Raw genomic sequence first — 72,089 nt, 5'->3', positions numbered from 1 at the left:
GTAAATTCCATGGTGGGGTGTACATTTTTCCATTGTATAGTTATAAGTTTTCGCCACTGCGGCTCTATTAACTTGAAGAATAACTGACTTGAGGTTCGTTTAATGCATTTTTATGTAAACTCCATGGTGGGGTGTACATTTTTCCATTGTATAGTTATAAGTTTTCGCCACTGCGGCTATATTAACTTGAAGAATAATTGACTTGAAGAATAACTATACTTCTCTTTTTCAAAGTAAGAAAATACATCTGGCTTTGAAATTTTCAACGAATTTTCAGCAGAAAAAGAATTCATTTTTGTAGAGAACTCATATCATTAGGTATTACGTGTTCACAGGAACTATTGAAATTATTTTATTTAAAAAAATTTTATAAATACATTCGGAGTAAAAAAGACTAGAAAAAAGTCACGAAGCTAAACACAAAATTTCGAGGCTAAAGGCAAAAAAAAAGGCTAAATCTAGCCTCGAAATGGCTAACCTGGCAACACTGATCCTGGATCGTTCCCTCGCACTCTGTTGTTCGGCCAATGAAGAACTACTTCGCAGAGCTTAATCTTGACGGATTGACTTTACATCATCAGTATCGTCTTGACGTTTCACAACAGTAGTGCGCGCTGGCTTGAAACCACCCTTGCATTCTTTCGGAAAAATTCTTTCAGTCGTTTTAGTGCGTCCATTAGGGTTTGTCAATGCCAATGTTTTTCTCGCAGGTACTTTTGATTTCGCTTTATTTGGCCCATTCGATCCATCAACCTTTGCTCGATCTACTTTCCTTGACTTTCGTGGTGTCTGTCGAATCTCCTCCACCAGCACTCGCTTACTGCTGAACCCTTTTTCCAAACTGAAGTTAAGTGGCACATCTTGGTTCTCATAACGCATCACCTTTCTCTGCATATCGATCTTGATGTCATGGTCAACCAAGAAATCTACTCCCAATATAACTTCATTAACAATCTCCGCCACAACGAATTTGTGTATAACCATAACCTTCCCAATTAAGACTTCACAGATCACTTCTCCCCGGACTTGGTTATACTCGCCAGTGAACCTACGCAACCTCGCTCCAGGTAATGACTTTACTCTGCTGTAGACCAAATCAGATCGAATCAAGGAATGAGATGCGCCCGTATCTACAGTCAGTACATGTTCATTACAATCCACATTCCCTCTGACGGTAAGGCTGCTCGATTTTCTACCAATTTGCAACATAGGTATCGCAGGGCATTCAATAGCTGGATCTAGCTCTCGATTTCTACTCGCTCTTGCACATCTCCTCCAGCTTTGCGTTTACGGCCACCCACATTGTTGGAACTATTAGGACCAAAATCGCAATGACGTGCAATGTGACCGGACTTCCCGCATTTGAAGCATTTGATAACTTTTTCACTCCGCTTTTGCGATCCTTTCAGCGCCTCCAATATTGCGTCTACCCACTCTGCGTGTTCCACACGGCGTGCTTTGAAAACTGGCTTACACAGAAGCGACGCTGTTTCCTGAATCAGAGCTTGTGGCACCGTTTCTGCGAATGTTGGCTTTAGGTTTGCGTATGTAGCTCGCTTTGTTTCGACGTCCCGTATGCCATTTATAAAGCTTTGAATCTTTACCCTTTCAGTGTATTCCACGGGTGCGTCCGCATTCGCTAAATGTGCTAGCCTTTCAATATCCGACGCAAACTCTTGCAATGTTTCACCAGGCCTCTGGAAGCGGTTCAGCAACTCTATTTGGTATATCTGTCTCCTATGCTCAGTTCCGTATCGTCTCTCTAGAGCGCCCATCAATGCTTCTTAACAGTTCCGTTCGCCCTCTGGAATGGTTTGTAAAATCTCAGCTGCAGGCCCTTTCAACGCCACGAACAGTGCAGCAACTTTATCTTCAGCATTCCAGTTGTTCACTGCTGCGGTCTTCTCAAACTGTAGCTTAAAGACCTGGAAAGGAACAGAACAGTCAAAAGATGGTGTTTTTACCTTTGGATTACTCGTTGAAACTGCTGGGCGATTTAGTTGCAACTGCTTGATACGTCCTCTCAAAGCATCCAGCTCGGCCTCGATTTTTTCTTCAAACTGTAACATTTTTGTATCTTGCGCCTCCAACTTCGAGGAAATACGTCCTTCTTGCTCTTCCAGTTGAGCAGAGATCTGCGATGATATCTGTGCTGAAATTTGCGCCGATATTTCGGATATACGTGCCTCTTGTGCTTCTATCTTGGCTGTTATTTCAGATGACATTTCTGCAATACGTGTCTCCTGTGATTCCATCTTGGATGCCATATATGTCTTCTGTTCTTCCAGTTGAGTTTCCATCTTGGCCTGCAGGCCTGTCAAAACGCTGCAATGAGAACTGCCACCGGATGGCTCCTTATGACCCCCGAACACCACCTACAGTGAGGCCAGAGAGCTCAACATTAAGGAGCATAACGAAATGCTTAACAGGCAGTTTTTGCTGAATTGTCACTTTGACCTTTTTTTAGTAGCCCCTAATAATTGCTTTGCGGTTTGCTTTAGATAGGAGTTTTTTTCACCCTTACTTAAGCTAACAATTTACAAATTTTTGTTTCCTTAATATAATGTCGCATGACCAATCATTCGGGCGAATGCCCACCAGAAACACCCCTTCCGGGAGTGATGGCAACTTTTTTTCCCAATTTACAAATTGATTTTTTTTTAAACCTACCAATTGCACTTTTTCTGTCTGGGCGTTTTGGCGGTCGGGGACATCTCGCCCAGTATTCTCCCCGAGCAATGACCTCATGGGATGTTCACACGAGTACTCACCGAGAACCGTGAACGGCCTGGCAGTCCACGCTTGGATTGGACTACCTTACGGAGTTTGGACGAGTTCTCCCTTATCAAAATGTCTACACCCATAATTTCTTTTTTTTTGCCTTTCTGTGGGGGCGATAACCACTAGAACCATACGGAGTTTTGACGAGTTCTCCATAACAAATGTCTAATTGCCGCAAAGCCCTTTAAACTACACTTCAAAAAACGCGAGTACTCTATAAATAATGTAAGGAATACTCCTTTGGGAGTATAGGACTGCTCCAAATCTAATCTGTATTCATACAAAAAATGTGCTCCAATTAACATTGCGATGTCCTAGGAGAGGAGTAGGTGATCCCACTCTCGTTTTGTTTGTGAGTATTCCATAGAGTACATACGTGAAGGTACTTTCCAAAGTACTTTCACTGTAGTACTCCATGGAGCACCCACAGCGGATCATATGCCAAAGTACTAAAGAGGAATTGTGTCGGAAAGAATTATCGAAGTGAATTTAGTTTAAAATGAAAGTAAATGAAGAGGGGCAATACAAATTTTATATTTTATACTACGAATATTCTTATGTTATTTAGCATTTGCGTGAATAAAGAAACTAATATAATACGCATACGCATACGTGAATAAAGAAACTAATATAATATGTATACATAAAACCAGTGCACTGTTGCATTTTATCAGAGTTGCCAAAGTAAAATTTTATTATTAGTTATTTTCATGCAATATTTTACTTTTGACAACTCTGTTCGATCGTCATCGTGTCGTGATCACTGTCGTTAAAAAACGAGCAATGATCGGCTGATGGTGGTCCGCAAACGCATTGCAAAGGAGTATTGTTAGAGTACTCCAACATGAAGAAAATGTAACACGTAATCCAACAATTTTTGCAGGGTAAGAAACAAAGTTAATTCACTATTTTACTTAACTTTTTTTTGATGGACCCTTGTTGCCCGGCCAGCTTCGCGGTAGAACTTTGAGAATCTTATCTTACGTTCACCATCTCCTCCTGACAATCTCTATGCCAGTACAATGAAATGAATAAAATCAGCTGATGAGATGAGCCACCCATGGCGGAACGATACAAGGTGGCAGCATGGGACAGCTGATTATAAACTTTTTTTTATTTGATTTGATACGTCAGCTTCCGGCGCAGTACGATTTTAACATTTGTCCTTCGAATTTACAAAAACAAAGTACATTGAATTTTTATTTATGTTTGTAGGTTTGTAACGATGCTGCCACCTTGTATCGTTCCGCCATGGAGCCACCTACACCATTGAGCCAGGTGTTATTGAAAATTCGTCAATGTCATGGGAATTTTTGATGATGCCACCCGCACGAACTAACAACATTTTGTTTTAACCACCCCAGGGAGACATGAGTTAGGGTGAATCCTCACTTTTTCCTATCATTAGCCAACTGGTACGTTCCAAGGTTGAATCTCCCAAGTGGACCATAACAACTTCTATTCCTTTTTGCCAACTATATTTATTCAGTGTTGCGCCATCTGGTGCAAATCACTGATAATGCTGGATTTTTGGTTTATTGTCAATTACTTTGTTTGACATTCCCAAGTGCTCATGTTTTATTAACAATTATTTTTGTTTTTATCGGCCTATTGATAAATGATTCAAGGTTCGATTCGAGCTCAAGGCCAGAACAATAATTTTTCTAATGATAATTATTGTTATTTTTATAATTTTTCAAAGTAATTGACAATAAACCAAAAATCCAGCATTATCAGTGATTTGCACCAGATGGCGCAACACTGAATAAATAAAGTTGGTAAAAAGGAATAGAAGTAGCAAATTTGACAGTCAAACAAACCACCGGTGTATAGCTAAATGGTTAGCGCAGCATGCCTAAAGCGTACTGATGATGAAGGCTTAGCACCCTTCGAAATGGATCTATCTGCGCAGCTATGGCAGATTGTCTGAAAAATTTTCTACTTACTATTCCAAAAACCAAATACAATTTTTCAAATTTAGAAAAATTAAAAAAATAACAATAATTATCATTAGAAAAAAATTATTGTTCTGACCTTGAGCTCGAATCGAACCTTGAATCATTTATCAATAGGCCGATAAAAACAAAAACAATTGTTAATAAACCATGAGCACTTGGGAATGTCAAACAAACTAATTGACAATAAACAAAAATCCAGCATTATCAGTGATTTGCACCAGATGGCGCAAGACTGAATAAATATAGTTGGTAAAAAAGAATAGAAGTAGCAAATTTGCCAGTCAAACAAACCACCACTGTATAGCTAAATGGTTAGCGCAGCATGCCTAAAGCGTACTGATGATGAAGGCTTAGCACCCTTCGAAATGGATCTATCTGCGCAGCTATGGCAGGTTGTCTGAAAAATTTTCTACTTACTATTCCAAAAACAAAATACAATTTTTCACATTTAGAAAAATTAAAAAAATAATAATTATCATTAGAAAAAAAATTATTGTTCTGGCCTTGAGCTCGAATCGAACCTTGAATCGTTTTACGACATCTACATAAGTCATCAATAAACAGGTTAAAAAGTAATGGGCCCAAATAGCTAACCTGAGGTACGCCAGAAGTTGCAACAATCGACTTTGAAAGATTGTTTTTGAAGAAAACTTGAGTCCTATTTTCAAAATAAATTGAAGTCCAATTTAATTAAGGCTTAGGAAAACTCAGTAGATCAACTTTGTGAACTAAAAGCTCGTGGTTAACGGAGTGAAAGCTTTACTCAAGTGAGTGTAAATGACATCCGCTTGTTTGCAATCTAAAAAACCATTCATAACAAATGGCGTAAATTCAATCAAGTTTGTAGTTGTTGATCTCCGACGCACAAGACCATGTTGGCAAGGTGATATTAAAGAACTACGCAGATATTGAAGCTGGCTTGTAATTATCTGTTCAAAAGTTTTAGGAATATCTGAGCGCTTAGATATGTCCCTGTAGCTCTCAATATTAGACATACTACCTTTTTTATGCAAAGGTATAATAAACGATTGTTTCCTAATAGATGGGGCTGGTGCGGGTTCCAGAGACCCTTTGTATAATTTTAAGATAGACTCAAACAGCCTTACAGCATTTATATTAGCCGTCATCCAGTGAGTTTTACAGCTCCGGCTCGCGCTCAATTCTCACGGGAATGCACTGGGTAATTGAGAGACTTGAGAAGCAGAAGTCGCGAAAATTTTGCACACGTGAAATGTGATAGGCAGATGTCGCCGCTGTTTTTCATTTAACTCATACGGCGATAGGCCAAGCAGCGACATCTATTTTTGAAAAAGTAGGTTTATTAAAGGCAGCGTTGCCAAACTAAAAAGAAGTAATTCACAAATTATCTGGCTCACAAATTGAACCAGACTTCTATCTGGATTTATCTGGCTCAAATCGTTGTTGTTGCATTTACATGCAAAATTATTTATCTGGCTCAGGATCTTTGCTACCGGATGATGGCTATTGTTAGAACTTTCCAAGCTATATGGATAAATAGCGGACTGGACACACTGGGAAAAATATGTTGACTTACAGAATTCAGCAAATAAATCTGGGATTTCATGATCAGAATTAGGCCCGGGTTTTCAGTAGTTGGTTAAGCTAAGCTTAATTGTGGCCTAGTCTGCTTAAACTCTAGTCAAATTTAAACTCCAGTTAAACTACTGAGTAGGTTTTCAACCACAGTTTAAGACCGGCTTTTTTGTACGGCAACATTGGTATTTTATTATCTAGATAATTTGTAGATACGGCAAAAACTGGATTTTGCTTACCCAACAAATATTTAAATGATATTTCTCCGGCGAAATATATCTCTAGTGTTGGAGATGATATCCAACATCATTATCTATTCTTAAAACAGATAGTTCTCAAGAGAGAAATTTTGTAAAATTTATAGCTCTCGAGTTGATCCCCAATGTCATTCCTCGTGTTCCAATGAAACGTGAACCAGATACGGATAGATATTTAACATGCAAATGCAACAACTATGTATGTGAACCATATGGATCACGAGGATTAGCATTTTCAAATTATTATCCAACCTTTGAAGGATTTTGAGAAATGTACAGTTCTCAAATGAATATTCAACACATTTCTCTAGTTAATATCCTACATTGGATATCGAGATGAGGTTAAGTTGAAAAAAATTTCCGAGGTGGTACCACCAAAGCCAACAGCTATTTATTATGAGAAATAAACACCAGATTGATGTAATGAAGCATAATTTATCAAAAATTAATTATATATATTTTATTTTCGCAAAATTACTTTAGTATTGGAATATTACACTTAAGTCCAATCAAACAAGCACAAGTTAGGAACGATAAATTTTTCAACTTCAGTAATAGCATTTTTCGCTTTATAAAAAATTCCCTCCTTTGCTAAGTACACTATGATTCTCAAGTTTTGCCACTGTTTCGTAACAACTCTTGAGGTATGCTAGTTATCAACATGAGCTCTAATGGTGCTCAAGCCCAAATGCTTGTTGGGTATATTCGACGCCATTTCGAACGAACGCAAATCGCCGATAGGTTAACTAGAGTTTAACCCTGCCAGATTGGCCGCTTAAGCTCAGCTTAAACTTCAGTTAAAGTAGACTGAAAAACTGCAAGATGTACATATTGTGCCGAATATTAGTAACACTAAGGGATACTATCATCTCTAAGCCGATACTAGCAGTCACTGGTATGGACATAAACAAATAAATCATTATGTCTACACATATGCACATACAAGCAGCGGAGAGATACGCACAAACACATGCATATATCTGAGATACTCACAAAAGTATGCAATCAGTTGTGGAAGTATTACTCACATAAACACGCGCATATTGCTATGGCGAGAAGCTATAAACGTGCATCTGTAGTTTATAGCTGGTAACTAAGTAGTAAATTCTAGAAGAAGAAACGCCTAGAAGTATACGAACGAGGAAACCGAAGAGTATAAAATCAGCACAAGCTGAGTCATGAGCAATTCAGTTTGTTTTAAACACGCTATCAGTTGCGAAGTGAAATTTAATTGTGAAGTACTTTCAAAGCAGTCTAATAAATACCATTTTGTAATACAGAATATTGGAGTGTTTTATCGAACAGTTTTAAGATACGAACGTTAGCAGAAGGTTGCAAATAAATGGAATTGCAGTAAATTCGTTACAATATTAAAGCTTGCAACACTTACGTACATAGAAGGCGACGAAGAATATCTCAAATACACATACTTATGTAGTCATCATGGAAAGGAACGTTTACTGACTGTAGATACGCGTGCATCTCATTCCATCATTCGATCGGATTTATTCAACAAGAAGATAAGACCATTGCATGAAGCAAGATTGCGTACAGACACTGAAAAAGACACCTAGGTTCTAGATGAAGTAGCATGTGAAGTCGCAATTGATTGTGGGCAAGGTTGTGGGGGAACAAATTGTGGGTGGTAGAGGCAGCAAATAAATCAACACCAAATATACTTGTAGGAAGAACCCTGGCTATGACAAAACAAGATGGACGTATTCCGGTAAGAGTACTCAATTATTTCAAATCATCACTCAAACTTACCAAAAGAGCGATATTGGCTGAAGTAGCTATTAACTGTGAACAGCTCCAGGAACACGTTTCAACTAGCCAGACTGATCTTTCAAATGACATCACGGCATGGGCGAAGGGGCTAGAGGAAGACTGTCAGAGTAAGGCAAAACAACTGCACCTAAAATACGCAAACATATTTGACCACGATGGTTCAAACCAGGCCGCACCAACGTTGTGAAACATCAAATTGACATTGGAGATGCGAGGCCGATCCGTTAAGTTCCTGGTGGTGTTCCACTGGCGAAGAGGGAAGTTGTGAGTCAAATCATACAAGAAATGAGCGAAAGCGGCGTCACGAACCATCTGCTAGTCCATGGAGCTCACCGGTGGTACTTGTGAAGAAGGATGGAAAAATGAGGTTTTGCGCGGACTACCGCAAGTTGAACGACGTCGCGAAAAAGGATAGCTACCCATTGACGACACTCTGTACTCGCTATCTGGTACGAAATGGTTTTCCACACTGGACTTGAAAAGTGGCTACTGGCAAGTGATGCCTTTTGGACTTTGTAATGCACCAGCTACTTTTGAGAGTATCATGGATCAGGTATTGAAAGGACTACATTGGAAAACATGCTTGTTGTACCTGGACAACATCATCGTATTGGGAAAGAACTTTGATGAATATCTTAAGAACTTGGGAGAAGTTTTCCAGAGAATAGCTGGCGCTGGTCGGAAACTAAGTCTAAAAAAGTGTTCACTGTTTGAAGCGGAAATCCAGCGAAGAATCAATCTTGCCAATAAATGCTACTTTGGACTAGGTAGGCAATTGAAAAGTAAAGTCCTCTCTCTTACTTACTTAATTGGCGCTTAACCGTCTAAACGATTATGGCCGTCCAACAAGGCGCGCCAGTCGCTCCTTCGCTCCGCCAACCGGCGCCAGTTGGTCACACCAAGGGAGTTTAAATCGTTTTCCACCTGGTCCTTCCAACGGAGTGAGGGCCGCCCTCTACCTCTGCTTCCATAGGCGGGTTCCGATAGAAACACTTTCTTGGCCAGATCATCATCTTTCATTCGCATAACATGGCCTAGCCAGCGCAGCCGCTGCGTTTTAATTCGCTGGACTATGTTGATGTCTGCGTATACCTCGTACAGCTCATCATTAAATCTTCTTCGGTACTCGCCATCGCCAACGCCTAGAGGTCCATAAATCTTTCGAAGAACTTTTCTCTCGAACACTCCCAAAGCCGCTTCATCTGCTGTTGCCATGGTCCATGTTTCTGCCCCATATAGCAGGACGGGTACGATAGGTGACTTGTAGAGTATGATTTTCGTTCGCCGAGAGAGGACTTTACTTTTCAATTGCCTACCTAGTCCAAAGTAGCATTTATTGGCAAGATTGATTCTTCGCTGGATTTCAGTGCTGATATTGTTGCTAGTGTTGATGCTGGTTCCCAAATAAACGAAGTCTTTTACTATTTCGAAATTATGGCTGCCAACAGTAGCAAGGTTGCCAAGGCGCATATGCGCTGACTCTTTGCTCGATGACAGCAGGTACTTCGTTTTGTCCTCACTCACCATGAAACCCATCTTTACCGCTTCTTTTTCCAGTTTGGAGTAAGCAGAACTAACAGCGCGGGTGTTTAGGCCGATGATATCAATGGCATCAGCATATGCCAGTAATTGCACGCTTTTATAGTATATTGTTCCAGTGCGGTTAAGCGCTGCAGCTAGTATAATTTTCTCCAGCATCAAATTAAAGAAATCGCACGATAGGGGGTCACCCTGTCTGAAACTTCGTTTAGTTTCGAACGGCTCGGAGCGGTCCTTCCCAATTCTGACTGAGCTGATGGTGTTGCTCAACGTCATTTTGCACAGCCGTATAAGTTTTGTGGGGAAACCAAATTCAGACATAGCGGCATATAGGCAGCTCCTTTTCGTGTTGTCGAAGGCGGCTTTAAAGTCGACGAAGAGGTGATGTGTGTCGATTCTCTTTTCCGGGTTTTTTCCAAGATTTGGCGCATTGTGAAAAATCTGGTCGATGGTAGATTTACCAGGTCTGAAGCCGCACTGATAAGGTCCAATCAGCCGGTCCACGGTGGGCTTCAATCTTTCGCACAATACACTTGAAAGGACCTTATATGGGATATTAAGAAGGCTGATTCCACGATAGTTGGTGCAGTATTTGCAGTATCACCCTTCTTGTGGACTGGGCAAAGAACACTTATATTCCAACCGTCGGGCATGCTTTCGTCCGCCCATATTTTGCTAAGCTGCTGCAGCGCCTTACCAACTCCTCGCCGCCGAACTTGAATAGCTCCGCAGGCAATCCATCAGCGCCCACGGCCTTGTTGTTTTTCAATCTTGTTATTGCTATTCTAACTTCGTCATAATCGGGCGGGGGACATATATTCCATCATCATCGATTGCGGGATCGGGTTCTTCATCTCTGCGCGGTGAATTGCTGCCTCCATTTAGGAGAGCAGAGAAGTATTCCCTCCATAATCTAAGAACTCTCTGGACATCAGTTATAAGGTCGCCGTTTTCATTCCTACAGGAGTTTGCCCCGGTCTTAAAACCTTCGTCTGTCGCCGTATTTTTTGGTAGAATTTTCGGGCGTTATTCCTGGTGCCTAACAGCTCAAGCTCCTCGCACTCACGCCTTTCTGCTTCTGCTTTTTTCTTCCTGAAAAGGCGTCTCGCTTCCCTTTTCAACTCGCGATAGCGTTCACAAACTCCTCCGCTCGCTTTTAACGTAGCCCTGTAGGCAGCGTCTTTTCTTTCGGTTGCAACACAGCATTCTTCATCGTACCAGTTGTTTTTTCGTGGCCGCCGGTAACCAATTTTTTCCTCGGCGGCAGTACGAAGTGCTTTGGAGATATGCTCCCACTGCTCCTGTATTCCTTCAGCATGAGTTGTGCTCTCAGAGAGCAGGTGTGAGAGTCGAGTTTCGAAATTATTGGCAGTCTGTTGTGATTGAAGCTTTTCGACGTCCAGCTTTCCTTGTGTTTTTTGTTCCTTGGTTTTAGCTGCGCTGAGGCGGGTGCGTATTTTGGCTGCAACGAGATAATGGTCCGAGTCGATGTTAGGTCCTCGGATCGTGCGCACATCTAAAACACTGGAGGCATGCCGTCCGTCTATCACAACGTGATCGATCTGATTGCGAGTATTTCGATCAGGAGACAGCCATGTAGCTGATGTATCTTTTTATACATGAACCTCGTGCTGGATATGACCATGTTTCGAGCACCGGCAAAGTCAATCAGCCTCAGTCCGTTAGGAGAGGTTTCATTGTGTAGGCTGAACTTTCCGACTGTAGGGCCAAAAACACCTTCTTTGCGCCCACCCTGGCGTTAAAGTCGCCAAGCACGACTTTTATATCATGACGGGGGCAGCGCTCGTATGTGCGTTCTAATTGTTCATAAAAAGTGTCTTTCACCTCATCGTCTCTCTCCTCTGTCGGCGCATGGGCGCAGATGAATGATATATTAAAAAATGTTGCTTTTATTCGGATAGCGGCGAGACGCTCGTCCACAGGCGTGAACGCCAGCACTTGGCGACAAAGTCTCTCTCCCACCACGAATCCGACGCCGAAACTGCGCTTATTCGTTTGGCCACTCCAATATATGTCACAATTTTTGATCTTCTTTCTTCCTTGCTTCGTCCAACGCATTTCTTGGATGGCGGTGATGTCAGATTTTGCTTTGACGAGGACATCAACCAGCCGGGCATCTGCACCAATCCCATTCAAGGAGCGGACGTTCCAGGTGCATGCCCTCAATTCATTGTCCTTCAAACTTTTGCCATGGTCGTCATCAATAGAGAATGTATTTATCCGAGGCTTGTTGTTATATTTCATTGGAGATGGTTTTACGTGGCGGGTCCCAAGCCCAGCGCACAACCCGCTCAGCGGGGGTGAAAATATTACTTGCACGTTTATATAGCGAGGCGCTTGCAGCCGCACCTAGAGGTGTACAGACGCTGCCGATGAGATCTCCCCCGGCTAGCCCTTAAACCGATTATGTCAGGGTGGCCTAGCCAGGTTGTCGCCTTCTCACATTAGCTCACCGCTAAACGGATGTTTAGCGGCTACCCAGAGGATACTTGGCCGCAAGCGACCGGCAGTAGTAAGCTGCTTGAACCGCATGCAAAAGAATCGCTCTGGCCATTCCCAGGTGAATGGCGGTCAGAAGCTTTCCCCACTTTCGTGGACTTCTACACACGGCCCCACCCTCCTAAAGTCCTCTCTCGGTGAACGAAAATCATACTCTACAAGTCACTTATCGTACCCGTCCTGCTATATGGTGCAGAAGCATGGACCATGACAACAGCAGATGAAGCGGCTTTGGGAGTGTTCGAGAGAAAAGTTCTTCGAAAGATTTATGGACCTCTACGCGTTGGCGATGGCGAGTACCGAAGAAGATTTAATGATGAGCTGTACGAGCTATACGCAGACATCAACATAGTCCAGCGAATTAAAACGCAGCGGCTGCGCTGGCTAGGCCATGTTATGCGAATGAATGATGATGATCCGGCCAAGAAAGTGTTTCTATCGGAACACGCCTATGGAAGCAGAGGTAGAGGGCGGCCCCCACTCCGTTGGAAGGACCATGTGGAAAACGATTTAAACTCCCTTGGTGTGACCAATTGGCACCGGCTGGCGGAACGAAGGAGCGACTGGCGTCCTTGTTGGACGGCCATAACCGTTTAGACGGTTAAGCGCCAATTATGTAAGTAAGTTTGAAACGGAAGTAACTTATTTGGGTCACAAGAGCACAGAGAGCATCTGCGCTGCGAATGAAAAGATAGAGCTGTAAAGGTTTGGCCAATACCACAGAACCTGCATGAATTAAGAAGTTTCCTTGGGCTGTGCACATATTACCGCCCATTTGTACCAAACTTTGCCAGCGAAGCCCATAGCTTCCACGAGCCTACAAAAAAAGTAAAGCTTTTGAATGGAAGAAGGAGCAAGAAGTGGCTTTCCAAATATTGAAGGAGCGTTTGTGCACTGCTCCAATGTTGGTATAGCAGGCGTTTTATCACAACTGGTCGATGGACAGGAGATGGTAGTTGCATATTACGGCCGACCAATTGGAAAACCAAAGAGGAACTATTGCGTTACACGGAGAGAGCTGTTGGCATTGGTAGAGTGCATTAAACATTTTCACAAGTACCTCCACGGGCAGCGATTCCGCGTCAGGACAGATCACGCAGCGTTAAAATGGCTCCTGCAGTTTCGTAATCCAGAAAGTCTATTGGCACGGTGGATCGAGCGACTCCAAAGCTATGGTCACGAAGACCATGTAATTTGGAATGCAAACATTGTTCGAAAGCTGAGGCTAAGAAAAACGTCATAGTTCTCCGGCTTATGACTATAACGTGTTCGGATGAATGGGACATGGAACAACTAAGGAAGTGTCAGCTAGAAGATACAGGTCTGTCACATGTTATGCAAGGGCTCGAACGAAACGAAAGACCAAGTTAAGAGGAGATGTCAGCAGAGAGTCCTATTGCGAGATCATATTGGGCACAGTGGGACAGTTTAAAATTGATATCCGGTTGCCTGCATCGAATATGGGAGAGTGAGGATCGTCAGCGCAAGAAGAAACTGATAGTTGTTCTCAGGAAAAGGATTCCTGACGTTCCCAGCGAGCTACATAATGGTGCATGGATCTTGGAATCACGAAGACGCTCGAGAAAATTAAGCAGAGATTCTATTGGGTTGGTTGCCGTCAGCCGGTCCCTGAGTGGATTGCCAACTGCGAGGTTTGCAGCAGAGCGAAAGGGCCCAAAACCCGAAGTCATGGCCAGGTCAAGCAATACAACTCAGGTGCGCCATTTGAAAGGATCGCTATGGATGTCGCAGGTCCATTACCAACTAGCAACCGCGGAAATAAATATGTACTGGTTGTTATGGATTATTGCAGCAAATGGCCAGAGGCATACCCAATTCGGAAGGTTTTCGAGAAGGAGATTTGGTGCTGTTATACAACCCACAACGAAAGAAGGGTTTGTCCCCGCAGTTTCAGTGTAACTTTGAAGGCCATACAAAGTAGTAAAACGGATCAACGATGTAGTTTACCGCATACAAACCATTGGGGAAACCACGAAACAAAATGAAGGTGGTTCGTTTGGAAAGGCTGGCAGCGTTTAGATCGGAAAATGTGTCTGATCGGGACGATCAGACTTAGGTGGAGGGCAGTGTGGCGAATATTAACATCACTATACTGTTAGTAAATAATCACAAAAATAAAAACAACAAGCAGCCACTCTTATGTACATGTACACATTAAAGCTAGCAACACTTACGTAGATAGAAGGCGATGAGGAATATCTCACATACACATATGTGGTCATCAGCTAAGAGAAGAAGTTATACTCACACATACACCTGCATATATCCAGTAGAAATTCATAAACTACAAATATACATGTACATATATAGCTAGGTAACCAAGCATGAGATACAACTGTTCTCGAAGAAATGTTCGCGAAACAACTAGACCTTGGGGGAAATGAGCGAACGAGAAAATCGAGAGTATAAAAGCAGCGCAAGCTGAGGAATCAGTAATCAGTTTGATTTAAACACGCTATTAGTTGTGAAGTGAAGTATAATTGTGAAGTACTCCCAAAGTAATCTAAATAAAGTCCAGCTTGCAATACTGAATAGTGGAGTTATTTAGGTGCATAATAACCAGGAATTTTCCAAAATTCGTTACAGCATATATCACCATATGTGCTTCGCTTTAAGCATGCAACCACCCCCACTAAAAACATTTTTCGACCACGAAAGGTAGGTCATAGCACAACAAATCCGGCTGTTATCATTAAATATCAATCGCCGTTTGATAGAAATAAATTGCTGCGAACAATTTCTACGTTCAGGCGCCAAAACAAAAATGATAAAAATTTCAAAGGGCTACGACTTGTTCACGTGGTCATAAATTCCGATGCACCGATCTTTGTAAATGACCTTTGTAAAGTACTGAGTACATAGTTGTACTAGTACCAAATAAGTACAAGTACTCAAGTACTTCAAATCTAAGTACAAAGTATAAGTACTACAGTACATGTACTTCGAATCCGAAAATTCAAGTAGATATACTTATGAAATACTTGCAAAGTACACGAAAGTACTTTTTCTGATAAAATATGTCAGTTTGATTCATAAATGGAAAATCAAAATGTACAACATCTGTTATAAAATTTTTATTGAATATGAGTAAAATTCGTATTAGAAAGCAACAAGAAGTAATACAACATATTAAATAAGTATAAATTGTACAACAGCTAACAATATTAAAGTAGTTTTGTGTTTGCCGTCAAGAGTACTAGGTTTTCAAACGAAAAGTCCGTCATTGATTGCCTTCTAGGACTATAAACAATGCCTGCTAAAGAAATTAAATGCTCTACTGGGGCGGAGGAAGCTAAGGGCGTATTCATTTTGAGTGATAGGTCCTACATAAGAGGATAACACTAAAGCATATTGAAATCTGTTGATGTATCATTAAGATACCTGTAAAACTCTTCTTCAACCATTTTGTCAACGTTAGGTGATCGTAATGGTGCTGGTTGATCATGGCCTATTTCTTCGAATAGCTCATCTATTTTAAAAAATTGATGGTTAATAAAGATATCAATTTCATAAATGCATACAAAGGTAAATAATAAGGTACTAATACCTGAATTTTTTTTTATTGGGGACAAGCTCATGGGAAAATTCGTATTTTGTGATGCACGCCTAAAAGAAAAAAAAAACACCCGTTAAAGCATGCGGGGCTTAATCACTCAAGCCGTACAACAATTTCATTAGGTGAGAAGAGGTTTGATGACAGAGTGATGAGCTTCACCACTCTGAACTATGGAAAGGGAATCATTCCAACAAATGTTGAAAGGAACTTTTCTAAAGGTGATGAGACGTTCAAAATTATGACTAAATTCGCGAACGATTTACAAAAATTGTTAGTATCATAAAAGATCTCATATTTGTGGAAAATACCGTTTCGATCAGTAGTTGAGCTGATCGTTAAAAAATATAAGTTGATCCGCTTCAAACCCGTTCAATACTTGTCAAAGTACTTACAAGTATTTTACTTGTACTTCAACAATTTTGAATTTAATTTTTCGAAGTACTGAGGTACTGATACCTGTACTTGTACTGGTACTTTCTTTTACAGGTCTGATCGCTGTCAAAGCAAAATTATGAAATCTTTAAGGCTGCTATCCGTCTTAAAAAAAGAAAAAAGTTCCTTCGGTTAGCTTGTGGAAGCCAGTTTGAAACTGAGTATGGAATCTTAGGTACTCTTTCCCACCAACTGGACTCTACTAACGCATTTCGCAAGCTCTTGCTCCTCGTTCTTAGATTTATTCTTCGTGAATGATCTTCAGAGAGTGCTTCATTATACCCAACTATCCGCCTATAACTTCTCTAATCATGACTTAATATTTTTAATATATGACTTTCAAACGTCAAGCAAACCTTGTTCGTTTACCTATCGGTATTTTAGAAACATTGATTATTGTTCCCTTGTCGAATCAGTTCGGTCGGTCGAGTGGAACACGATTCGTACCTTAGCATCGGTTGATGATCAAACAGAGTTCCTCCAAGACAACATATATAGGGTATTTGAAGATTATGTTCCAGTAAAACTAAAAGTATGCAAACATAAAAGTAGACCCTGGTTTAATGCCACCCTAAAACATCTAATAAAGCAACGGAACCATGCCTTCTCTCGCTGGAAAAGATACAGAACTTCTTCAAAACAACTCGCCTTACTGTCAACAAAGCTATAACGTCGGCCAAGGCAAATTATTATAAGTTCAGTGTTGCCTTGAGTACTAGAGAAGCATTGAGCAATATCAAGAAAATTGGGATCGTAAAGTCCAAAGGAGATCTGTCTGATCTTGCTGATGTTAAAATTAACTAACTAAATACTAACTTCGTAAGACTACCAACTTCAGCTGCTAATATCTGTACAGACAGCTACCCTGAGTGTGTTAATATAGATTCCAGTCCTTTTGCGTTTATGTGTGTCGATGACTGTGATGTATTCCAAGCCATACTTTCTGTGAGTCGAATGCCATTGGGGTTTGATGGTATAAATGCCAAATTCTTAAACATCATTCTTCGCATAATCCTTCCCGATTTAACTTTTTTGGTCATCTCATTCTGACCACTGGTATTTTCCTAAATGCTGGAAAGCTGCTAAGGTTATCCCAATTCGTAAGCCAAAAAATGGGGTTTGTTTAGACAGTATAAAGTCTGACTTCCTACATGTTTTCAGAGGTGTCCCACATTATTCTGGGCCCTATGTTATTTGTTCTGTACATCAATGTCCTTAAGTTTTTTAATGTCCATATTTATACTGATGATGTGCAATTGTACACATGTTGTCCCCGTGATGGTACCACTTTGGGTGTAAACAATTTGAATTATGATTTCAATCAAATAAGTGTGTGGGGTTCTAAGAACGGCCTATGTCTTAACCCCAAAAAATTGAAATGCATCGTTATTAATAGAAAGTCGTTATCTACTCATGATTTGGACAACATAGTTATTTACAATTCTGTCATCGAATATGTTGACGTTGCAAAAAACCTAGGAGTAGTTTTTAATAATTCCTTGGTATGGAAAGACCCCATTTTTATCACGTAAGAAAAGTGTATGGAATGCTTCGTACACTGTGGCTAAAGCCATCATTACTGATACTTAGCATAGACTTGACTTGACTTGGCGTAAACTTGGCAACTTAGCCACGATTATACTCCACTTGGCGCATAAAATCTGGCATCATAATCAGCGTTGAAATATATTTTTAAATAAATGTCAATTTGTATGACAAAATGTCAAAATGAAATGGAAACAAACAAATGGCATCTCAAAATGTAAACGTCACTTAAAGCCAAATTAAACTTCCTTAGCCCGAGCGGCATAGTCGTAACCATACCCATATCCATAACCATCTCCATTGTGATCGATTAATGGTGCCTTAACCTAAAAATCGTGAAAATTTCATAAAAATGAAGAAAACGCAAAAAATTACAAACATATTCCACAAAAAATAAGTCTCTTAGTCAAAACGTATACAAAACAATGAATAAAATCTACACAAACTTATTAAATTTACCAACTCATATATTTTTAGGTTATGGATATGGCGTAAAACCAAAAACCAATTGGTTGCCTATGTATGGTTATGGCGTTAGCGTTATGGTATGGCACCATTAATCGGTTACATTGATTTCCATAAGGTAGGTTCGATCAGCTGTTTTATCTGGTTATGGTTTTACGGTTATAAGTCACCATTAATTACACCTTTAGAACTTACATAGAAAATCAAAATTCAACAGACTTCTAAGTCAAGTTAAGTTTTGAGTAATCAGTAACATGCAATGTTCATTTAATAGAACTGTAAGTGACAGTTCGCAAGCCAAGTCAAGTCTATGTTAAGCCGGAGTCATTGGTGCCGTATGTCGTATCGCTGTATCCGTATCCCTAACGTAATCAGCTGTTTATCGTTACGACGGTAAACCAAAACACAATTGGTTGGCTACGATACGGTTACGGCCTTAGAGGCACCAATAATCGATTGCATTGATTCTCATAAGATTGGTCGAATCAGCTGTTATAAGGTTACCGATACGGTTACCGATAAAGCACCAATGTCTGCAGCTTTAAGTATCAGTAATGGAGCCTTAACTCAATATTTCACTCCCCTATATATTAGACTACTAGCTGTTTAATTTAATTTATTTATTATTACGGCTGTTTAGGCCTACAACTTAAATTACTAAAGACAATTCAATATTAAAATTACTTAGTTATATTGAAAATGCTGTCGGAAGCCATGTGATTCCGATCAGTATATTTATTAGCAAGACAAACAGGCGTGTCTGGTAGTCACTCTTTTAAGGGAGGTTGGAAAGGACGCTTTTCCAATCCTCCAGTGCTCCCAGCATAAGGCAGCATAATTTTGAACATATATTTTCATTTATGACGCTGTGGGAATGCAAGAAGATCCCGATCTGCACAGCTGAACATGTAATGGGAGGTTAAAAAGGACGTGTTTCCAATCCCCCCTGTTCCAAATTTTCTTTCGCCTTATTTTATTTTATTATGATTGGTATCTCAAAGTTATGAGTAATGTTTATTGGAAGGTTTGAAAGAACGTGTTTCTAATCCTGTCCGGAATTACGCTTAAAGCACGTTGTGCCCCATCAATCTCTCTCTCGGGCTATCCATTTACGGTTAATCATTCGGCAGCTTAAGGCTTAGCTGGTTGTGCATTCTCCATCATGTGTCCGTATATGAAAAATCAAAAATAAGAACAATTAAAACTTGTTAGAATAACATTGCTAGATATGTATTTGGGTTGAAAAGATTTGATCATGTTTCATATCACGCTGAAAAGTTGCTACATATTTTTTTTTCACAATCTTTTAAAAGTTAAAAGACTGACTATCCTTCACAAAATTATATATACAAAGGAATCTGATTATTTATATCGGAGGCTTACGTTTCTTCATTCATCGAGATCAGTGCTTCTTCTCACGCACATAACATACCGTTTGCTAACGTCTGAAGAGCAGTTCTTCGTTACTTCTATACTCCTTTGGAACGCTCCTCCCGCAAGACTTAGACAAATAGGAAATGCTCGTCACTTCAAAGGCCGAAACTATTTTTGTATTCTTGCAAATGAACATGTATCATGAACGTGTATCATCTTGTTTTCCTTTTCTCCTATTGTCTTAATGCTGATTTCTACTTGCTTAATCTCATAATCGTATTTGTCTACGTATTATTTTTTTATTTTTACTAATATTATTATTGTATTGTTTTATTTACTTGTTGTTAATTCCATTGTCATATTAACTCATTTTAAATTTAACTATTTACAATTCCTGACTAGCACTGCAAAATAATTTACCAAATTGTTGTGCTAGGAAAATAAATAAATAAATATATCTTGGCGAAACTAGAGCTCCTCTGCGCACGTTTGCTAAAACATCTTTCGAAAAAGCGTATACATTTTCTTGAGAGGTGAACACTACTTGACAAACGAAACTTTCTTGAGCGTTTCTGTAAATTGTTTTTATTTCTTGCGATGCGGATACCATGCTAAAAGGGCATTTATGATACATTTTTGACAGAGTCCATCAATTTCGGTTCTTGTCCTTTTCTTGGTTAGTTCGGTACTGAGTTTTGTGCTCTAATAAAAATTACGTCTGGCAGCCTTGCTTAAAACGCAACCTTTGGTTGATTGCTGTTTAACACTTAACAACACTATAAAATGAGCCTCCCCCTTTGGGTTTTTCTTTCTTATGAAATTTTCTTTTCATTTTAATTTTCTGTGAAGTGTGGCTGGGCAAAGCAACAATAGGTGAGTGTACCGTTTTGAAAGTCTAATATTAAATTAAATGTGGATAGGTGTCAAAAAAAGAATACACTATGATAAATAATGATAAAGAACCTGAGTAAAAGCCTAAAATATATAGAAAAAACGGAATTTGGGCTCAGAGAAGCCTTTTTGTGGTTCATTATTGGCAAAGAAGCGGGGAAAGAAAACAAGTAGGCATTTCGGTGGCTTGCATTTGATTTAAGTGAAGTTAATGGTCCGATTTCAGCGGCGTGTACCGTTCCCTCCTTTGCTATACGCTTTTAACAAATTTCGGTAGTGGATCCTCCTTTTCCTCCATCAATGAGCAGGACAGCCGTATTTCTTCCGTGTTCAGCAGAATTGTTGGAAGAACATGTAATGGAGGAAAGGTAAAGAAAAGTTGAAAAATACATAACAAAATGGACAAGATGATAAAGAAGTGTGAAATAAAAGACTATTAAAGTTTTTTTTTATTCGTTTTCCTGCCTGCTGGCAAAAATGTCGGAATTGTGAATGAAAAGCGAATTTCGGTGTACGCTTATACGGTGCTATTGCAAGAGAAAATTAAGAAAAAGCCGCAATATAATCGTGGATTAACGTCCAAGCGATACAGTTTTATTTTGTGTTATTTACGTTTTTTAATTTTGCAAAAATACTACCCCTAATGTACGTAAAAATCTCGATAAATTTAAAGAGTACTTAGTATCATGTGTCGAAAATATTAACATCATTTGGTCGTGTTCGTATTATTTTTAAAATTTTCAGAAATATGAGCAGTTCCGAAGAAGTCTCTTGGGTAACATGGTTTTGTGGACTGCGAGGCAATGAATTCTTTTGTGAGGTAAGTATAAAAGATTTTAATAAATAATTACAAAATTAAATTTTGTGGCTATTTTTTCATTCCTCTTTGTTATCTAATCATCAAACAAGTGCTCATTGCAATGTGGGAACGATAGAAACCAGCACGCAAACAATTTCGATGATCTACGAAAATTCCTTAGAACATTGCCTTTAATTTGTTTTAAGATTTCTACACCCATCTAAAAACAAACATAAAAATAAAATAAATAAACATTGCATTGTGTATCGGTTGTTTACCCCTTGAAGGTTTCATGTGGTCATACTAAATCATTCTCGAGATGGTCGGTCTGTTGCCTTATGGTGCTTGTTACCGGAACGTGCCGGATCCGCATCGGGCGAAGGACCATCAACATCGAAAACACGCCTTCGCAGGGTGTCCTTATCGCTACAACAACAACAACCTCTAAGTCCGAATTTTAAATAGAACCTATATTGTGATTGTCAAATACTCGGAAATCGCAGTAGAAGAAAGCACCATCCCAGGGTAGATGCGCGTCACTCTACCTCAATTTCGATCTGGATACTGTAACATGTTAAACCATTACCTATCCAGAATCAACCCCGACATACATAATATGTCCTGCTTGCAACGTGTCCCCACAGGACACCAACGATTTTTCAATTGCAATGTGGAACCACCTCTAACTGGTCCTTCCCTTTCTTCCTGGTCCACCCCTGTTGAAACTGCAAGTTTCTTTGGATTCCCGGTAGAGGATATTGATGTCCATTTCTGAGTAGTCGCACCTATTGGATGGAGCGAAGCTCTGCCACAACAACAATAACATTGCGTTTGTCTGGAGTATAAGAAAACATTGATTTAGCGGGCACTAGAAAACGTTTTATCAAGCTTTACCTAAAATATACTTATCTAAACACTTTCCCTTATTTAGGTCGATGAGGATTATATACAAGACAAATTCAATTTAACTGGGCTAAACGAGCAAGTTCCCAACTATAGAAATGCACTTGATATGATTCTAGACCTCGAGCCAGGCATGTAAACGGGTTTTAATATATTATTCTCAAGCTAAGAAGCAAATTAATTTTACAGAAGATGATCTGGAAGAAAATCCATTGCAATCGGATATGACGGAGCAAGCTGCTGAAATGTTGTATGGCTTGATACATGCTCGTTATATTTTAACAAATCGCGGTATAGCGCAAATGATCGAAAAATACCAAACGGGTGATTTTGGACATTGTCCACGTGTATATTGTGAAAGCCAGCCCATGTTACCTTTAGGTGTGTCATACGGCTTGGGAATAAATTACTATTAGATATATCTATAATTGCTATATTTCTCTATGTATTACAGGTCTCTCAGATATACCTGGCGAGGCTATGGTAAAAACCTATTGCCCCAAATGTATCGATGTATATACGCCAAAATCGTCGCGCCATCACCACACGGATGGTGCTTATTTTGGCACAGGATTTCCACACATGCTCTTCATGGTTCATCCTGAATATCGTCCCAAACGGCCGACTAATCAATTTGTTCCAAGGTAAGATTTTCTACTTTATTTTAAATTCGAATACTTACACCCCTACACGATAAACGCTTGCAATTTGTTATACCGTATTATAAAATAAATTCCAGCGTGTGAAACCCGATTGTTACCGTTTATCGTGGTATTGCCATACGCTAACTATCGTATCAGCTGCTCAATTTTCTACGCTAACTATCGTTGATAAATTTTTGCACGATAAGGGAGCCTTGTGAGCTATTTAAATAAAAGTAAATATAAAGATATTACGAAATCCAAAAGAATCAAACTAAACCCTCATTCTCAACACTCTCTATTGCATCACCCTGGGCAAGAAACCTTAAAGTGACACAAACCTTCAAAATATTTAGGATGGCGACCAAATTTTACGGCCGCGCAAACTGCCTGTGTTAAGACATACTCTGCAATTTATTTTTGTTATCAATTTTTTTTTTTTTACTTTTTGTATGTCAAGTACTTACAGTGTAGAGTTCATTTCAAGAAGATTGGAAGCATCTCTCAATTTTCTCTTTCTATGGCCTCTATTCGAGTTACGTCAATTTGTTCATTTCAGTTTACATAAAGGCCACATAGGTTGCAGAAAACATTTTATTGTTACAGCTTTTAAAAACTTTTGCCACTTTTACGTACAAGATAATTGAATTGTTGGCATTTACGTTTTGTTTTGCTATCTGTTTCGTATAGATTCACAAAAATTTGTAAACAAAACTCTGCTGTTATTCACAATAGTACATCTATCGGGCGTGTGGAAATCGCAATATGAAAGTGGATTTTTTACGATACGTTAACAAGCGTTTATCGTCTATCGTTTGAAAATTCATAATAGGGGTGTTAGCTATATGGAATACTCAAAGCTATGCAGCGTTTACAAAATCTTAGATTTAGGTAGCTTTGATATGATTAAGTTAAACAAAAGTGGGGATAGGACACTACCCTGTGGTACATTTGGTTTAATTCTTCTGGGTTTAGATGTTATGTTCCTGAAATGCACCGGTGCTTGCCGACCAGACAGATAGTTTTCGGTCCACCTTTTGAGACTTCGAGGAAAGCAGCACGCTTCCAAGCTTTTGCAGCAACTTGCCGTGGTTGACTGTATCAAAAGCTTTTGATAGGTCTAGCGCAACGAGTACTGTTCTGGGAAAAAGGAAAGCAGAATGGCTTCAAGTGTCTTTACTACTGACGATAGGAGAGATATCGTACGAGAAACATCTCCTATGTTAACTGGTATCGCAGGCTTTAATAGCGGAACCACCCTGGCCATTTACCATGAGCTTGTTCGTATTAAAGTATGGTAGCACAAAATTTTAGAAACAATTTAAACTTGGCAGACATACTGGAGGTCAAATATTGAGCTAGAAAGAAAGTAACTGATGTTATGAAACGCCACAAAATCCGATTTGTTGCGATCCTGCAGATAAAGCCAACCGCTAGATCGATGCAAATACAGAAGGTGTGTAAAAAATTCGGGGTATGTATATTTTGTATACTCGGGTACCCCTTCAAATTGAGCGCTGTCTAATTACCATACCGTTCACTTGTGGGGATGCCAACCTCCTTCCCACTCTTAAGTAATTTTTTTTAAATAAAATTTTCTTTTTATAAGAATTAGATGAAGTGCTATCAATGTTGATGGTCCTCGGATAGATATAGATTCGGTACGTTCTAGTAACATGCACCATTGTAATACAAGCCCGACCATTTCGGGAACGATTTAATATTGCCACATGAAGCCTTCTACGCCATTCCGCCCCCATCCCCTAGTTCCATGAGGGACTTGGGTCGCCAGAGGCTCGGCTATTAAGAAACACTATAAATTGCGCTGGCAACCCTTTGAAAGTGGTGCGCTATACAACTCCTTTATTCATATTGGGCCTCTTACGACAGACATATCTGTCGCGGGTATATTCCAAGCTCCGGTCTCGTTGCCATTATCGTGCAGTCGTTGGCGAAGGAAATGATAGTAACTCCTGGTTGGGAAGGGAGTTTTGGTAAGCGAAGAAGCGAGAATGTTGTTGTTTTAACGACAAATTTATCTTCATCGTTAATACAACAACAACAGAAGCGGGGATAGGACACTACCCTCTGACACCCCCTAGTCAATTCTCCTTTGCTTTGAGGTTTGGGGTTTTCCTGACCAAGTCCGTCATATATCTGAGCGTTTATGGCGTTTAACGCGGTGGTAAGTCTATGAATTTTGCGGAATCCATGTTGATGAATGGTCGGCCAGCATCGGTTCAATTTATGAACGAAATCTCAAAGATAGGACACCACCTTAAACAGAAGCGGGGATAGGCCACCACACCTCGGTACCCCTTGTTTACTTTTCCTAGGCTTTGAGATTTCGTTTTTAAATTGAACTGACGCTTACCGACCATTCAGATAATTTGCGGTCCATCTTTTTAGACAAGGGGGAAGGTGTAAGCCTTCTGGACTTGGAGTAGCGTGCCGTGGTTGACTGTGTGTCAGAAGCTTTTGACAGGTAAGTGGCACAAGCACCGTCCTGTGATGGGGTTTTTCCTGATTTAGTCCGTAGTTTATCTGAGTATTATGCCGTTTAGCGCGGTGGTGGTGCTATGCATTTTGCTGAAGGGATTTTGGTGGGTGGCTAGGTGATGATTCGCGGTGAAATGAGGGAACAAGACGGTTTCCAATGTCTTCGCTACTGGCGAAAAAGTGATATCGGTCGACATGACTCTCCGTTAGCTGGTTTACCAGGCTTTAGTAGTTCGGTAATGGAAAGGTGCGTTAGGTAGTTTATTCCCTCAGGGCCAAGGTTTTTTAGCAATGGCATGGCTATTGCGTCTCGGCCTATGTTTTTGTTGTTGTTGTTGTAACAGTGCGTCACCCCTTCCAAAAAGGTGTGACCGATCACAAATTGTCATCAATATCCTCTAACGGGAGTCCAAAGAAACTTGCTGTTTCAACAGGGGTGGACCATAACGAAAGGGGTGTTGGTTCCACAATACAGTTAAAGAGATGGTTGGTGTCATGTGGGGGCACATTGCAAGCGGGGCATATATTTTGTATGTCGGGGTTGATTCTGGATAGGTAAGAGTTTAACCTGTTACATGTTTCAGATCGAAGTTGAGCTAGAGTGACTCGCGTTTCCCTACGGAGTGTGCGCTCCTCTTCTGCGAGTTTAGGGTACTGTGCTTTGAGTACAGGATTCATCGGAAAATTGCTGGTATAGAGGTCCGACAGTATTTTGGCAGTCCTGGAGCTTCTTCCAGTGAGTAGTCTTTAGGCTTGGCGACCATATCGGGGACGCGTAGCTTGCGTAGTCGGTAGCGTACGGCACTACGCTACCGACAGTCCTACACCCCAAAATCTTGGGTGTGACGTTTGATCAGGATCTACATTTTGGTGAGCACGCAGCCGCAATTGTTCCGAGAATTCGGAGCCGTAACAAAATCCTCAAATCCCTCGCTGGCAGTACCTGCGGAAAAGATAAAGAAACGCTCATGACTACATACAAAGCAATTAGCCAGCCGATTACGTGCTACGCGTCACCCATATGGTCGCCAAGCCTAAAAATTACCCACTGGAAGAAACTACAGGCCTGCCAACCCCCAGCGGGTTAGGGGGGTCAGAATATACCCGCGGTAGGTATGCCTGTCGTAAGAGGCGACTAAAATACCAGATTCAAGGGGCTGTGTAGCGCAACCCTGCAGGTTGCCAGCGCAACATATAGCTTCTCCAAACCCAATTGTCAACCTCACCTATCCGCGGCGAATCCTGTTTCACTAACAGACAAGGCTCTGGCGACCCTAAGCTCCTTATGGAACTTGGGGTTGGGGAGGGAGGGGATGGCCTGAAGGTTTAATGTGGCCACATAAATCGTTCCCGAGATGGTCGGGCCAGCACCTTAATGGTGCTGTGGTACGGAGCGTACCGGATCTGTATCCGGCAAAGGACCATCACATCGATAACACTCCCCAAAGCTTTCGGGGAGCAACCTTATCGCTACAACAACAACAACAACAACAGCCCTGCCAAAATACTGCTCTCAGAATCGCCACGGGCTGTCTTCTTATGTCCCTAGAACACCATCTGCATAATGAGGCGAGAACACTCCCCATCAGGGAGAGAAATGAGATGCTGACCAAACAGTTCCTGTTGAATACCCAGAAACCTGAGCATCCCAACAGACATCTGATTGATGAACCAGCCGCCTAGGGGCTTAAGGAGTCATCTCCGTAAGCATTTCGAGGAAATACGGCACCTGAGAACCCAGCCGTATGAAGCGAAAAAACACAAGCAGGTCCTTGGTGAACTCCATAAACAGGCGTCGGACCTTTATGCCGGGAATTGCCCGGTGAATCCAGTACTTAAAGAAAAGTATCCAAAACTCGCGGAAGAGGAACGCATACTCCCCAGGGAAACGCGTGTCACTCTTGCTCAACTTCGTTCTGGATACTGTAACAGGTTAAACTCCGACCTATCCAGAATCAACCCCGACATACAAAATGTATGCCCCGTTTGCAATGTGTCCCCACATGACACCAACCATCTCTTTAATTGTAATGTGGAACCAACGCCTCTAACACCCCTTTCCTTATGGTTCACCCCTGTTGAAACGGCAAGTTTCCTTGGACTCCCGTTAGAGGATATTGATGACAATTTGTAATCGGTCGCGGCTGTTAGGTGGGGCGAAGCATTGCTACAACAACAACGCGTTGCTTGCAATCGGCAGCCCTATCGCTTTGTAAGTTGTTGTTGTTGTAGCGACAAGGTTGCTCCCCGAAGGCTTTGGGGAGTGTTATCGATGTAATGGTCCTTTGCCGGATACAGATCCGGTACGCTCCGGTACCACAGCACCATTAAGGTGCTAGCCCGACCATCTCGGGAACGATTTATGTGGCCACATTAAACCTTCAGGCCATCCCCTCCCCATCCATGAGGAGCTTGGGGTCGCCACAGCCTCGTCTGTTAGTGAAAGAGGATTCGCCGCGGATAGGTGAGGTTGACAATTGGGTTTGGAGAGCTATATATTGCGCTGGCAACCTGAATGGTTGTGCTACACATCCCTTGAATCTGGTATTTTAGTCGCCCTTACCTGCTGGAGAGGCGATGGTTCCACATTACAATTAAAGAGATGGTTGGTGTCATGTGGGGACACATTGCAAGCGGGGCATACATTTTGTATGTCGGGGTTGATTCTGGATATGTAAGAGTTTAACCTGTTACAGTATCCAGAACGAAGTTGAGCCAGAGTGACTGGCGTTTCCCTGGGGAGTATGCGTTCTTCTTCCGCAAGTTTTGGGTACTATGCAGTCATCGGCGTAGGAAACGATAGTAACTCCTTTTGGTGGCGAAGGTAGCTTTGATATGTAGAAGTTAAAGAAAAGTGGGGATAGGACACCACCTTGTGGCACCCCTTGTTTAATTCTTCTTGGTTTCGATGTTGCGTTTCTAAATTGCACCGATGCCTGCCGGCCACCCAGATAATTTGCGGTCCACCTTTTAAGAATTGGGGGAAGGGTAGGCCCTTCCAGGTCTTGCAGTAACGTGCCCTGGTTGACCGTATCGAAAGCTTTTGACAACTCCTTGAATCAATTTGGTATTTTAGTCGCCTCTTACGACAGGCATACCTACCGCAGGTATATTCTAAGCCCCCTAATCCGATGGGGGATGGTTTTGCAGATGGTGATCGTTTAAGGCTCTTTCCAGCAATTCGGTTCGTCTTTCCATGGTCAAAAGTTCTTTTCACGACGAGAAGTGGTCACCGCCAAGGAGCATGTTGCTGTTCCAACCGCCGTGGAAGCAGGAACCATTTGAATGGACTCAGTCGCAGATGAAGTGGCATTGCTTTGGCGGCTGCAGCGTTACTACTGGAATCCCTGCCTGGGATATCCATCATTACACCAGCAGTAGCCGGAGTTTTATTAGCAAGTATGTTAACGCTTGCGGTTGTTGTATTAACGATAAAGGTACTCCCCGAAGGTTTTGCTGGTTACTGGTAACACTCGAATAACTCGACGTGGAAGATCGCGTGTCATTTTCAGGCAAATGGGCAATTCAAATAGGCACTTTTTAGCAAATATGAAGTAATGCAAAATAACAAATATTTATTAAAAAATATGGAGTCTGCAATGTTCAAATCAATTTTGCTGCCATTTTCGCAGCGCCCAAAGAAGAATGTGAAATAAATTTGTTCTTGAGTATAGAAAACTGTTGACAGCAAAATAGTAAACTTTCTACATTTTATGTTATTTTTAGACATAGAGAATGCCCCTATTGCGAGATTATTATGACGCTGTTTACACACAAATACTTCTTCTCTTGTGAAATTCTGGTTTTTCGTACCTTTTTTTTACTAAGGAACAAATACAAACTCTTCTGTATGAGATTTATTTTTTGTCAATGATCTTCATAAAATGATTCACTACACGCAAGTATCCGCCTCCTGCTTCTCAAAACACGACCTGATATTCCTAACCTACAATTTCCAAACATCATGTAGGCCAAGTTCGTTCGCATATCGCGATTACAGAAGTATAGATTATTATTCTCTTCCTGAGTCCGTTGAGTCGGTTGAATGGAGCTTGATTCGTACGTTGACATCGGTTGATGGCCAGACAAATTTTCTGCAAGATAACATAAATAAGTTATTCGATGATAACGTTCCACTAAAAATAAAAACACCTAAATACAAGAATAGCCCTTGGTTCAATGCTACATTAAAACACCTTATCCACCTTCGTAACCAAGTCTGCTCATGGTGGAAAAGGTACAAAACAGTCGAAGCGCATAGCTGCTTTAAAACAGCTGGGCTTACTGCAAACAAAGCCATAAGGCTGGCCAAGGTAAATTATTTTAAGTATAAGTTTAGTTCTGCTTTAAATACAAAAGAAAAGTGGAACAAAATCAAACAAATAGGAATTGGGAAGCGCAAAAGTGACCTGTCTCATCCCCCTGATGTCGACATCAACGAAATAAATAATACTTTTGTAAGACTACCAAACTCAGCCGACAATGTGTGTATTGATAACTACTCCGTGCGTGTTAATGTTGACACTAGCCCTTTCTAGTTTGTTTGTGTCGATAATTGTGATGTTGTCCAAGCCATACTTTCTGTGAAGTCTAACGCAATGGGGCTTGATGGTATATGTTCAAAGTTTTTAAAAGTCATTCTTCCCAAAATCCTTCCCCACATTACGTACTTGGTCAACTCAATTTTGACGACCGGTGTCTTCCCAATATACTGGAAAGCTGCAAAAGTTATTCCAATCCGTAAACAAAATAATGAGTATCGACCAATAGCCATACTCCCTTTCCTCTCTTCTACATGGGCAAATCGTATAATATGTACATGAATACAAGCTCCTGTCAGACAGTCAGTCCGGTTTCAGGCCAAAGCGGAGCTGTACAACGGCACTATTATCTGTGACAGAAGAAATTCGTGAGCGAGTGGATGAAAGGTACATTGCATTCTTAACACTTCTTGACCACTCTAAAGCTTTTGATTCTGTAGACCACACTCTGCTCTGTAGGAATCTGGAAAACTTATTTCACTTCTCTGGTCATGCAGTTGCCCTTATAAGATCATATCTTGGCGATAGGACTCAAGCAGTATGTATAGATCGTGAAAAGTCTGACTTCCTACATGTCTTAAGAGGCATCCCTCAAGGCTCTATCCTGGGTCCTCTGTTATTTGTTCTGTATATCAATGACTTACCCGATATCCTTAAGTATTGTAATGTTCATATCTACGCTGATGATGTGCAGTTGTTTACGTGTTGTCCTCGTGATCAAACTAGCTTGTGCATAAGTAACTTAATCCACGATTTGAATCAAATATTTTCATGGGCTACTATGAATGGCTTATGTATAAACCCGAATAAGTCAAAATGTATTGTTATTCATAGAAAGTCTTTTCCCACTAATGATTTAGAGAATGTAGTGTTCGAAAATTTCGTTATAGAATACGTAGATACGGCGAAAAACTTAGGTGTAATTTTTAACAAAACATTGACATGGAAAGACCATATTTTTAGAACGGTTGGAAAAATGTATGGAATGCTTCGAACACTATGGTTAACACAGTATTTCACGCCTTTGCACATAAGACTACTTCTGGCTAAAGCGTACTTAATACCTACGCTACTCCATGGTCGTGTGATTTACTCAAACTGTGACTAGAACTGTGCAAGAACAAACTAATGTTGTTTACAACAACATTGCTAGATATGTTTATGGGTTGAAAAGACTTGACCACGTATCACAACATGCTGAAAGGTTGCTAAACATTTCTTTCGAAAATCTTTTAAAAGTCAAAACACTGTCCTTCCTCCATAAATTGATACACACGAAGGCACCTGACTATCTATATCGTAAGCTTATTTTTCTGCAATCATCAAGATCGGTGCTTCTTCTTAAGCACATTAGATACCGCACGCTAACCTCGGAGCGCCAATTCTTTGTTACTGCAATACGTCTTTGGAACTCCCTACCTACAAGTCTTCGACTCTTAAGTAATGCTGTGCACTTCAAAAAAGAGCTAACATCATTTTTTAACGACTCTTAAACTGTTCATTTCTAAGTCCTTTTCCTTTCTCTGTGTCTTTTTTCTTTATTTGTTAAATACTATTCGATCTATAACCAGCCAAAGGTTATCATCACTACTGCTGTCTTTTAATATTTATTAATTACTTTTATTTAGTTTTAAGATTTACATTTACATACATAAATATTTCACTATTATCCGTTATATTTAATTTAGTTTGATTAATCTAATTTATTATTATTATAAATGTTCAATTTTTATAGCTCATGCTATTCATGACTAGCACTGTTAAATAATTTGTCAAAATTGTTGTGCTAGGAACAAATTTTCAAATAAATACATACATACATACAACTTTTTGTTGATTTTGAAAACACATTTTTATATATTTTTTTTTTTTGAGATTTCCAATATTTCATAATAATTTTTAAAGTTTTCAATAAATAAAAAATATTGATACGCAACTCCAAAGAAGAGAAGTTGTCGATAATCAGCAACAACTCTTTGTGTAATGCTATAGACAAACGAATATTTTTAAGTTGCTTTAACAGGATAAAATGCCAATTAAAATTTCATCCTGTCAAACCGCACTAATTTGCTTTTAGGCAGCTGATCTTGAAGTATCTCAAAATTAACTTCAAATTTAAAATTTTCAATAAGGAAATGTTTTGAATGATGCGACATAATCAATTATCCATGGTGGAATATGGAGCCCTTAAACAGACCCGGTGTGGCAATAGTGAGGGACCAGAAGTTAGGTTCTCTTTAATTGTATTTGCTTGGGTGAAGAAAGATCGGTCGAAACGAGCGAAAAGAGATTTTTATTGCTTGGCATTGGTCCACGTCATTCAAGCAATGTACTGAAACTCTAATAACCAAATTACATGCGCAGTAGTTTTGCCTGCAGCGCTGCTGTTTTTGTTGCTGCTTGATTCTTTTGTAAACACACGTACCTGGCAGCTTCATGCAGCGACTTATGTCAAATTCCGAATTATGTTTTTCAAACATACTTAATATTCATTTTCTGAGTGCAAAACCATTTTTAAAATACAAAAAAAAAAAAAATAGTTTTGAATATGTATAAATGTTTGATTATTTTGTTTTGTTGATTTTACGACAGGGTGGATAAATGATGTATATTGGAATGATTTTCCGTCATCCTTTGTCAAATTTGGTTTCGAGACAAACCGGTTTCGGCGTTGTGCCATCATCAGTGTCGATTTTCGTTCTGATCTGTTCTTGTCCTTTGTCTTGTATTTATAGTTCGTAGATACATGAGCAGGTATCATCAAAATTGATGCTTGTGTATATTCATGTGTATGTGCTGTGTTTTTTCAGAACCGAGGATGATTTTTTCTGATTGTTTTGTGTGGCTGACTGAGGCAGGTAAAAGTCTGTAATTCTAGTCGTTTGTTCTTCTTTGTGGGTTTGTTGCTCTGGTGCATTTATTGTTTTGTGTTTATTTGTTGTTGTGTGTTCGTCTGTTGTACCTGTGTCATTAATTTGTTTCTTGTAAACAAGTTTTAAAGGCTCGAATATTGTGTCAACAACAACAACAACAACCATGTGATTCGCGAAGTCAGACTCTGGTCTAATGTGTTGTCTGAAGCTCGTTCTTATTTGCCGTCCTGTTTGTTCTATGTAACTGTGTTGGCATCCGCAGGTAAGCTTGTATACGCCGTGGCGGCTAAACCGATCTTCTGAGTTAATGTTAGTTCTTATTTTTCGCCCTAGATTGTTCGATGTTTTAAAAGCTTTGTTAATGTTGTATTTTTTAAAGAAGTTTGCCAAATTATATGTTGCTTTTCCAGTCATGTCATAGGCGTCTAGGTGTTATTATTTTCCTTTTCATTATTATTTTTTTGTTCTACCAGCGTCCTTCTGAGCTTATCTACTAGTGCTTTTTTATATCCGTTGTTTGCAGCAAAGTTATATATTACTTCAAGCTCTCTCTTATATGCTTCTTGTGTAAGAGGTGTTGTTTCAAGTCTATGTACCAAATGCCTTAATGCTGCATTTGTATGCTGTTGGGGGTGATTTGACGTAATATGTATTATTGTGTCGGTGGCCGTTGGCTTTCTATATATGTATGTACATATATCATAGTTAAATCTTTTGGCAACTTTATATTTATCGTGAGGTCTAGATAGTTGATTCCTCCGTCTTTTTCGGTTTCCATTGTGAATTTTATATTCCCGTGCTGCTTGTTGAGGGACTCAAGTACAAGCTCTTCGTTATTAGTATTTAAAACGCATATTATGTCATCTACGTATATATCTAGCATAAAATGACACGCCTTATTTGGACTTCAGATCCTTTGTCTCGAAACCAAATAGCCAAAAAAATTTAAATTTAAAATTCTTAATTCTGAAATATGAAAAACCTTCGTCTTGATCGAAGGAACCTATAGCCAAAATTTGGTGATGATTGAAGTGTGGGAAATACGTTTCCATAGCGAACACACACACACACACACAGAATTTGATTTTTACAGATTACTAAACGGCCAAAAGGAATAACAGCTAAACTCAACAATGCAGTCAAACCTTAGGTGTTAAAATAACCTAAGTTTGTACGGCAGTCATAGTTCTGAAAAATCACATTTTACTGGAGGTGTTAGGACTTAACGTCATATGGCTCCTTACCAATTTCCATTATCCTACCATTACTACGTCCAGAGATATGCAGTATTATATATTCCATTTGTATGGGAGGTGCCACGCCCCCTTTTTCCCAAATACACAATTTCTTGGTGGTGTTAGGGATTGACCTCATATAACTCCTTACTGAATTTCAATGTTCTGGCATGTATACCTTCAGAGTTATGCAGTACCAAAGATTCCATTTGTATGGGAGGTGCCACGCCCCTTTTATATATCGAAATTATTTTTAACCTAAAACCTTTGTGTTGATCGAAGGAACCTATAGCCAAAATTTGGTGATGATTGAAGTGTGGGAAATCGTTTCCATAGCGAGCACACACACACACATACACACAGAATTTGTTTTTTATGTACATATATAGATTACTAGGTGCATTCATATAACAGCGTGTGTAAATGTATTTAATTTTACACCTTATAAATTTATATGCTTTAATAAGTTCACCTATTGTAATTCAAAATAAAGTATTATTGTGCGATATTTCCGTATTTATAAAGCAACGATGCTTAAATTTTATATGAACAACTTCGTAAGGTGACTTGAAAACCGTATTTAAATATTTTGCAGTGGACTTTATCTTAGTAAAAAAGTTACGGAAATTTATTAAAAGTACTAAATTATATAAGGTAATATGGGCTGGCGTGACGTTACAAAAAACGGAAGTCCTCTTTGGCTTGAATTGTGAAAAGGCATAATTCTTCGAATTGGGTAAAACTATTCGCGTGAAACTTCTTGTCATGATGTTTAAATATTTAAGGTTAATATTCCAATTTCTTATATTAAAAAATCGTTTCGGTTTTTTTTTACCAGACAAAGTATCTGACGTGACGTTACCTGGCGTTATGTTACTGAAAATAAATCCATTCAAATTTTTGTTGATACACCAATTTTAAAATTTTTTGTAGAAATTCCAAATTGAATGGATGTATGGAGATATTCAATTGGGGTTAGTGCTGTGATTTTGTTGTTTTGAAAAAATAAACCAAATAAATAAGCACATAACATTTGAAATTTAAAAATAAAACATGAATTTTATTTAAAAATATGTATTTCTTTTTTTTATTTAAAAATATTTTATATAAGTAATAATAACGTTTTAAAAGTTTATTTTATTATTATACAACACTTTTATGTGAAAACGCAGTCTCGGCTGCTTTTATTTGCCTGTCTTCGCTGCTTGATAAATGATGAATTTTATGTATTCCAGAAATTTTCGGCAACTCATTCCACTTTTCTATTAGCAAAACAGAAAACTCTTATATTTGCTGTGTGGGAATGTAATTTAAGTTAACTCCAAGGATATGATTTCGAGCACTTTGGTAAAAAGAAACTGCAGTATCCAAAATTATATTTTTCGTTTTTGTCACCTGCCAAACTTTTCGTTTTATCGTTGCTCCTACCCCACCGACCGCACCTTTTCCATTAGAAGTTTCAAAATAGTTCCACTCTACAAATTTGCAACCAAATTCAAAAACAAAATCTGGCAGGCTTCGCGCAATAAACTTATTTTTAAACTGAGAGCTACTGCCATCCGAAAAAATATAAATATTTTGAAATTGCCCATGTTCTTTTTTGATTATGTCTACAAGTTTTGTTAAAAAACAGCACACATCGAATTTATTGTGAGTGAGTTTGTCACTGATTATAGCATACGATTTTACTTCGCCAACCAGCCAAGCAACGCAAGTGAAAATGGTAACTTGACGGTAGCTAAAATGTGCGCTTTACACCTCATTTTGAAAAGTTAACCTATAATTCTCTGCAAAGTCAATTTGTAGAATTAGATCTTCTGGGCTAATATTATTTTTTTGCTTTCGAAATAGTTTTGTTGGGAATGTTCAATAAAAAAGTGGTGTTTAAACAAAGGTAACTGTGCATCTAGTTCGTACAAAAGATCAGATAAAGAACCTTCGGTATATGTCAAAGCAATGCGGTCTTCAACTTTGCGCCAATGTTTCCATTTAACAGCTTCATCCATCAATGGCCAATATTTTAGGGGCACTAATTCATTTCGTACATCCTGAACGCAATTTTTGCATTTACTCATACATTTTTCGTTTTCAATGTTGCAACAAGCAGATTTGAGAAAATTTTCAGTTGGAAGAAAAAGATTTTATAACATCCGCACTGCTTTCCAAAATAAATGCAAAGTTGGTATGACACACATATTATGTGGTATCTTACATGATAGTTGCACGTGTTTTGGTCGCAATTCGTAAAAGGCAGACTTGCTAGCCAAGTTAATATTTTCTCCAATTTGTAGAGTTCATACGACTCAGCAACAGAAAGCAACATAAAACGCTTGGCCACTATTTCCCCATGGAATCAATGTCTCCTTTCTACCAGCGGCCTGGGCACTAATATCATCTCTTGAGCAAAAGTGGATTCAAGGGGTTGTGTATATAGCTTCTCCAACCCAATTGTCAACCTCACCTTCGAGCGGCGAATCCCGTTTCACTAACAGACGAGGCTCTGGCGACCCCAAGCTCCTCATGGAACTTGGGGGTGGGGAAGGAGGGATGGCCTGAAGGTTCAATGTGGCCATATAAATCGTTCCCGAGATGGTCGGGCCAGCACCTTAATGGTGCTGTGTTACCGGAGCGTATCGGATCTGTATCCGACAAAGGACCATCACATCGATAACACTCCCTAAATCCTTCGGGGAGTAACCTAATCGCTACAACAACAACAACAACAACAACAGCAAAAGTCTACGACAAACTGTTTTTTTCAGGGACGGAAAATAATAATTTTTTTTTTCGGTGTCGAAAAAGTCCTGATCAAAAAATTGTCCTAGGTGAAAATGTTTGAGTTTCCAGGTATTCCTATAGCAATATCATGTCGAATCATTTATTTTTCGAACTCTTTCCATAAAAGTCCACATATAAAAGTAAAATCTGTATTTTTATTTTTTGAGTCCGATAAAACTAGTTACACTCGGACTTGTAAAAATAAAAGTCCGGAAATAAAAGTTAAATCAAGACTTATTTTTTAAGGCCGAAATAAAAGTCCCGCTTGATAACAAAGAAACGGCTTATCCGAATTAAAACAAATTTTTTTTTGTATCTTGATCCAAATATATTTAAAGTCCAAAATTAATAGTTTTGCAAGGACTTATATTATAAAAGGAATAACAGTTTCAGCCCCTGGTTTTTTTCTTGTGTTGCAGATTTAGAGTCGTCCTTCAATCACAATGTACCATATTTTTTATATAACAAGTCAACAATATAGCTTCTTTTCTTTGGGTCGACCGGCAAAGCAGTTTTGGCTTTTTTTAATGCCTTTCCTATTGTTTGCTTGCATTTATGGGGCTGATTGGCTTCTGGGTTAGCTTTTATAGCACATTCATTTTTCTTTCTCAAGCGAAATGCTTGTTGTCTTTTACAATCTTGTTTTCTTATTGCATCATTTTTTGCTTGCTGGACTCCAACCTTTTTCTATACTTTGATGTCCTCTCTTTTGCTTTTAAACGGCTTCTCTTCTGCCTTAGTGGGTCAGTTTTTAGTTTTTCCCTATAGCACTTTGAGTATTTTTTACTGTTAATTGAAGAATCCATCTGCATAAGGCATGATTGAATTGGAATTCAGAATAAGGCATCACCTATCGAGAAAATTACTCACTATATGGCGTGACGTTACGAAGCTTTGAAGCTCAATATGAAAGTAATTACTTGCTTAAATGACGCGATTTTTAATTTAATTTGTAAACTTTGTCAACTTTTTTTAAAACACAAAACTCTGCATCTGCAATCGCCAGCGCAGATATAATAATAAGACTAAATAGCCTCTGTATGGCGTGAAGTTATTATAGAATATTGTTTAAAAGTAAATCCAAAATTTACCGTTAATTGAAGCGTCACAGCTCTTTTACATTGATTTTACGCCTATTTGTTGTTATTTCCAAATTCGAGCTATTATAGTTGAATTGCAGAGTTACTCTTAGAAATTTAAACAGCAAAGAGAAGATGATCTTGTAAATAAAAAAAACTGATCACCGATTGAACACGAAATTTGTGTACCGATAACTCAGCATCGCAAGTAAGGAAAATTTTGAAAATATTAATTTTATAACATTTAAATATTTTTCTTTAATAGTTCAAGCAATTTCTTTTTTTAAATCATAGTAGTTAGTTTTTCGGTTAAGGTGGACTTTTCTGTGGAAGTTCCCATATCCATCTTTCCTTTCAAAATAAAATTGCCCTAGACACGAGTCACAAAATCGCTTGATTACCATGCCCACTATATAACGATGAAAAATACACATATATGACACACATACGAATTCGAGATCTGTAGCCTCTACCGCTTCTTCCCATGTATTTGGCGATTACAAAATGTATATTGTTCATAAAAATATATTTGCAGAGCAATTTTAGATATTAATAAATGGTGTGACGACTATCGACTTCGCTATTTCCCGAAATGTAGTCATATCCAACTAAATGTTTAAACATTAAACGATCCAGAAGACTGTCTCTCGATCGAAAAATACGGCACTGAGTAAAGGAAAAATGTAAAATGTTAACAAAAATTCGCCGAAAGACAGGGTTCAAGTTCCGGTAAAGTTTTTGTCAGAAAGAACACGGCGACCTGGTAACCAATGTTCAGAGAGTGCTTAGATTCTAGAGGGAAGTCTTCCATGTCCTCTTAAACGGAGGCAGCGATGAAACACACAGCGAAGCTCTTGAAATATTTGTATTTGTATTTGTACGGGACAGCAAAAAATCACCGTATTTTGTGGTCAGTCACATGAAATTTTAGCGAAACTCTTAATATTTGAAAAACAAATACTTGTTAAAATAACAAAAAAAAAATTTAAAGTGGTTTATTCGAAAAAATTGGTTTGTTCTTTAAAAATTAATACATTTTGTCAACTTATTAATGTGAAGAATAAATAAAATAATTTTAAAAAAAAAATTTAAGTTAAACGGTTTTATTGAAAACAATGCTTACATTAAGTAAAAATAATACTAAAAGCTAGAAAATAATTAGGTAGGTCCAAGTCATCACACTCCTCATCAATCTAGTGCGTTAATCAGACAATTAAATAAAAGCGTTGTGTTTAATAGGATTAAGCAAAGAAATTAAGGTTATTAAAAAATCTTGCATACATAACAATAACAAAACAACAAACACACACAAAAGTTTACATTTGCGTATCGGCGACTGGATAAAATAATGTCGTATGTTACATGTGAGCACATATAACATACGACAATAATTTATCAGTGTGACGCTATCAGAAAACTGTCGCAAAACATGGTTAGTGGCAGCTGATAATAACACTTTAGAATCTTAAAACTTTGACTAATAATAAGATATAAGTCCCACCGTGAGGGTCGGTGAGGAACATAACTAAAACTTCAGCTGAAATTGAAATAAATAAAAAAAAACATTAATAAATTGGTGAAATTTTAAATAACAAAAAAGAACACAACAAGCTAAAGGCACTAAAATTATTTCAAAATGAAGTAAATATCTATGAATTCAATACTCATTTTTATATATTTCAATGCAATGATATTTTATGTATTTTTAATTAGCGTAAACTTGCACTTTATTTTTAACTTGCTAACACTGCAAAAACAAACTACATAATACCATAACCCCAATTTTGAAGCTATTCTTAAAGAGTACAATTCGAATACAAAAAACACAAATATACCTTTTAAAATGCTGTTCTAATAAGAGATATTAACGACGAGATATACGCCGTCGATAAACGCCGCCGCCGATTTTAGTCGTTTTTCGCACGCCGCCGCCGAATGTCATAAATTTCGGCGCAGCGGCGGCGGCGCCCGGTGCATTACTATATTTTCTACTCGATTAAGACTGTTTATGCCATTTATAGTTCATGTGGAAAATTGGTTGGATATGGTCGAAAGTGGAATCAACGGATGCGCATCACTGCCAGTTATAAGAAACTAATTGCGAAATTTAACTCTTTCTAACTGTTCATAAGTTATTAAAAAAACAGGCGCTTTCGATGTCAGCTTAACACGGACTTTGCCTCACTCAATTCACCAAGTTATTAAAACAAAACACTAAAAGAAAAGTTGTATAATAAATTTATATCGATCTCAACTTGGATATTATGCGGATGGTTAATGAAATTGTTTGATCGGTACATTGTGTTGAGCCGTAAAAATCCTTGTCTAACCCGACAAAATATCCATCCGTGCGACAAAACGTGCACATAAGCACAAGCACGACGTGGCGCCAATTACTATCACCCGCACAGAGGTTGAAGAAGCCATCAAAAAGGTAAATCTCTCGAAGTCTCGAATAACTCCAGACGGCATAGCCATGCCGATGCTTTAACTCCTTGGCGATAAGGTAGTAAGATATCTGAGACACGTTTTCAACTTGTCGATGAAGTCCTCATTCCAGAACAATCGAAAGTGGCAAGGATAATTCCTTAAAACCTGAGGAACCAGCTTACGAAGGTGAGTCATATCGACCGATATCACTCATCTCACCAGTAGCGAATACGTTGCCAACCTTACCCCCAGCGTGTTTGGTCGCTTAGAATATACCAGTGGCGACTGTAAGAGGCGGCTAAAAAATCCAAACAATTTAAGGGGCTGTATAGCGCAACTCTTTTATAAGATTGCCAGCGCAACCGAATTGTGGTGACCCAAGCTCCTCACAGAAGGAGAGGGTTGGGTGAACTATGGGGTTCGCGATAGTACATTAATGATGCTATTTTCGGAATTTCCCGCATCAATATACTCCAAAGGACCAGGGGAATTTCGGGAATTCTCTATACCGCTACAAGAAGAAGAAGATGGTATATTTACTGGAATGATTGGGGTTTACCCGACTAATAGCTTTCTATACAATCCTGTTAAAAACGTCATGTCCCATTTCTACATCTACAAAAGAAAAAAAGCAGAGCGGAATTGGGACAGCTTATGGACTATATGAAAGTTATAGGGGGATTTAACACCGGCAAATGATAATTGTTATTGAATAAATCACAATCGCCTAACCATTGGTCGGCAGTTTGATCGTGGTTCGATCCCCGGTGAAATCTGTTGAATGATGACGTGGCGGTTTTCGAAATGGTACCATCGCAATATGCCAGTAAATGTTTCCTTCTTTTCAGTTTTCCCCAATAAACAAAAAATAATTGAATAACAACTATTATTTACTGTTAAGCACATTAATTCTTAAATAAATCTTAGCAAAACTTTTATAATTTTAAAGAAAACTGTCAAGGTAATGTTGGATTATTATACGCAAAAAATACTGCAAAAAGTAAGATATCGACTGCTGAGTACAATATCACCCTATATCGTTTGCCGCTTCAAAAACGCTCTATCTCAAAAAACGTTTGAATAATGCCTTATTTCAAAATTTGTTTCAAAAGCTCAGATTTCGGTTGATGAACGCCCTATATCAGAATTTTTTCATAAACGCCCCAGCTGATGCCAAAATGTATTGAATTTGACTGAGCTTAGATATCGCGTTTTTCAAACCAAATATGAAATAGGACTTTCTTCAACCAAATTCTGAGATAGGGCGTTTTTGAAACAAACGTAACGGTCGCGACATTATAAAATTGTGGGGAACTCATTTCCGTACTACCTATACCCTGTTAAACGTTCTCTCTTAAACCACTAAAACCGTCTTTACCATACATATATTTTCAAAGAAAACCACTTTTTAAGCCTTTTTGATCTATCAGTGTTTTAAAATGTAACGTCCGCGACATGGTTAATTTTTTAGAGTATTTTGGCTGATATCTCAACAACGGATTGCTATATGCAAACAAAATTCATCCTATCATGATCGTCTAAAAAGCTCCTTTCGTGTGATACACATATTTTCGTATACTATCTTAAGGTCAGTGGCAGTTAATAGCATTTTTCAGCGTTGTATTCATTTTCGGAGAACAAAACACCGAAATTTTCGAAAATTAGTTGGTGTTTCATGTAACGGCTCTTGATATGAGTTTTGAATGCATCAAGGAATGGAATATAGAATGCGATTCTATAATAGCTTTCGACGCTCTCAGTATCAACGTGGCATCTATTTAATTGATGTTTACTGATGCGTGGTTTCTTGTGTAGCGCAACTCTCTCAAGCGGTTGCTTATCCAACCCAATTGTTAACCGCACCTAGCTGTGGCGAATCCTGTTTCATTAACAGCCGAGGCTCTGGCGACCCCGAACTCCTGATGGATCAAGGGGTGGGAGGGCGGTATGGCCTAGAAGGTTTCATGTGGTCATAACAAATCGTTTCCCGAGATGGTTGGGCTAGCTAGTACCTTTATTGTGCTTGTTGCCGGAACGTAGCGGATCTGCATCCGGCAAAGTGCCATCAACATCGATAACACTCACCAAGGCCTTCGGGGAGTGTCCTTATCGCTGCAACAACAACAGCAACGTTTGGAATGGCACGCTAGAAATAGCAGCTTGAAACTGAGAAGCTTGTGTTGAAGTTTTGTCCTTTTTCCTTCTGCTATCTTTTCAAAGGCTTCGAATATTGCTGGCTGAAGTTCAATGTAAGTGGATACCGCTTCATGACATTGGCCCATGTTGTTGGGCAGACGCTTTGCAATTTGTGTCTTCGACTTTTTTTTTTTATACACAGCTGTACTTGTACACAGGGTATTATAACTTTGAGTGGATAAAGGTTGGTTATACTGGTAGAAAGGAATCGAGATAGATATAGACTTCCATATGAGCCGTTTATTTTGAAAGTGGCATAAGTCATTTCCAACTCATGGTCTTAAATGCATTGTTATTTTTGAACGAATGCATATATAGATGGTTCTACAATTATAAAATAATAATAAGAATTGCATCTTTTGGATATTGGACTCTAACAAACTGGAGGCGAGGAGAGATACAAACAAATTATCACTGAATCTAAACGACATGAAATGACTTATGCCACTTTCAAAATAAACGGCTCATATATCAAAATCATCAGTATCGAAAAAAAATTTGATTGAGCCATGTCCGCCCGTCCATCTGTCCATTAACACGATAACTTGAGTAAATATTGAGATATTCTCACCAAATTTGGTACAGGAGCTTCTCTGGACCCAGAATATATTGGTATTGAAAATGAGCGAAATCCGATGTTAACCACGCCCACTTTTTATATATATAACATTTTGGAAAACACAAAAAACCAGATTATATAGTAAATAAATACACCTATAGTGTTGAAATTTGACGTGTGGACTGATATTGAGACTTGATAAAAATTTGAAAAATTTTTTTTAAATGGGCATGGCACCGCCCACTTGTGATAAAATCAATTATACAGAGATTTTTAAAAGGGTCATGGGCGAATAAAATAATCCATATCTTTGCAAAAAAGAGCTTTATATCAATGGTATTTCATTTCCCGAGTGGATTTATAACAATAAATAGGAAAAACTTCAAATTTAAAAAATGGGGCCCCTTTTATGACTAAGCCATTTTTTATGTTTCGGGAGCCATAACTCGAAGAAAAATTAGCTCATAATATAACCATATGTACATATATGTATTATTGCGCAGCCTTGTAACACCATTAAGCACATAAAACAAACAATAACAGCATTTCATGTGTACAGCTGGGTATGTAGTGTTCGGTTTCAGCCGAACTTAGACTTCCTTACTTGTTGCATAATCGAATTTTTTTCCTGGAGAACGTTTTGCCTTTTTGGTAAAAATCAAAATAAATGCACCCTGCCTACTTCATGTTACAATCAACCCAGGTTCAAACTTTGGTTAACATCTCCAAAACGAAAGCGAAAAATACTATTAACTATTAAGTTAATGTAAAATTAGCGAAAAAAGATAAACTTGGAAATTATAGCAAATATTTAACCCAGTTTAATAAAACATTTTTTCTAACAAAATTTTTTTTATATATTTACAGACTTTATGGCTTCAAAATTCATAGCTTAGCTTATCAAATCCAACTGCAGGCAGCCGCCAACTTTAAAATGCCACTACGAGCGGTAAATTTAAAATGAAATTTCCTTTGCTGCTTAAATTTAATATAGTTTTTCCTTTTTTCTTTTGTTTTTAATTTCCTCATAATTATTGCATTTAACCTAAATTTTATAAACCAAACTATTACATTAAAAAACAGAAAAATTAATAAAAATTAAGAATTATAAACCACAAACAACTCAAGCAAACTTAAAAATGTAGAGATCATGATAGAAATTCGTTTTGTTTACAATATACATATAATTAACAGCTAAACACACACACACATATACATACATTAGCAACTACGATAAAAAAATCAATTATCACAAAATGTATTGAATTTTATACACAACCATCGTCATCACTATGTGCATAATATCGAAAAATGTCAGCCATTATTTATAAATTCTCACATTAAGTATACCAGTTACCTTACATGTCTTAATATGTGGAATTTTTGTAATGTAAGATATTACCCAACACTCATGATAATTCATTATTAACATTGTATAATCTTCCCCCACAATAGGAAAATTATCATAAAAGTGACGAAAGTCAATACAAACTTATGGCCCTTTCCTATTACGTTGTATTTATGTGCTTTCTATTTTTTATTTTTAAATAAGTAGAACTCCTCTGGTAGGAACAGCATTCATTGCTCCACCACAGTTCAAATTCTGTTAATTTAGTTTCAATTGATGAATAAATTTTAATGTTAGAAAATGTTTTTATATAGATGCTCTTTCTAAAAAAAAATATATATATACACACATATTTGAACTAAAATGACTTGACATGAGTTCGTGCAAGAAATGTAGCAAAAGCAAATGTACTCTATGAGCATTAGCCGGCATTGACATCAGCAGCTTTTTTTTGGCCGATTCCTATAATTTTCTCATCATAGAGTTACGATAATAGAAAATGTAAGGCACTGTCTCCGACAAAATCTCTGGCGACTCTATTTACAACGTGGGCGCAGCAAATTCTGGCAATATTAGACAGCCACGTCGATGGCAGTGCGCTATCGAATGTCCAGCAAGGCCTACATTTTGGCGAGCACGCGGCCGCATTTGTACCTAAAGTTAAGAGCCGTAACAAAATCCTCAAGTCCTTTGATTTTGGGAGCACTTGGCACAAAGACAAAGAAACGCTCATAGCTATCTATAAAAGAATTGGCTAGCCGCTTGTATGTTACTCGTCTCCGATATGTTATGAAGAAATCTGGCGGCTACGACCTCAGCCGTTTAATCTTTAAGAGCATAAAAAGATCCCCAGTATCAATCATGATACGTCACCACAGGTTTATGCCGATAATTGCCCGGTGAGCCCCGTTCTAAATGCCAAATACCCAAAACTCGCAGTTGAGGAAAGCAGTCTTACCAAGGAGACGCGCGTCACTCTGCTACAACTTTGATCTGGATACTGTAATAGGTTAAACTCTTACTTATCCAAACTCAACCCCGTCGTACCCAATATATGCAAGACAACAACCATCTTCTTACCTGCAATGTGGAACCAACGGCTCTAACACCCTCTTTGGTTCAACCTTGTTGAAACTGCATGAGACACAGAGTTCAGCACTTCCAAAATTTTTTATGTGTATAGCTTATTTTTTGGCACAATCCATGCCATCAACAAAAAAACTCAGGGCTAGTTTTAAACTACTTGGAAAAAACCAAAACTGGGCCCGTAAAGCGTATACGATCACGTATAGACAACTTTTTTCACTCGAAACGATAAATACGAAACTGTCCAACTATTTATTAAAATGATAATAATAAATTGTGGATCTTATGTGTGCGTCCACCAAATAGGTACCTAATCCGATTCATGATTTTAGAGCTGTTCGGGTTTAAAAAATAGATTTCGATCACGGATCGTAAAACACGATACGGCCCCTGTAATATCGGTTTTTGTTGTAGAACGTTTCGAATCTTTCAAAAGCTTTTCTAAACGTTTTTGAGTTTTTAAAATATTCTGATCCTAAAATTTCTGACTCGTTTTGATACAATTTTACTTTTTTCAAACTTTGTTTTTTTTTTTTGAAATTTTAATAACTTATACATGTCACGGATGACTTTGAATAGTTTATTTAATAATAAATAATGGAATTATAATGAAATTGATATACAAATAGTTTTAATGCAAATGATATTAAATGTTCTTCGTTGTCCGCTCGTGATCACGTTCGCCTTGTTCAACCGTTCCAACACCAACTAACTAACGTTGGCGATGACAACTAGGCCGGTCCTGACATATCGTCACTCCCGGACGATTCGTCACCCTCGTCGTCTTCATCGACATCCAAACCTGGTGCCAGCATGCACCATGGTTTCATATGGTCAGTACTCATCACACCACAGTATCGTCGCACAGTGTTTCGTGTAGAACAAGCTAGCTGGACAAAAACAAAGTTCTTATTCCAAGAAAAGTGTAATGAGAAATGAAAGAAAACAAACAAAATAACGGGACTTTTGCTTTTTTTTTTTTTGATATTTTTGCTCAAATATATTGAGTAATTGAAGTAAGAAGGCAGGAGTGGCCGTAAAATGCATTGATTAATTTGCAAAATTCTTGTTGAATATTAAGTTTCATATTTCTTTTAAGTGAACACTTTTATATAATTTTTTTGATGGATTCTAAGCTCGAAGGTAAGTAAAATTTTTTAATAGTAATTCTTTCGCAATTAGAGTATTTTCAAAATATTTAACATTCCGTTATTAAGAAGAAAAGGTATTTTTTCTCTATATTTTTAACTTTAGGGACAAAAAAGTTACATACATCCGGGCTAAATTTTACATATGTTATAGTCGCAAGTATTCTCTAATAGTCGAAAGAAAAAACCATTGCGAATTCTTTGCACATCTATTTTAAATTTTTGTTTGTAGATTTAGTTATCTCTACATATAAAATAGGATGTATGTACGTACCAGCTCCGACGAGATATTTGAACCTTTAAAGCTGATCTACAAACGGCAAAACCAATTCCCAGGTACAGGGAACAAACACGTAGCCATAAAACACACAAAAATAAACGCGTAAGGTCAATAAGAGCTCACCGAAATCAAAAAGGCGAAGATCACTGACTTCAACCTGCCAAAACCTACCGCACCAGTCACCAAGCCATAAAAACAGGTACATACAAAGCAATCCTAATACAGGTATAATCACACAGGAACGCTACACAAAACAACCCCATTTGGTAGCATCTACGCCAATACCTGAATGTAATATAAATACTGTACAACTGATAACAAATCAGAACGATCAACGACACTTAAGATGGCAGCACAACAATCATCAACTATTCACCCTGTCGGAAAATCAACAACATAAAGCAGTTTAGTTATAACCGTACCAAGAACGGTTTTTTGACATTTGGGTTCAACATTCGAAGGAAACCAGATATAAATAATTATTGAGTTTTGTTGTACTTAAGTACGATTTAAGCGAAGCAGCCGAGTATTCGGTAAAAAGTTTAAGTTTACAAATATCGGCATATTCGTCGACGCTTGATCAAAAGTGGAACACTTCTGGAAGACATAAGGAGCGATTTTTGAATAAAAACTCGGAGTGCCTTTCGGGTCACATTTACAATAACGATGGATTCAAATTTAGGTAACCCCGGCCCCGGAAGACGAAAGAAGGACTGTTAGCTGCAGTGGAAAAACCAAACGGCGTCGAGTGGATGACCTCTTGCAATCTAGAAGTCCTGGTGAGTTACTTTATGCGGCAGAAGTATCAACGCGTATGTCCGGCAACAGAAATGTTGCTAACATTATAAAAAAATCACAGGAAACTACTTAAATAACAGGAAAAAAGATGACATGTGAGCCAGATGCAAGATGCTTGAGCAATGTAGAAGCTTTAGCATACTACGTAGATAGCAAGTCGACGACTCATGGGTACAAAACGACTCGGAAGTGGAGCATCAAGGCAGGCCATAAGGTTTATCCATCATTTTATAGTCTAAGAAAAGCTAAGCCAGAATGCTATCCAAATGAAATTAATGTGGGTGAAACACGTGCGGAAATTAAAGTCCAGTCCGTATTAGATAAAACTGTTGAGCGTTTAGTTTTAGAAAATCAAGAAGTTTTTGTTAGTTTATTACCTACAAACTTGACGTATACTTTAATCAGCAAGTGGGGTTGCGATGGAAGTTCTGGCCATAGCACATATAAGCAAAATTTTACACGCAGTTCTGGCACTGGTGACTTTTTGTTTATATTTTCTTTCGTTCCTCTTCAATTACAGGATGAAAAAGTTAACATTGTTTGGCAGAATCCTCGATCTTCTTCTACCATGTATTGTCGTCCAATTAAATTTATTTTTTCTAAAGAAACAAAAGGTTTTATTGTTTTTGAAACGAACAAAGTTTTAGAGGAGATAAATGCGTTGTTGCCAACAAAGTACATGTTCGAAGAATACGAAGTTTCCGTAAATCACAATATGCTTCTAACAATGATTGACGGAAAAGTTTGCAATGCTTTGACTGAAACTTCTTCCGCATAAAAGTGTTATATTTGTGGTGCCACTCCAAAAGATATGAATAATGAGTTACGGTACTTTACGCCTAACCGAGATAATCTTGGTTTTGGTTTGTCTACTCTCCATGCATGGATGTTTGAATGCTTGCTTCACATAAGTTATCGCCTCGAAGTAAAAAATTGGCAGCTTAGGAATGAGGCAGATAAAGAGAGTGTAAAGCTACGTTCCAACGAAATCCAGAATAAATTTAAAAGTGTACTTGGATTGATAGTAGATAAACCAAAACCAGGTTTCGGCAATACCAATGACGGCAACACTGCTCGCAGGTTTTTCGAAAATTTTGAGGCTAGTGCTGAGATTACGGGATTGGATGTAACGCTCATCAAAAAATTCGACACTCCTTCGCGCATTAGCGTCTGGGTACAATATAAATATCCAAAGATTTGAAAAATTTGCGGTCGAGACTAAAAAACTATACATAGATCTCTATTCATCGTTTAATATGCCTGTTACAGTTCATAAAATCTTAGTGCATAGTACTGATATTATAAAATCAGCAATTTTACCTATTGGTCAAATTTCTGAGGAAGCACAGGAAGCCCGTAACAAAGATTTGAGACGATTCAGGGATGATAACACACAAAAGCAGTCGCGTGAAGTCACGAATAGAGATCTTATGAATATGTTGCTTATAACATCGGATCCTTTAGCTAAAAGTTTTAGGGAGATACCTAAGAAAAAATTTAAAAGTCTGACTGCAGAAGTCTTAAATTTACTGTCCCCCGATAATGTTGAGGAGTTAATAAATACCCCAGTTGTTTCAAGCTTTCACAGTAGTGTTGCTGATGCTCATGACTATTCCACAAGTGACTCATCGTGAAAGTGATGATAGCGAATAATAACATAATTATAAAAGATAACCTATCCTATAACTTTTTGTTGGATCAGGTTTTATTTTATTTAAATCTATTGTCTTTTCTACTTTGTATGATACTTTACTTTTAAATTTTTGTAATAAGTAATTTTCACATAATTAATTTAATTATTTACATTGTTATTATTATTATTGTAATTCACTTTTACATTCCTGACTGGTACTATAAAATAATTTGGTAAAAATTGTAGTGCCAGGATAAATACTCAAATAAATACAAAATATGTATGTACATACATATGTACAGTCACTCACATAAATAAGTAGACACCCCTTTTTAGACAATTCTTACAATTTTCGCTTTCGCAAATTTATTTTAACTAATTTCCCATAAGAAAATTTGTCACGATTATCACTAAATCATATTTAAAAAATGTTTGAAAAATTCGACGAATTTTCATAAAAATTTTTTATTTCTTTTGCGAATTTTTAGAATTTTTTAGAGTATTTAGGTACAATAAAGTAATATTCTTAAGTCCTTTAAATTTGTTTGGATCTATGTCACTTATTCACATGAGTTACTGTATATAAAATAAGCAAATGTATGCATATGAAGTAAAATTTTTGAAAAAAATAAAAAAAAGAACATATGGCTGAAAAAATTGACGTAGTTGTAATAAATGACTACATATGAAACGGAAAATCTCATAAAATAATTTTGTCCAGCTAGCTTGTTCTACACGAAACACTGTGCGTCGGCTGGAAACAGTTGCATCTGTCAAATCTTCGACGATGTACCGGTCGTAGTCCAACACTTTGGTAACAATATATGGACCCTTGAACACTGGATCTAGCTTATGTAAATCTCCCGTTGCTGTTGGCACATGGTCAATCGCAACCAAATCTCCCATCTGGTATTTATGCGGCTTACGATGTTTTTTATCATATCTTTCTTTCCATTTCTGTCTTTCCGCTAAAATGTTCTTAACTGCTTCTTCTTGTTTGCTCTCACAATCTGTCCCAACATCGACTTCGTCATGGAGCGCTTGAATCATTCGGTTTTGTTGGGTTACATGTCTGGGATCGAAGTTGAAGACCAGCTCATTAGGACTGAACTTGGTCACTTCATGTCGTTGCGAATTAAGGTTCCACTGTATTTTTGGCAAGGCTGCATCCCAATCCTTCGGTTCCTTCACGGTGCAGCGTACGCAATTGAGCAGTCTTATTGACACGTTCCGCTTGACCGTTAGCCCTGGGTGTACGAACAGCTGTGTTAACGTGTTGTATTCCTAACCTGTTGACGAACTCTTTGAATGACTGTGAAGTGAATGCTGTCGGACGTTATCCGAAGTGGTTGACCAAAGATGACCATCACCTCCTCCAAAGCTTTAATCACAGGCTCTGTCTTGGTATTCCGGAGAGCTTTAAGGATCGAGTATTTAGTAAAGCTTCAAACAACTACCAAAATATAACAATTGCCTCTTACTTCTGGGAAATGGCCCCAGGTTATGATCGATATGCACGCTCCTCAATGATGTGCATCTGGCCCTCTGCCTTGCCAAGCAACACTCCTCGTATCCTTCGATATATGATTTGACGTACCTGCGAATCCGTGGGAACCAGAATCCTTTACTGATCTTCTGAATCGTCTTCTCCAAAGCAAAATGACCAGCATTGTCATGGCACGTCTTCACGATTCGCCATAGCGCTACCTGAGGTATTACTAATTTAAGCTGCCCGTTTACCTTCCGCATAAGTCGACCCTTTTCCACAGCATAGTCCGCTTCTATCTGCTTTTTGACCGATTCATCCACAAGTTGAATTCCCTTCAGAGTCTGTATGATCGCTTGTAATTTCGAATCCTGCATTTGCATGGTATAAATCCAGTCGGACTCCTCTGCTCCGCTACTGACTTTCATTATCTTTTCCGCAACTGTTTCTGGTTCAATCGGTTCTTCCACCGGACTTCTGCTCAATGAATCGACATGAACCATTCCAGCACCTGCTCGATGTTTGCAAGTGAAGTCAAATTCCTGGAGGCGCAACCACCACCTGGCTATGCTAGGCTGTAAAACCGTAGTGGCTTTAGTTGTCACTACCGCGTTGCAATCGGTGTACACTGAGAACTGTGTACCCAATAGATAGTACCTAAACCTGTCTTAACGTTTCAACCACAGCCAGCACCCCAAGCTCATGGCTAAGGTATCTGCTTTCTGCTTCACTACATTGACGACTATAGTAGTGTACCGGCTTCAAACCCTCTTCCTGCTGTAGCAAAACCCCTGACAAGCCATATGAGCTAACATCTGTGTACACCTCGTGAACCTTCGTAGCGTCGTACATTACTAATACCGGTGCGTTGATTAGTGCTTCTTTCAACCGACAAAAGGCTGCATCCAGAGAACGTCTCTGCCTAAAAGTATCTCGTGCGGCATAAATTCGTTGGGTACTATTTGGAGTTGGACTGTTGTCTTCTGTTCATCCAGTTCGAGCTCGACTTCTATCATCTCATTTACGTCCACAGCTGCCCCTCCAACACCACGAAGTATTTTCCTGCTTGGATGCCTGTGAATGCCGTCCGGGACTGCCATGTCAGATATCAACGATGAGTCGCTGTCAGTATCCACAAATGCTACAAATGCGCGTCCCGCTATACATATATGACGTGTCACAGGTGGTGGGACCACCTCTGTTTCTTCGATGACTCCCCACCGTTTTCTTACCGCTTCTGCATTCTTTTGTCTCGTGCCCATATTTGTTGCACGTGCTACATTTAGCTTTGTGTTGAGGTTGTGGACATTTTGCGGCGATATGGCCCACCCCGTTACAATTGAAGCACCTTAAACCTTTGCGCTCATTATTTGGGTTGCTCACCGAGTCAATTTCCTTTCCGTTAACTTTTGTTGTCCCCTGTTGTACCTTGGTGTACGCGTCGGCTACAGATAGATTTTCGATAGATCTTAACAATTCGTTGCACGACCGTATGTTCATTGCTAATAATGTACGAGATAAACTTGCATCATTTAAACCCCCAATTATGTATGAATTGATTGACTCCTCGTCCATATTGACTTTCCGGCCCAAATTCAACATGCTATAATAGTAATCCTTTAATTCTTCATTACCCCGACGCTTTCTATTTGCCATCTCCCGGTGCACGTCTGCTGTATTTACCATCGTTGGAAAATCATACCTCAAGCTACTGACAAATTGTTGCCATGACCTAAATACCGGTTGACATTCGGCCCATTGCTTTGCAGTTCCTTTTAGCTTATGGTGAATTGCAAATAACAAAACCTCCTCCGACCACCCATAAATTGCGTGAAGCTACTCCACTCTGTCCAAGAATTGATTCGTTGAAATGTGTCCCTTCAGGGGATCGAAATCTGGTAACATTCCAATAATGTCCGTCATTGTATGTTTCACAACTGCTGGAACTGTTGCTGATGCGCCCTCGAAGATATCTGAAGGTGTTTGTACCACGCCTATTCGATTACCTTGCCCTCCTGTTTCCGTCTCTGAATTTGTACCTACTGTGCCTACTATTGTGAGCGGTTGACTTGCCATTACTGCACCTGCATTCCGTTGTGCATCTTGTACCGCCACCTCATTGTGACTTCGATTGCTACTCACCAAATCAGCTACCGCCTTCGACATATTGGCAATCATTTCCCTCAGCTCATCAACTTGCTTTTGCAATGGCGGACTTTCTTCCACTACCACCTCTTCATAATCAACCTCCCCAGTTTTCGTAAATTTTCTTCAACTGTGCAATTTTATTCGCCTTTGTTCCTGTTACTGGTAAATTATATTTTTCCAAAAGAGCATTCAATTGCTCCACCTTTAAATCATTTAATTTAACCATTTTCCTTTTTTTCCAAACGTTCTTGCTTATGCGTCTACCGCTGTTGAATTTTTCTTCCCGAATGTTCTTGCTTATGCGTCTATCGCTGTTGAATTTTTTCTCACGAATCACGCCAGCCAATTTCTGCCGTTTTTTAATTTAAAAATCCACCCTTCTCGCTATCACTTTTCGTATTGTTCGTTTCATCCTTTGTGGTTTAACGTGTGCGCTGCTTGACACTATCTGTCTCTTTTATATCTTTTAACTCGTTATTATTTTTTCCCCAAATGTTTATCACTCGTTTCCTTGCGTCTACCGCTCGATCAATTTTTCTATGAATTTTCCTTTGCCTCTGCGTCTATCGCTTTTTTCCTTTAATCAAATGTCTATCACTTAAACTATCCTTTTGTGTCTATCACTGCATACGTTTGCGTCTATCGCTCGATCTATTTCCTTGAAGTACTTTTTACTCGCATTCCTGTGTATGTGTGTGTTCTCTTTAACCCTGCCTTCATAACGTTATTTTGTATCCCTTAATTCATAACGATACGCCAACCAGGCGTATAATGTTTAAGGACATCACCTGATGATTAATGAGTAAATATAAAAAAAATCATCATGCTTCAGATATTTCAATGTTATTTTTTTAATAAAAGTCATTTTTATAAAAAGCAATTGCTTATTTTAATACTTTTTTTAGTTTTATTGTCATCCAAAAATCAGCAAAAAAGCCAGTATTCTTTGCGAGGAACTAAAAGTTTATTTAAAAACTAAAATAACAATTTTTTAAATAACTCAATAAGTTACCAATATTTCATTTATACAATGTGAATTCATAAAAGTACAATTTTAATATTCTCTATACATGAGTTGCAAATAATACTTTTATGATCGTTGCATACGGGCTTTGAACATTTCGTACAAGTCATTTTAGACATACGTCGAATTTTTGATGGGCAGAATGTACATACTCAGTAGATGGCAGGTGGTTGTCTTTTAGTAAGGCAGATAGAGTAGGTATTCCAAAAAGGGAACGAATTTCCATTGAACTTGTATCTCCAAACGTTTTATTTGTCATGTTAGTTCCACGTTTTAGAGATATTTCAACATTTGTCCACTGCGTAATTTCGGATATTATTTCATCCGTGAAAAAGGCATCAAAACATGAGATAGGTTCGCAGAAAGACTTACATGCTTGGGTAGGAGGACCTCTGGCTGTTCGAACGACGTTCATTGACAGCTCTCTTCCAGCATTTCTTCCCTTTGAAGTAGTCCAGCAATATTGGCTTCTACTTCGTATTGTGGGCTTAGGTACTACAATTATGCACTTATCGTAGGACCGTGTGTCATTTAAGGCTTCATGTGGCTCATCCACGTCTGGTTGTGTATTCTCGATACTATCTTCTTCATCAACATTTTCATCTTCTGTGTCACTCCAAACAACATCTTCTAATAACTCGTCTTCTACTTCACTATCCTCTTCCGACGAACTATAGTCGCTGGAAAGGTTTTACAGATACTTAGCGATTTGCATGTCGTCTAGTCCTTGACTTCTTGCCATTTTTGAGTTAAAATTTCTACGACGATGGCCTAGGTACCTTAATTTTAAAATAAATTTAAAGCGTAAAAGTAACACAAATCATAACGATACGTCTCTCAAGCGTATGTAACATCCATATTTCATGAAATACGAAACTCCCTCTGCAAAATCAACCACCACTGCAAAGCTGTGAGTAACGACAGAGATAAATGTGAGTATGAGTTTCCTGAGAGCAATTGTAAGAGGGAGACCAAAAATAAAAAATGTTATACGCATCGCAGACGTACGTTATGAAAGCAGGGTTAACTATTTTCCTCTGTGTAGGCTTAAGTTAAATTCCACTCTGACACTGTCACGGATGAATTTGAATAGTTCATTTAATAATAAATAATGGAATTATAATGAAATTGATATACAAATAGTTTTAATGCAAATGATATTAAATGTTCTTCGTTGTCCACTCGTGATCACGTTCGCCTTGTTCAACCGTTCAACACCAACTAACTAGCGATGACATTTCTCACTCGTTGGCGATGACATACATATATATTATATAAGACCATGAATACTCGTAATTAATTTTCAGCTTTTATGCAGTTTAGAAACTGAAGATCGGTTAATAGTCAACAAAGTTTTTTTGACAGTATCTCACGTTTTTGGGGCTACGCCCACCACAACGAAAATCCTGGGATCAAGGCCTGGAAAAAATACATCAAAAACTTTAGAATCAAGTTTTTTATTTGAATTTATTTAACAGAGCTGTGACGTACATTTGATGAACGTTTATTTTGATGATTTAACTGCTAAAACGCTTAAATAAGAATAATTAATTTGTGCGAAGTTGATTTAACAGCTGTTTGCGATGGATAAAAATTGACAGAAATATCGGCTGAAATGACCCGTCGCTCGGTTGACTTTACTAGCTATTTTTTTTCACTGTAACGATCTATTTTGACTGAGTTTCTATTGTGCGTCATAAAGACAGCCATCTTTATAAGTGAAAGTTTAATAAATTTTTTAGTCTTGGATAATATCGAAGGTTGGGGTTGTTACTGTTCCAATTCGTCCATTTTCAACACCTGTCTATGCTGGGTCGAGATAAGCCAGTATACAAAATTGAAGATATCTCCACTTTTGTTCAAATTATTTCCATATCGACTCATTCAGTCTATGTGAGGTCCTCATGGAGCTCTGGTACTTTTCTTCACCGAGTCACTACTCAGGTGTTGTTGTTGTAGCAATGCTTCGCCCCACCTAACAGCCACGACCGATCACAAATTGTCATCTATATCCTCTAACGGGAGTCCAAGGAAACTTGCTGTTTCAACAGGGGTGGACCATAAGGAAAGGGGTGTTAGAGGCGTTGGTTCCACATTACAATTAAAGAGATGGTTGGTGTCATGTGGGGACATATTGCAAGCGGGGCATACATTTTGTATGTCGGGGTTGATTCTGGATAGGTAAGACTTTAACCTGTTACAGTATCCAGAACGAATTTGATCAATAGTGACACGCGTTTCCCTGGGGAGTATGAGTTCCTCTTCCGCGAGTTTTGGATACTTTTCTTTGAGTACTGGATTCACCGGGCAATTCCCGGCATAAAGGTCCGACGCCTGTTTATGGAGTTCACCAAGGACCTGCTTATGTTTTTTCGCTTCCTACGGCTGGGTTCTCAGGTGCCGTATTTCCTCAAAATGCGTACGGAGATGACTCCTTAAGCCCCTAGGCGGTGCTGGTTCATCAATCAGATGTCTGTTGGGATGCTCAGGTTTCTGGGTATTCAACAGGAACTGTTTGGTCAGCATCTCATTTCTCTCCCTGATGGGGAGTATTCTCACTTCATTATGCAGATGGTGTTCTGGGGACATAAGAAGACAGCCGAGCAGTATTTTGGCAGGCCTGTAGCTTCTTCCAGTGGGTAATTTTTAGGCTTGGCGACGCGTAGCACGTAATCGGCTGGCTAATTGCTTTGTATGTAGTCATGAGCGTTTCTTTATCTTTTCCCCAGGTACTGCCAGCGAGGGATTTGAGGATTTTGTTACGGCTCTGAATTCTCGGAACAATTGCGGCTGCGTGCCCACCAAAATTTAGATCCTGATCAAACGTCACACCCAAGATTTTGGGGTGTAGGACAGTCGGTAGCGTAGTGCCATCGACGTGGATGTTCAAAATGGTCGACATTTGGGACGTCCATGTTGTAAATAAGGTAGCGGAAGATTTAGTCGGTGATAATGCCAGGTTTCCCGAGGCGAAAAAACTGGAGAGATCAGGGAGGTAGCCGTTCATTTTATTGCATAGCTCATCGATCTTTGGGCTTGGGCCTGGGCCTGTGGCCATTATTGTGCAGTCATCGACGTAGGAAACGATTGTGACTCCTTCCGGTGGTGAAGGTAGCTTAGATATGTAGAAATTAAACAAAAGTGGGGATAGGACACCACCCTGTGGCACCCCTTGTTTAATTCTCCTTGGTTTTGATGTTTCGTTTCTAAATTGCACCGATGCCTGCCGACCACCCAGATAATTTGCGGTCCACCTTTTAAGACATGGGGGAAGGGTAGACCCTTCCAGGTCTTGCAGTAATGAGCCATGGTTGACCGTATCAGAAGCTTTTGATAGGTCTAGCGCTACGAGTACTGTTCTATGGTAGGGGTATTGATTTAAACCGCAATTTATCTGGGTGCTAATAGTATTTAGCGCGGTGGTAGTGCTATGGAGTTTTCTGAAGCCATGCTGATGAGAGGCTAACTGCAAATTTGCTTGGAAATAAGGGAGTAAAATGGCTTCAAGCGTCTTTGCTACTATAGGAGAGATATCGGACGATACGACTCTCCTATGTTAGCTGGTTTCCCAGGCTTTAGTAGCGGGACCACCTTGGCCATTTTCAATTTTTCGGGAATAACAAAGGTGGAAAGGGACAGGTTGAAGACATGCGCTAAATATTTGAAACCCTCTTTCCCTAGGCTTTTAAGCATCGGCATGGCTATGCCGTCTGGGCCCAGCCAGACCAATGGCGTCCTCAACCTCTTTAGGGGTGATGGTAATTGGTGACGCGCTGAATTTGTGTTTATGTGCGTGTATATTGGCCCTCCGTCTATCTTTGTCGACCGTAGAATGCATTATATATTGACGGCAGAAAGCGCTAGCGCATTTTTTCGCATCCGACAGCACTTAGTCGCAAAAGGCGATGGAAACTTTGTCTTTGTGCTTAGTCGGATTCGATAGGGACTTTACGGTGGACCAAAGTTTACTCACACCGGTAGAGAGGTTACAACCTCTTAGGTGCTCCTCCCATTTCGCCCGGTTGTGTTCGTCCACAAGCAATCTGATGCGTTGGTTTATATCCCTTATTTGGGGGTCGCCTGGATCAAGCTGTCTTATAAGGTCACGTTCTCTCGCTAAGTTTGCGGCCTCCGCCGGGAATTGGGGCCGGATTTCGGGAATTCTCCCGGCGGGAATGAAACGTGCCGAGGCGGATTCAATGACCTTACGGAAGGCACGCTCTCCTTGGCGGGCATCAGTCGTGATAGGGGAGAAAGCAAAGAGGTTGTCTGTAAAAGATTTATATTCTTCCCACTTTCCTTTTTTGAAGTTTATGAAAGTGCGTTTTTCGATGGCGATGAAGTCGGCAGTACGCTCGAGCGAAATAAGTATAGGCAGGTGGTCGGATGCCAATGTTACCATCGGCTGCCAGTTGACGCAGTTTACGAGTTCTGTCCTCACGATTGAGATATCTGGCGAACTGTGACAGCTTCCTACCATACTTGTGGGGCGACTCCGTTTATTGTGCAGAACGTCGTTTCTTCTATTTGATCTGCCAGCATCTCACCCCTATTGTCCGCCCGCAAGTTTGAGTGCCACAGATCGTGATGGGCATTGAAATCGCCTAAGATGATGCGATTGTTGCCAGTGAGTAAGGCTCTGATATTAGGGCGGTATCCACTGGGGCAACAGGTGGCAGGAGGGATGTAGATGTTGATGATTTCTAGGTTTGAATCGCCTGACCGGACAGATAAGCCTTGACGTTCTAAGACATTGTTCCTGCGGTCGATGCCAGGATCAAATATATAATATTGCACAGAGTGGTGTATGATAAACGCGAGGCCGCCTCCATTTCCGCTCTCGCGGTCTTTCCTGTGGACATTATACCCAGAGCAGGTCTGCAATGCAGATCTTGCTGTGAGTTTAGTCTCTTGAATGGCAGCAATGCGGATGTTGTGCCGCAGTTCCCAGTTAGTCTATTAAAGTTTAACTGCAGAATTCTGAAGTGCATAAGGGGAGACGCCGCCACTCTGGGGGTAAGTGACGGGTGACTACGCCTGGGTTGTGGAAGGCCAGGACGCAATTGCTGTTGTGGCCCTGGGACTGGGCGTCCTTGGGCAAGCATTAGGGTACCCGGATGATTTGGGTTTGCGACCTGGCAACATGGCGCGATGAAACCCGTCGGGGGGTTGCCGTCGCGGAGACCAGAACATCTAGGAAAGTGGCACCACCCAAGGCAGGAGCTGCATTGGGCAGATGTCGCAAACATATAAATTCTGTGCTGGCAAACGGTGCAAACGGAGGTAGGGACTAAGAGTCTGTTTCCCTGACCTGCACGATTGCTGCCAGAAAAGAGGGGGGGAGAAGAAGACGGGGGCAGGGGCTGATGCTCAGCATTGCTACCGACTCTACTACGAAGGTAGTAGTTATGAGTGGTAGCAGCTGTTTGAGCTGTTGGCGCCGTGGGGCGCAAGCAGCAACGGGTACTTTTTGTGGCTTGCTGAGCAGCGGGGCTGCTGGAAGGTAGTGGGGGCGCTTAGGCGTAGACTACGGGATGCCCTTGGGCGTGAACAGCAAGGAGCCACAAAAGATTTATAAAAGTTACGTGGACGTCGGGTTTTGGGATCAAGCACACAACAACCTGTCCGATGCAACCATCCCTTACACGAGACACACTGAACAGAGTATGACCGTCCTAAAAAGGCTCTTTTCCGGCAGATGCAGCAAAACCATTTCTCAGGACCGGGGTCAGGAGACGGACCCGGATTGGATTCGATGCCTTCCCGGAGTAAGAGAATATGGAGCAGTCCTGCTGCAAGGAGCTGCTGGGAGGATGACAATTTGTGGGAGGGACGCAACAAATTAAATGGGGTCACACTGAAATGACAGTCCTTGGTCGGAAAAAATCCCGAGTCGCTCCGGTACATAGAACCGACTGCCTTGGGAAGCGTCACTACTCAGGTGAAATATGAATATAGTTTAGTTACATACATATACTTATATTGATTTTGTTGTGTAGATTTTCCGACAGAGTGCGTAATTGATGTATATTGGAACGAAGGGACTACGCCTTATCTAATTTGGCTTAGAGGCTAACCGGCTTCGGCATTGTGCCATCTTCAGTGTAATTTTTCCTTCTCTCGCCTCTCTTGGTATATATGCTTTCGTATTTAAGAAAGTCCCTCCGCCTTTCTAACTGTTTTACTGCTTGCATTGGTATTTCCTTCATAGCTATTTGAACAAATTTTTGTGTCACATTCAATTTAAGACATCGTTTGTTGAACCAAGTTTTTGCCTTTGTTGTATGTATTTTCAGCAGCGACGCCTGTAAACTGTTAGTAGGCCCATCGGGTTCAAGTTAAAAGTCTGACAAGCATAAACAAGTGTTTTGTTGTTTCTTCCTCAGGTTGATAATTGATGCATGTACATGCATATATTGGAACGATTTCCTCTAAATTGATTAGTATGAAAAATACAGCTAATTATATATTTGCATTGAATTCGTTGCTTTCTTTTGTACAACACTGTATGTCTATTGGAATACATTTTTATTTAGATAATTATTCGAATGAAAATTCATCTAAAGAAAATTATTCATGAATAAATTATTCCTGAAAAATTATCGATAGATATTTACTTTTATGTTTGAATTATTTTGTAATGGCAAATTTGTTTCAAAAACTCATAGTCTACTCTTTAAAATATGAAGCAAACAAAATTATTATGTAAGTTAACTGAATGAGAACAAGTGTTTCTTTTCGTATTTAGGCTGGGTGCGAGTTCGCCTAAATTTTAGGTACCTAAACTAATATTTCACTGGAACTTTCCAGCACTGCAATAGTTTAGAAAAAGCTGTCAAAACTGTGCGAGTTGATTTGACAACCTAATTTGTTTGTTTTCACGCTTAAAAAGAACATATGTCAATTAGGATCCGCGGTAAGAACCTATCCCAAGATAGCAGTTCAAGAAAATGCAGTGACTCCGTTTTTAGGGCTTTTTTTCGGACATAGTGGAGCACGTGCACAATAACCTTTTCCACAATCTCGAATTCAATACTGTGATGTTGGTACGACTCCAATAACTTCTTAGGCCAATTAGTGCACTTGGCTGCAAAATATGTTCAGATTGCGGTCCATATTTGAGAAGGATCCAATTCTTGTGTCGCCAACATCAGCTTGGACAAAATTGAGCTCACCATCACGTACAATCAATCGCAGCAGGGATGATCTATGATTTATTTAAATTGATTGGACAAGAGCCATTTATTTGCATATACAAACTGAAAAATTAATATTTTTGTTTTTGAAATTTGACATTTGAATTTATGTTGAAAAGTATGCTCATAACAATTCTAAATTTTTATTTTGCACTACCTCACCGACAGTTTCCAGTGATTTAGGTTTTTTCCAGGGTTTGAATTGTTTACTGAAAAATAGTAAAATTTACAAATTTTTGGCTTTACCAGCAATGAGTTTTTTTGTCGGTTTGGAATTTTTGTATAGAGCTTACATTTGTATTTGAAAAATATTTCAGCAACAGAAAAAAGTAAAGCAAACAAATTTTTTTGTTTTACTTCAGATATTACTTGAATGGATGCGAGCTGTCGTCGTCAGCAGAAAAAAAACTTGAATATTTTACTGTGCTTTGAAGCTATAAGTATTTCATGATCAACTATTTTTAAGTAAACATTTTTCAGTTTTTTAACAGCCGAAATTCTGGTTTCGAATTACTTGCTGAAAATAAGTAAAAGTAATTTTTTTTTACTATTTCAGCAGACTATTTGATTTTCAAAGGGACATACAAACAATTGTACGATGTATTGATCGTAATAGCCTTCATCTACGAGTAGGTATTTCTTGTTTTTATGTTGTTTTAACCCCCACCACACATATATACGCATGCTCCTATACTGAAAAAAAGACAAATACGTACGTACAAAATCTGCACCTCCACCGGTAGCTTGGTATATGTACTGGAGTCAGTCGGGGGTTTTTTTCGGGACCAAAGCATGACATTTCAATGTAGCATGGCTCAATTTCTCTCGGATCGTTCAAAATTTGTCACACAATGAGTAGCTCCTTGTGAAGAGACTGTCCTTCGTTCGGTCCTAGAGACTAGCACTGCCCCATCTACCGAAGAAATACATATTGTGACGAATATGAGTGACACCAGGTGATACTCACATCCCTAGTCTGATGCTAAGTAAATGAAGTCACAACAACAATAAAGCAGACAGTCACTTGTATCTACATAAACGAATAAAACATTATGTCTACACATATGTACGTACACGCAGCAGAGAAGAGATGCTCCCAAAAGTATGCAATTGTAATTGTTGAAGTGTCGCTCACAAATACACGCATATGAGAAGCTATATATGTGCATCTGTAGTTATAATTATATGGCGGCAACTAAGTAAATTCTGGAAGCGCCTAGAAGATGCCACGAGGAAATCAAAGAGTATAAAAGCACCAGCGGTAGAGGCGCCATAATCAGTTTTGATTAAGACGATATCTAGCGAGCAATAGCAGTGTTATTTTGAAAGTCAGTTTCATTTAAGCTATCAGTTTTGTTATTAAGCCAGCTAATTGCAAAGTATAAGTGTTATATTGAAGTACTTTAATAAAGCCCATTTTTCCATTATTCAATATTGGAGTTATTTATTCAACAGTTTAGTGATACGAACTTAGCAAAAAGGCAAATAAGAGGATTTGCAAGCAAATTCGTTACAATTGGTGTCAGAAGAGGAATTGTTGAATAAATTCCAGAGGACAACAAGGACATGGCAAAGTTCAGTGAATTGAAGATCCAGCAACTGAAAAAGGAGTTGGAGAGCCGTGGATTGAATACAAGCGGCGTCAAACTCGAACTTCAAGCACGGCTACGAGAGGCAATGGAAGCAGAAGGAATTGATGTGGACGAGTATGTCTTTTATCCTGATGGGGACGAGACAACAACAAAAATTTAAGATAAAAATGAAACATCGCAGACAGTTGCGAGCACAGACTTTAACATGATATTGGCTGCAATAGCTGCTCAAACATCGACAGTAACATCAATGTCGTCGCAAATGTCATCTCAACTGGAAGAACAGAAGACATACATATATGGCATCACAATTGGAAATACAGGAGGCACGCATTTCAGGAATGTCGACACAGATTACATCCAAGATGGAAACTCAGCTGGAATCGCAGGAGAACCGTATAACAGCAAAGATTGAAGCACAAGAAACGAGTATGTCAGAAATGTCGACACAGATTACATCCAAGATGGCATCCCAACTGGAATCGCAGGAGACACGCATAACATCTAAGATGGAAGAACAAGAGGAGCGCTTATCATTGCAGGTGGCACAAATGTCTTCACAGTTAGAAGCACAGGAAGCAAGGGTAACATCAAAGTTGGAAGCGCAGGATGCAAAATTGGCTCAATTTCAAGCAGAAGTAGATGATTTAAAAGGTCGTATGGAGCAGTTACAACTAAATCGCCCAGCTGTTTCAGCAAGCAATCCAAAGGTAAAAACACCATCCTTTGACGGTTCTGTTCCTTTCCAGGTCTTCAAGCTACAGTTTGAGAAGACCGCAGCAGTGAACAACTGGAATGCGGAAGATAAAGTTGCTGCACTGTTCGTGGCATTGAAGGGACCAGCAGCGGAAATCCTACAGACGATTCCCGAAGGAGAGCGGAACAATTATGAAGCATTGATGGCTGCTGTAGAACGACGTTATGGAAGCGAGCATAGAAAACAGATATTCCAAATTGAGTTGCAAAACCGCTACCAAAAAGCAAATGAGACATTGCAGGAGTTTGCTTCAGATATTGAAAGATTGGCTCATCTTGCAAATGCGGACGCACCCGTGGAATACACTGAAAGGGTAAAAATCCAGAGTTTCATAAATGGTATACGAGATGTGGAAAGAAGCGGGCTACTTATGCGAATACAAAATTAACATTTGCTGAAACGGTATCGCATGCACTGGCTCAGGAAACAGCCTCACTTTTGAGTAAGCCAGCGTACAAAGCTCATCGCGTGGATGTGGAAAGGCCAGACTGGGTAGACGCAATTTTGGAAGCATTGAAGGGAACGCAGCAGAAGAATAATGATGCAGTCAAATGCTTTAAGTGTGGGAAGCCAGGGCATATTGCGCGTTATTGCAACACCAACCCTAACAGTTCCAACAATGTGGGTGGTCGTAAACGCAGAGCAGAAGGTGATGAGCAAATCTCCAAGACCACTCAATCGTTAAACTAAATCGAGTCAGCCGCAAGGGGCGACAGCTGGCTCACGCAATTGAATGCCCCATAATCTCTATCTCGCAGATTGGAAGAAGATCGAGCAATCTTACTGCTGGAGGACATGTGGACGGAAAGGAACGTTTACTGACTGTAGATACGGGTGAATCCCATTCCATCATTCGATCAGATTTAGTCAACAAAAAGATAAGACCATTGCTTGGAGCAAGATTGCGTACAGCCACGGGAGAGGACACCCAGGTAATTGGAGGAGTAAAATGTGAAGTAGCAATTGGGAACGTCACGGTATTACACAATTTTATAGTGGCAGATATTGTTGATGAAATCATAATTGGAGTGGACTTCTTAATCAACCAAGGCATCAAGATCGACATGCAAAGCAAGACGATGCGATATAAGAACATGGATGTACCATTTAATTTGGGCTACGAGAGAGGCTACAGCAGTAAACGAGTACTGGTGGAAGAGAGTCAGCAAATACCACCAAAATCCGAAGCAGTCATCTGGGCAAAGGTTGATGGAGATTGTGGGACAAACAAATTGTGGGTTGTCGAAGGAGCAAACAAATCAGCACCGAACATACTTGTAGGAAAAACCCTGGCTATGACAAAACAGGATGGACGTATTCCGGTAAGAGTACTCAATGAGTTCAAGTCACCACTCAAACTGACCAAAGGAGCTATTTTGGGAAGATGCCAAAAGGCTGAAGTAATTATTAACTGTGAACAGCTCCAGGAACACGTTTCATCTAGTAGCACTGATCTTCCAAATGACATCACGGCATGGACGGAGGGGCTAGAGGAAGATTATCAGAGTAAGGCAAAGCAACTTCTCCTAAAGTACGCGAACATATTTGACCAGGATGGTTCCAAACCAGGTCGCACCAATGTTGTGAAACATCAAATTGACACTGGAGACGCGAGGCTGATACGTCAAGCTCCACGTAGTGTTCCACTGGCGAAGCGGGAAGTGGTGAGTCAAATTATACAAGAAAAGAGCGACAGCGGCGTCATCGAAGCATCAGCTAGTCCCTGGAGCTCACCGGTAGTACTTGTAAAGAAGAAGGATGGAAAAATGAGGTTTTGCGTGGACTACCGGAAGTTGAATGACGTTACGAAAAAGGATAGCTACCCATTGCCAAGAATCGACGACACTCTGGACTCGCTCTCTGGTACGAAATGGTTTTCCACACTGGACTTGAAAAGCGGCTACTGGCAAGTGGAGGTGAAGGAGGAAGACAAAGAGAAAACAGCCTTCAGCGTCGGAGATGGTCTTTGGCAATTTACAGTAATGCCCTTTGGACTATGTAATGCACCAGCTACTTTCGAGAGACTCATGGATCAGGTATTGAAAGGACTAAATTGGAAAACATGGTTGGTGTACCTGGACGACATCATCGTATTGGGCAAGAACTTTAATGAACATCTTAAAAACTTAGATGAAGTTTTCCAGAGAATAGCTGGCGCTGGTCTGAAGTTAAGTCCCAAAAAGTGTGCGCTGTTTAAAAAGGATGTAAATTATTTGGGTCACAAGGTAACGACAGAAGGTATCCGTACAGCGAATGAAAAGATAGAGGTAGTAAAGGATTGGCCAAGACCACAGGATCTGCATGAATTGAGAAGTATCCTTGGGCTGTGCACATATTACCGCCGATTTGTACCAAATTTTGCCAGCGTAGCCCATAGTCTCCACGAGCTAACAAGAAAAAAAAAAGCTTTTGAATGGAAGAAGGAGCAAGAAGTAGCTTTCCAAACATTGAGAAAGCGTTTGTGCACTGCCCCAATGTTGGCATATCCGATTCCAGGAGCAACGTTTATTCTAGATACAGATGCGAGTGGATATGCTATAGGAGGCGTTTTGTCACAACTGGTTGATGGACACGAGAAGGTAGTTGCATATTACATATTCGATTGGAAAACCAGAGAGGAGCTACTGCGTTACGCGGAGAGAGCTGTTGGCATTGATAGAGTGCATTAAACATTTTCACAAATACCTATACGGCCAGCGATTCCGTGTCAGGACAGATCACGCAGCTTTAAAATGGCTTCTGCAGTTCCGTAATCCGGAAGGACAATTGGCACGGTGGATCGAGCGACTACAAAGCTATGACTTTTCCATTGAGCATCGAAAAGGTAGTACCCATGGAAATGCCGATGCAATGTCACGAAGACCATGTAGTTTGGAATGCAAGCACTGTTCAAAAGCCGAGGCTAAAGAAGACATTATAGATGTCCGGCTAATGACTATAACATGTGCAGATGAATGGGACAAGGACCAGCTAAGAAAGTGTCAGCTAGAAGATACAGATCTGTCACGTGTTATGCAAGGACTCAAACGAAACGAAAGACCAAACAGAGAAGAGATGTCATCAGAGAGTCCCATTGCGAAGTCATATTGGGCACAGTGGAACAGTTTAGAATTGATATCCGGTTGCCTTCATCGAGTATGGGAGAGTGAGGATGGTAAATGCAAAAAGAAACTGATAGTTGTTCCCAGAAAGAGGATTCCTGACATGCTCAGCGAGCTGCATAATGGTCCAAGCGGAGGTCATCTTGGAATCACGAAGACGCTCGAGAAGATTAAACAGAGATTCTATTGGGTTGGTTGCCGTCAGTCGGTCACTGAGTGGATTGCGAACTGCGAGGTTTGCAGCAGAGCAAAAGGGCCCAGAACCCGAAAACTCAGGTGCGCCATTTGAAAGGATCGCTATGGATGTCGCCGGTCCATTTCCTACTAGCAACGGCGGAAACAAATATGTACTGGTAGTTATGGATTATTTCAGCAAATGGCCAGAGGTATACCCAATCCCAAATCAAGAAGCGGAAACGGTAGAAGAAGTGTTTATAAACAATTGGGTTGCAATGTATGGTGTACGAATGGAGTTACATTCTGATCAAGGCAGGAATTTCGAATCAGCTGTATTCCAGGAAATGTGTAAGTCATTGGGCATTCGAAAAACACGGACAACTGCATTGCATCCTCAATCCGATGGAGGAGCACTTAAGGAAAGTAGTAGACAAATACCATAAAGAGTGGGATACCCGCATACCATTATTCTTGATGGCTTACCGATCAGCCGTGCATGAGACAACGGGCCAAACCCCTGCAAAAGTAATTTTTGGCAACGACCTTAGACTGCCAGCTGATTTGAACTTTGGGATAGATACCAATGCGGAGAGAAATGTTAAGAAATCCACTAGTGATTTGGAAGAAGAGCTAAGAGAGATACACGATCTTGTAAGGCAACGATCAAAAATTATGAGTGACAAGATGAAAGCGAGGTACGATAAAGCAATTAATTCGGAAGGGTTTCAGGAAGGAGATTTGGTGCTGTTATACAACCCACAACGAAAAAAAGGTTTGTCCCCGAAATTGCAGTGTAATTGGGAAGGCCCATACAAAGTTGTAAAACGGATCAACGATGTAGTGTACCGCATACATATAAACGAATAAAACATTATGTCTACACATATGTACGTACACGCAGCAGAGAAGAGATGCTCCCAAAAGTATGTAATTGTAATTGTTGAAGTGTCGCTCACAAATACACGCATATGAGAAGCTATATACGTGCATCTGTAGTTATAATTATATGGCGGCAACTAAGTAAATTCTGGAAGCGCCTAGAAGATGCCACCAGGAAATCAAAGAGTATAAAAGCACCAGCGGTAGTGGCGCTATAATCAGTTTTGATTAAGACGACATCTAGCGAGCAATAGCAGTATTATTTTGAAAGTCAGTTTCATTTAAGCTATCAGTTTGGTTATTAAGCCATCTAATTGCAAAGTATAAGTGTTATATTGAAGTACTTTAATTTATTTATTTATTTATTTATTTATTTATTTATTTAAAGTCGACGCAAACACAAAGCGGTCGACTAATTATTGTAATAGACAGATATATATGTAAAATACAGAGCCATTCTTAAAATTAAAAAATTCAAAAAAGGTACATAGAAAATTTGTATGTTATAAACATTTGACATCGCATTGTATAAGAAAAAATAAAATTAAAATATCAGGCTAAACATAAGAGTATAGCAGTATGTAAAGCAGCAAACGAACATTCAAAGCCAATGCAGTTATACAAATCATTGTACCGCGAGCACCAATGGCGCAGGGGACTGTTTCTAGCAAAATTTTGTCGGCATAGAGGTAAATGAAAAGGCACAAAATGCCTGGACGCCCTAGCAGGAACCGCAAAATTTAGTTGACTGATTAGGTCAGGGGAGTCAATCACACCAATGATGAGCTTGTGAATGAACATAACGCCAAGTAATACTCTACGATTCTCTAGAGATGGCAAATTAATTAGAAGAAGTCTATTCCTGTATGGTGGAAGATGAGTACTTGATTCCCAGTTGAGACCTCGTAATGCAAAAATTAAAAACCGTCTCTGGACCGACTCAATCCGATCAACATGGATTTGATTAATAAAGGCCATTTTTCCATTATTCAATATTGGAGTTATTTATTCAACAGTTTAGTGATACGAACTTAGCAAAAAGGCAAATAAGAGGATTTGCAAGCAAATTCGTTACAATATTTATAAAACGGGCACATATATGCCACATGCAAAACGCGATGTTTTAGGCAACCCCTAATACTTGTTGTCGACGCGATTTCTTTAAAGCATGTATGACTCCTTTCTGTGCACAACCAAGAGCGATTCACACCGCGTTTAAGCGCACCTCCGTTCCTTCCTCATCTATTAGCACCAAAGCTGGTCTGATAGCAAAATTCTCGTTTGTTGCTAATTGTTGTAATGAAATTTGTCATGCCGCTACTTTCGAACACGAGTAATGTTCCTACAAGAAGTGGACGTAATCGGTATATAGCCACGCAGAGTTTTTATATGTATATCAAATATATCCTGTAAATTGACTTTTCGATATTTTAATACCTAATTGTGCTATTGCCTTCAAGTCGGGAGCAATATCTTCAGATATTCCTATTCAAGGAGGAAGTGCTAAAAAAAAAAATACAATCGGCAGACAACTACGTCCACTTTCTTTATAAAAATACAAACATATACATATAAGATATCTCTGTAACGAAGAGCTGCAATCTTAAAAATTAAGGGGAACATCCTCGTAATGATGACTTAAATTACGTATTTTACAAATTTGAAAAACTGGCGTGGCAACGGCTTATTGGGACATGTATACTATTGCACTTATTCTGACGACCATGACACAATATCCCTTAAAAAATTAAAAAAATCAACATAAGGCTTGGTCAGTGATAGTATATGTAGGAAGTGCGGGTTGGAGGAGGAAACGATCGAGCACGTTCTGTGCTCGTGCCCTGCACTTGCCACGCTAAGACTCCAGCTCTTAGGAGTGATACAGCTGTCAGATCTAGAAGCAGCAAGTGGCTTAAGTATTTGCCAAGAGGACGGAGTTATTTTATAACATAGGTCCTGGTTTTTGATAGGGTTTTTCAGTTCGGTTGTTAAAACAAACTTCTGGCAACACTACGGACTCAATCAGACTATGTGCGATCCTCATGAATCGGCCAGTTCAACCTAACCTAAAATAAGGCAGGATATACCTTCGAGGAGATTGAGGCCGAGCTTCTCTTTTAATCTGCGTTGTTTAAACCCATTCCGCACGGCATCTGCGAGGAAGATGCATTTTCGCTGAAAAGCTTTTCATAGCGGAAATACACTGAGTATTTGCGAGCCCACTGCTGAGGGGCGATAAAAAAATGCTATTAAGTTGAAAAAATCTAATTAACAACTTGTGGTTCTCTAACTAGACTCAAATGTAAGATTTTCACGAAAATGAAATGAAGTATATATAATTTAAGAAATAAATAAATGTGACAAGATAATATCCGAGGGGATTTTAGGCCGAGAAGAAGAGAAGCAATTTGCGCCGTGCTCGTTTTAATTTTTTCTACAAATTGGCGGGTTGGGACCTACTTGTTTTATGCCGACCCCGGCATCTGCAAGGCAGATGAGTTTTCGCTGAGAGCTTTTCATGGCAGAAATACAGTCGGAGTGCTTGCCAAACACTGCCGAGGGGCGACCCGGTAAGAAACATTTTCTTCTCGTTGGAAAACATTGTTTCTAAAATTTTGATGTTGCTTTGCACACAGAGTATATTAACTTTGATTGGATAATGGTTGTTTGTACAGGTATAAAGGAATCGAGATAGATATAGACTTCCATATATCAGTATCGAAAAAAAAAATTGATTGAGCCATGTCCGTCCGCCCCTTAGCACGATAACATGAGTAAATATTAAGATATATTCACCAAATTTGGTACACTATCTTATCTGGACCCAGAATAGATTGGTATTGAAAATGAGCGAAATCGGATGATAACCACGCCCACTTTTTATATACATATAAAATTTTGGAAATTAGTAAACAATACACCTAGATGTGGACTGGTATTGAGACTTGATAAAAATTTGGAAACATTTTTTAAAATGGGCGTGGCACCGCCCACTTGAGATAAAATCAATTTTACAAATATTATTAATCATAAATCAAAAATAGTTAAACCTATCGTAACAAAATTGCTTTGAAATTTACGAAATCGGTTAAGGACCTCGCCCACTTTTATATAAAAGATTTTTGAAAGGGTCGTGGACGAATAAAATAAGCTATATCTTTGCAAAAAAGCGCTTTATATCAATGGTATTTCATTTCCCAAGTGGAATTATAACAATAAATAGGAAGAACTTCAAATTTAAAAAATGGGCGTGGCGCCGCCCCTTTTTTGACTAAGCAGTTTTCTATGTTTCGGGAGCCATAACTCGAAGAAAAATTAACATATCGCAATAAAATTTTGTACAAATATTTTCCTTATAGCAGAAAATATTTCTAGTAAAAATGGACGGGATCGGTTAAAGACCACGGCAACTTAGATATAAAACAAGTTTAAAAGGGGTTAGGCTAGAATAATAAGCTATAACTTAGCAAAAAATAGTTTTGAATTAATGATATTTCACTTATCAAGTTTTATTGTAAGAGGAAATGTGGATACATTTTTTTTAAACGGGCGGTGCCACGTGTTATGTAGAAAATTAATTTATCTGAAATTAAATGTACAATTGAAGCTCACGCTGAGTATATAATGTTCGGCTACACCCGAACTTATACACCTTTACTTAGTAAGTATTGTTTTAGTTTAACTAATACCATTGAAATAAATGTTTCGAACACAAACGCTTGCAAATTTTGGCCTTCTTTTAAAAAAAATCATCCAGGGACCCATGCAGTTTTAGCGTAAATAAGTGCAGCGGCCACCTGAGGATTAACTATTTTCACCCGTGAGTTACGCAATGATATCCACTTAACCAGCTTATGGTTTTGAAATAGTTATTCTCTAAGGTATTAAGGTGTTTATACGGTTATTCGCTTAATCTTTTGTAACCTACGTAGGCCGGTAGCATTGCGCTGAAGTGGGATTCAAGGGGTTGATAAGCAAAGCTTTACAGATTCAAAGCTTCCGCAACCCAATTGTCAACCTCACCTACGCGTGGGTAATCCTGTTACAAATATGAGTGTATCATACACATATTTAATAGGCGAGGCTCTGGCTACCCACAGTTTCTCATGGAACCAGGGGGTGGGGAGGGCGGAATGGCCTAGAAGGTTTAATGTTGTTCGGTATAAATATGTATGTACACATGTACATCTTTATATGCAAAAGAGAGTTATTATACACTCAT

The 72,089-nt window shown here is 39.3% G+C and overlaps 1 protein-coding gene across 4 annotated transcripts; it reads left to right on the top strand.

Moving 5' to 3' along the window:
* The first annotated feature begins 20,588 nt into the window (after window positions 1-20,588).
* Window positions 20,589-44,926, top strand: CkIIbeta (casein kinase II subunit beta). Of its 4 annotated transcripts, XM_067782628.1 has the most exons (8): window positions 20,707-20,851; window positions 20,908-21,049; window positions 21,426-21,501; window positions 22,412-22,514; window positions 22,573-22,764; window positions 22,838-23,027; window positions 44,082-44,163; window positions 44,298-44,926. In XM_067782628.1, exons 2-8 carry the CDS (start codon window positions 20,982-20,984, stop codon window positions 44,304-44,306), a joined length of 720 nt encoding a protein of 239 aa, XP_067638729.1. In that variant the 5' UTR covers window positions 20,707-20,851; window positions 20,908-20,981; the 3' UTR covers window positions 44,307-44,926. The 4 variants fall into 4 exon arrangements, with proteins under 4 accessions (XP_067638732.1, XP_067638728.1, XP_067638729.1 ...); XM_067782631.1 differs by lacking the exons at window positions 20,707-20,851; window positions 20,908-21,049 and adding an exon at window positions 20,589-20,663; XM_067782627.1 differs by having other exon boundaries at window positions 20,701-21,049.
* The last annotated feature ends 27,163 nt before the right edge of the window (window positions 44,927-72,089 follow it).

The sequence above is a fragment of the Eurosta solidaginis genome, chromosome 4 (assembly GCF_040869045.1).
Source record: "Eurosta solidaginis isolate ZX-2024a chromosome 4, ASM4086904v1, whole genome shotgun sequence".
NCBI lineage: Eukaryota > Metazoa > Arthropoda > Insecta > Diptera > Tephritidae > Eurosta > Eurosta solidaginis.
Note: the sequence above shows the minus strand (reverse complement) of the source record. Positions and strands in the feature narration are given on the sequence as shown.

Coding starts and splice junctions, on each gene's coding strand:
- CkIIbeta (XM_067782627.1), top strand. CDS start 20,982: ATGAGCAGGACAGCCGTATTTCTTCCGTGTTCAGCAGAATTGTTGGAA. Junction 21,050..21,425: donor GAACATGTAATGGAGGAAAG/GTAAAGAAAAGT, acceptor TAAAATTTTCAG/AAATATGAGCAGTTCCGAAG. Junction 22,515..22,572: donor GATTCTAGACCTCGAGCCAG/GCATGTAAACGG, acceptor TTAATTTTACAG/AAGATGATCTGGAAGAAAAT.